The sequence below is a fragment of the Schistocerca gregaria genome, chromosome 2 (assembly GCF_023897955.1).
Source record: "Schistocerca gregaria isolate iqSchGreg1 chromosome 2, iqSchGreg1.2, whole genome shotgun sequence".
In the NCBI taxonomy this organism is placed as follows: domain Eukaryota; kingdom Metazoa; phylum Arthropoda; class Insecta; order Orthoptera; family Acrididae; genus Schistocerca; species Schistocerca gregaria.
Window position 1 is genome coordinate 1,010,570,015 of NC_064921.1, and position 72,089 is coordinate 1,010,642,103.

Below are 72,089 nucleotides of genomic sequence, written 5' to 3' on the forward strand. Positions count from 1 at the left end.
TCCTTAGAAAATGTAGTCCATCAACAAAGGAGGTGGCTTATAAAACACTCGTTCGACCAATACTTGAGTATTGCTCATCAGTGTGGGATCCGTACCAGGTCAGGTTGACAGAGGAGATAGAGAAGATCCAAAGAAGAGCGGCGCGTTTCGTCACAGGGTTATTTGGTAAGCGTGATAGCGCTACGGAGATGTTTAGCAAACTCAAGTGGCAGACTCTGCAAGAGAGGCGCTCTGCATCGCCGTGTATCTTGCTGTCCAGGTTTCGAGAGGGTGCGTTTCTGGATGAGGTATCGAATATATTTCTGCCCCCTACTTATACCTCCCGAAGAGATCACTAGTGAAAGATTAGAGGGATTCGAGCGCCCACGGATGCTTTCCGGTAGTCGTTCTTCCCGCGAACCATACGCGACTGCAGCAGGAAAGGGAGGTAATGACAGTGGCACGTAAAGTGCCCTCCGCCACACACCGTTGGGTGGCTTGCGGAGTATAAATGTAGATGTAGATGCAGAGCTCCACACGAATGCCTTTTCAGTCACTGAGACGCCGCTTGTAGCGCCAATCCTCGGTTATTGACATTTCGGTTAGAAAATCATTGCCTGGTCAGAGGAGTCCCAATTTCAGCTAGTAGTGACTGTAGGGTTCGAATGTGGCCCAGACCCCACTGATCAATGGACGCAAGTTGTCGACTAGGCACTGTGCAAGCTAGTGGTGACTCCAGGATGGTGTGGGCTGTGTTTACATGTAAAAGACTTGGTCCTCTGGTCCAACTAAACGGATCGTTGATGGTAAATGATTATGTACCGCTGCTTGGAGGCCATTTGCAGCATTCAGGGACTTCATGTACCAACGATTGAATTTTTGTGTAGGACACTAAGCCACGTTACCGGGCCACAGTTGTTCACGAGTGGTTTGCTGTTCATTCTGGACAAGTCGAGCGAATGATTCGTCCACGCAGATTGCCCGACATGAACCCCATCGAACAACTTCGGTACATCATCAAGAGGTCAGCTTGTGGATGAAATCCTGCGCCGGCAAAACTTTGGCAATTATTGATGGCTACAGCCGCAGCATGGCTCAACATTTCTGCGAGGGACTTACACTGACTTGTTGAGTCCATGCCGTATCGAGTTGTTACACTGCTCCAAGCAAAAGGTCCGACAAGATATTAGGAAGTATGGCCGACATTGTATCAGTGTATGTTCACATATAAGGGAGTCTTTTCAGAGGGTATACCTGTCGACTCTAGCCCTGTAAGGAAGTAAAATGTAGACAACAAACAGTTCAGGCAATATGAAAATAGAAGTTACCGAACTGTAGTCCCATAGAAAAGTGCTGCAGAGTACATGGGTAGAGCGGAGCAAATTAATGAGGAAGTACTGATCGAAATTGGAGGAAAACGAAAAGTAATGCCACACATTGACTAAAAGAAAGAATTCATTGATAGAAAGCATCCTGAAGTATCAACAAATCGTGACTTTTCTAATGCAGTCATGAGTGGGGAGACCAAGGCTGAACCAATCTACGCAGGTTCAAATTGATATATGCGTTATGTGCTCTAAACATTGTTAGGAGCTTTCCATATAACTGAAAGGAGATTTCTCCGTTGTTTTTTTTTTCGTTTATGGTGGTTCAATGGCTGGTTTCTAGCTAACTGAAACCAGATATCATACTATCACGTTATACTGCGATGTACACTATTGTTGTTGTTGTTGTGGTCTTCAGTGCTGAGCCTGGTTTAATGGAGCTCTTCGTGCTACTCTATCCTGCGCAAGCTTCTTCATCTCCCATTACCTACTGCGGCCTACATCCTTCTGAATCTGCTTAGTGTATTCATCTCTGGGATTCCCTCAACGATTTTTACCCTCCACACTGCCCTCCAGTACTAAACTGGTGATCCCTTGATGCCTCAAAACATGTCCAACCAACCGATCCCTTCTTCTAGTCAAGTTGTGCCACAAACTCCTCTTCTCTCCCTTTCTATTCAATACCTCCTCAGTAGTTATGTGATCTACCCATCTAATCTTCAGCATTCTTCTGTAGCACCACATAGCGAAAGCTTCTATTCTCTTCTTGTCAAAACTATTTATCGTCCATGTTTCACTTCCATACATGGCTACACTCCAAACAAATACTTTCAGAAACGATTTCCTGACACTTAAATCTATACTCGATGTTAACAAGTTTCTCTTCTTCAGAAACGCTTCCCGTGACATTGCCAGTCTACATTTTATATCCTTCTTACTTCGACCCTCATCAGTTATTTTGATCCCCAAATAGCAAAACTCCTTTTCTACTTTAAGTGTCTCATTTCCAAATCTAATTCCCTCAGCGTCACCTAACTTAATTCGACTACATTCCATTATCCTCGTTTTGCTTTGGTTGATGTTCATTTTCTACCCTCCTTTCAAGATACTGTCCATTTCGTTCAACTGCTCTTCCAAATCCTCTGACAGAATTATAGTGTCATCGCCGAACCTTAATGTTTTTGTTTCTTCTCCATGGATTTTAATGCCTACTCCAAATTTTTCTTTTGTTTCCTTTACTGCTTGCTCAATATACAGATTGAATAACATCGGGCATAGGCTACAACCCTGTCTCTCTCCCTTCCCAACCACTGATTCCCTTGCATGTCCGTCGACTCTTATAACTGCCATCTGCTTCCTATACAAACTGTAAATAGCCTTTCGCTCCCATTTTCGTCCCTGCCACCTTTAGAATTTGAAAGAGAGTATTCCAGTCAACATTGTCAAAAGCTTTCTCTAAGTCAACAAATGCTAGAAACGTAGGTTTGTCTTTCCTTAATCTTTCTTCTAAGATAAGTCGGAGGGTCAGTATTGCCTCACGTGTTCCAACATTTCTACGGAAACCAAACTGATCTTTCCCGAGATCGGCTTCTACCAGTTTTTCCATTAGTTCTATACTATTAAAATTTATAATAAATGTATGCTAGTGGGCGTAATTTTGCAGAGATGAAAAGACTTGCACAGGATGACAAGCTTGAATATCTGCATAAAATTGGCATTCATACAAAAAAACCACAAAAAACAACAGTGTTGCCCCTTACAGAGTGTGAGCGATGTGCCAAGCACCGTGAAAAGTTTCATCAGCAGTGATCAGCGCAGCGGTAGTAGGCAAGCAGTTTAACGTACTAGCAAACACGTGCTTGCTCTCCCTCATTTATGAAGACTGACAGAAGCGAGACGAGACTCACGCTGTATATTAGTGTACTTACCAAATACGTGAGGTTAGTAGTGGTCATGTTTAAAGTAAAACCCATTACACATGTTTGTAATCGTTCTCCCCTCTGTTCAAAACGTTCCCGTACGTGGTTTACTGCGAAACTGAAAACGAGTTAAGTGCAAGAAGGCTGTTGTACTATACTGGTCGTCTGTTTCACTTGCGTTAACAGATTCTGGAATAAGGACAGGGTTCAACATTTGGAAATAGTCCCAAACTAAACAATCACTACAAATAAATTCTCTCATTTCAATTTTGTGAGACACCGTAGACACGATTTGAGAATAATTCCGGAAGAATCGTATTTAATCTCATCTGTAACAAGGTAGAAGCAGTTATCATGCATCGGTTACAAATTAGATGGAAAACAGTGGCATTTACATTAGAATATATGGAAATACACAGACTATTTCCAAAATGTAATTAGAGTGACCCACAAAATGGCACCCAACCTTTGTGACAGTCATAAGTTGTGCTATCTCAAATATTATATATCTATTCTCAATTCACGGCATGAATCATTACGGATTAGACGTCCCAAGATTACGATGAGGCTCCCATGTTTCAGCATCATTTTCTCAGATACTTTTTATTAATTGAAATTAATTTTTTGCATGTTTTTTGAATCATATGCAACTTTGCTGATGTGGAACGTTTTAAGGGATTGCAAAGGAGATACTTCACTGTCAAATGTAGTTGTGTGCTGGTCACTTGTATACGTGGGTTTATTTAGGTTCAGTTTCAATTCGGAACCAAATGTGATACATGTAACCTAAGTCCGCCCCCGATAGCTTAGTGGACGCCGGCACCGTAGCTGAGCGTGTTCGGTGAGGGGTTTAACTGCCCTCTGTAATAAAAAAACTGAGGTAATCCATTAACAACGAACCTAAACGGATGTCTTACGACGTCAGCCGCCAGCATATGTAATAAACAAAAGCGAACAACATGAGATTTAAAAAAAAATGTGGTCAGCGCGATAGAATGTCAATCCTAAGGGCCCGGGTTCGTTTCCCGGCTGGGTCGGATATTTTCTTCGCTCAGGCACTGGGTGTTGTGTTGTCCTAATCATCATCATTTCATCTCCATCGACGCACAAGTCGCTGAAGTGGTGTCAAATCGAAAGACTTGCACCCGGCGAACGGTCTACCCTACGGGAGGCCCTAGTCACACGACATTTTATTAATATAACCTAAACACTTAAATGCTTCTAGGGACTAGAAGGAGTTGTTGAGAAAAAATGATTTAAGTTTGTTTTCAAAAGTTTTATTCTCTTAGTTCAATTGTTATGGGGAGATTATTGTAAAGATATTACCTGAAACCAAAAAACATGAGCACATAAATGATTAAATTTTAAACAAAGAGTCTTAAGGCCTGGCACTTAGGGATAAGCAGGATCCGGTGTGGACGGGGCCGTAATCAGTTACCCCTGATAGCTCTTTTCTTCCTTTTTTAATTCATGTACACTTTATTTGGAAACAATTGCAAATAAAGCTGACAGTAAGGGACAATTATCAGATTGGACAGTTAAGACACAATGTCTAATTAAAAAAATTCTTAAGCAAGTTGCACTCACGGTTGAAGGCCGTATTGACCAGAAATTCGAACTATTTGTCGGCTGAAGAACCCAATAGTAATAACTCTAAAAACAATTTGATGGCTGAAGGCCTGGATAGCAAATTCTTAGGAACCAGTTAAACTACTGCAAGAGATACTAAAAAAAATTTAAAAAAACAGTCATCAAAATTTCACTATTAAGAGATAGTATCTAATCAAAAATTGTTAAGACTAATTGCGTTCACGGGGTAAGGCCTTATTGACAAGAAATTCAAATTATTTCTCTGCTGTAGGACCCAACAGTAATAACTCAAAAAAAAGTTGGACGGCAGAAGGCCTGTATAGCAAGTTCTGAGAAGCACTTAAACTTATTCGAAAGATAATTAAAGAATAATCATCAACATTTCAGTGTTAAGATATTTCGTCTGATTAAAATTTCTTAAGACACGTTACACTCACGGGTGAAGGCCTTATTAGCAAGAAATTCAAACTCTTTGTCGGCTGAAGGCCCAAACAGTAATAATTCAAAATTAAAATATAAAAAAAACAATAGTCATAATCTGATCAAATCGAGAGAGAAGTGGGACTTAGACAGTGCTCCAAGGATCGACGTGGGAAAGTCGCTCAACTTCGTAAACGATGAGGTTCAAATGGCTCTGAGCACTATGGGACTTAACATCTGTGGTCATCAGTCCCCTAGGACTTAGAACTACTTAAACCTAACTAACCTAAGGACATCAGACACATACATGCCCGAGGCAGGATTCGAACCTGCGACCGTAGCGTCACGCTGTTCCAGACTAAAGCACCTATAACCGCTCGGCCACACCGGCCGGCCCGTGGACGATGAGACAGTCAGCGAAGAGTTGTATTCACTTAACTCAAACTAGTGACAGTGTAAACGCAGACCAACAGTCTTGCAACATCTACCTAACGTCTGATAACCAATACAACGACGGAATAACTCAGGCAAGGCGGAACCGGCGGACAGCACTGCATCTCCAGCACCCGGTGTTTAGAACATCCAGAGGTAGAAGGAACCACTACGACCAATGTAGTCCAAAAGAAACAAAATATCCGAATCACAATCAAGAAGGCTGTCGAACTACATGCCTTACTGGACAGCAGCGGCAAGGCGAGGAAAGGTATACAGCCGCGAAAATACGCTAACCTCCGGGGCAGGTAAATGAGACATAGCGGCCAGTAGGCAGAATAATACCGCTGGTTGAACTTTAACAATATCAACCCAAAGAATTCAATTATTAATAATAAAAAGTGGTGGACAGATAATTAATTTTGCCAGCTCCAAACACTCCACTCGTTGCTCTTCGTCTCAGCGACCCTGCGAGCACCAGAGCTCGAACAAACGGCGTGATCTCAAATAGTGGAGGTTTCGCTACTGGCTTAATGTTCACTCAACGCAAACGTACTGGGTCCGATGGACAACGAGGTTGTGGCCCTCGATCCGGCAGTGCTTGCGTGCCCCCCGTGGTCCCGGCGTGCCCCTCGCTGCCGGACCTCACTGCTGCTCCGTCCCAACCGAACTCTCCGATACTCTCCGACCCGGAAAACACTTGACGTCCCTCCAAAGATACGTACCAGATATCAATAACCGCTGCTGCTGACACTCGTGGACTCTCATGAAAGTTGTAAACAGTCTTTGAAATTGTAAGTAGTTTATCTTAGGTTTTAAAATTCTTTGGAAAGTGGTAAACAGACGTTTGTGGAAATGTTAAGTTGGGCTTGACCTGTTAGTGTGCTCTGTATGCCACAAAATGAAATCACCAACTAAAATTTAAGTCAACGTATTGATATATTACCTGATCCTTCTATTCACATAAAGTACACATTGTAACAGATTTATCCTTCCACACAGGTTTTATTTTTAATTCTTAACCCCACTGCCACACACAACTAATGTACATAACCTATCAGCTGATGTATAAGTAACTGCATAATGCACCTGATGATGGCAGCATGCTGCCGAAATGCATTGGGCTAATAAAATATTAGTAAAAATGACTCCTGCAGTATAAAATTATTCCACATAATTCGATTTCTAGCTTCGCGTTTTACCACTAGACCACCACACCACGCCAACTTAATGTGACAGACCATTTACCAATAAGCGAATCAGTAATATTTCATTTATTTCTTGTTCTATTCCTGTAGCTCAGTTGTGCTTCATTTTGATGATTACACTTCCAGGAAAGAATACTATTTCTGTTTTATCATTGTACCATGGAAAGTCGTTAATGTTTACGTGGTTCCAAGTACGTATGACTGTTATGCGGTGACGCCATACCATGATAAATGTACCAAAGTTTTTCACGTATAACACATCCTTACAGCCATCAGCCACTGTTACAGGTGACCGGACGGATGGTGTTCTTGACGAAGACAAGGTCTCAGTTTAACAAACTCACTGTTGCTATTGACCGGGCAGCCCTTGCGTCACCGTAAAGTACGCCTTCCCACCAGCTGGCTGTGGCGTAATTGCAAGGCCGAGACAAAGTGTCCCACCAGACGCACCTCAATATACCAACACGGACGGACGGAGCAGAGGCTAGAGGCTTTTCCCTCCTGACAAAAGCAACAAATCAGCCAAGCTAGACAATTTTCACTGCTGAAGACTTCTGCGCGTCTTTTCACCTACAGCTGCAACATTACTGGTTGAATCAGACGACTACTTTATTCTGGCCTGTCATAGTTTATTTATTTCCGCAAGGCATTTCGAAGTTTTAAATCAGCATCATCAGGTAAAGTTTCGTGGGTTAAAGCGGCATGTACATGTTGCGTTACGACTCTGAGGTAACCTGTGGCACAGTCTAGTAGAGAAAACGAAAACTCTATTTCAGAACAAGGCTCATAGATTTGTGGAGGTCTTTGACTAAATATTGCCCGAAAATATAAATGTGCAAGTGAACACTAGGGGTACAAAATAGGTATCTGAAAAATAAAGTGCAATTAACATGTAACAAAAACAAAAATCCTATTTCAATGTGCATAGAACATACAGCAAAACAAAAACACCACTTCGCAGCAAGTGGTAAACTACCGTTCAAATCTTTGGTTTCATACAGTAATACATATGTACGTGTAAGTATCTCTAGTGGTCACAAATAATTTTTGTCGAATTTGTCAGACTGATGTCGTGTTCCTTGACTTCAGCAAGGCGTTTGACACCACCAAGCTCTGCCATCTACGGAAAAAAATACAAGATTACCGAGTATTGGACTATATTTGAGACTCGATTAAAGACTTCCATTCAGATAGAACTCAACATGCCGTTAGTAAGCGCTTCAGTCCCGAACCGCGCTGCTGCTACGGTCGCAGGTTCGAATCCTGCCTCGGGCATGAATGTGTGTGATTTCCTTAGGTTAGTTCTAAGTCTAGGGGACTGATGACCTCAGATGTTAGGTCCCATAGTGTATAGAGCCATTTGAACCGCCGGCCGCGGTGGTCTCGCGGTTCTAGGCGCGCAGTCCGGAACCGCGCGACTGCTACGGTCGAATGGTTCGAATCCTGCCTCGGGTATGGATGTGTGTGATGTCCTTAGGTTAGTTAGGTTTATCTAGTTCTAAGTTCTAAGGGACTGATGACCTGAGATGTTAAGTCCCATAGTGCTCAGAGCCATTTGAACCATTTTTTTTTAGCCATTTGAACCATTTGTCGTTACTAACGAAACAAAATCCACAGAGGTAAAGGTGATTTCCGTAACTGTTTAGGGAAGTGTGACATGACTCTAAATATCTGTAACGTATTTAAATGATCTACTGAAACGCACCAGAAGCTCTTTAAGACTGTTCGCATATCGTGCTGTTGTCTTTAAGAAAGTAGCAAAGTGAGATGATTGTATCGAATTACAAAATGACCTACAGATGATTGATGAATGGTACAGGCTATGGCAGTTGACACCGAAACTAAATAAATGTAGCATAGGAAAGGAAATTCACTAATGTACAACTACACTATTGATGACGAATTGCCGAAAACAGCGTCTACCGCAAAATATGTAGGAGTAACTATCTAGAGCGACCTTAAACTTATTGACCAATATAAACAAATAGTAGAAGAAGCAGATGTCAAATTACGTAGACAGGAAAAATGTTAAGGAAGTGCAACTTATCCACAAAGAAAGTGGCTTATAAAGAACTTCGTCGGAAGATTCATAAGTATTGTTCATCAGTATGGGACTCTTACTAAGTAGAACTGATAGAATGATAGAAGACATATAGAAGATCCAACGAGGAGTGGCGCGTTTCATCACAAGATTGTTTAGTCGGTGTGTAAATGTTACAGAGATGCTCAACAATATCCAATGGCAGACGCTACAAGCGAAGCATCACTGAGTTGTTTACTGTTGAAATTTATACAGAGCACTTTCTGGGCAGAGTCGGATAACATCCCTCCAACCACAGTTTATTGGTTATGAACTTTATACTAAAACTGAAAAAATTGCTAAAAGGTATGAAATTAAGGAGCCGGGACGTGAATAATTTGAAGGCATCAGAGGCCTTTGGGACTTTCAGAGCGAGCATTAGGCAACGATTTATTGAAAAAAGAAAATGAATGGTGAAAATATACAAACGCAAAAATATAGCAAATGAAAGAGGCGAAAGGAAGTGCAAACGACTAAAAACCGAGATTGACAGGAGGTGCAAAACGGCTAAGGAAGATATGTTAGAAGTAAAATGTAACGATTTAGAGGCATTTTGAGAAAATAGAAGCACATGTACGAACATTAAGATCTGAGATGGAAAAACAGTACTAAAAGTGAAACCTGAAATGTGGAAGGAGTATACAGAGGAGCTGTACTAGAGAAATGACAATATTACAGAAATGGAAATTTGATATAGCAGCGAAAATCGTAACTAGAAACATGGCCTGGGGAGTAGACGAAACTCCGTCACGGCAACTGATATTCATGGGAGAGCCAGCCGTGACACAAGATTTCCACCTGGTATGCAAGATGTATGAGACAGGCGAAATACCCTAAGACGTCAACAAGAAGACAACAATTCCAGTTCAAAAGAAAATGAATATTAAATATGGTTCAAACTGCTCTGAGCACTGTGGGACTTAACAGCTGAGGTTATCAGTCCCAAAGAACTTGGAACTACTTGAACGTAACTAACATCAGACACATCAATGCTTCACGCAGAATTCGAACCTGCGACCGTAGCGGTCGCGCGGTTCCAGACTGAAGCGCCTAGAAACGCTCGGCCACACCGGCAGGCTGTGAATATTTAAGTCATGTTTGCAAAATACTAACACGAATTCTTTACAGAAGAGTGGAAAAGCTGGTGGAAGCCGACCTCGGGGATGACTAGTTTCGATTTTGGAGAAATGTAGTAATTTATGGAGCAATACTGACCCTATGAATTCTCTTATAACATATGTCAAGGAAAGGCAAACCTATTTTATAGCAATTCTAGACTTACAGAAAGCTTTCGACATTGTTGTCTGTAATGGTTCAAATGACTCTGAGCACTATGGGACTCAACTGCTGTGGTCATCAGTCCCCTAGAACTTAGAACTACTTAAACCTAACTAACCTAAGGACATCACACACACCCATGCCCGAGGCAGGATTCAAACCTGCGACCGTAGCAGTCGCGCGGTTCCGGACTGCGCGCCTAGAACCGCGAGACCACCGCGGCCGCCGTTGACTGTAATATTCTATTTGAAATTCTTAAGGGAGCAGGGGTAAAATACAGGAAGTGAAAGACTATTTACAACTCGTATAGCAACCAGACGGCAGTTACAAGAGTCGAGAGACACGAAAGTAAAGCAGTGGGTGAGAAGGCAGTTAGACAGCGCTGTAGCCGATCAACTACGTTATTCACTCTATAGAGTGAAGTAGCAGTAAAGGAAATCAAAGATAAATTTGGAGAAAGAATTATAGTGCTTGTTGAAATATGCCCAAGCTGGCTTGCTATGGATGCAAACAAAAGAGAAGCCGGCCGTAGTGGCCGAGCGGTTCTAGGCGCTTCAGTCTGGAAACGTGCGACCGCTACGGTCGCAGGTTCGAATCCTGCCTCGGTCATCGATGTGTGTGATGTCCTTAGGTTAGTTCGGTTTAAGTAGTTTTAAGTTCTAGGGGACTGATGATTGCGGATAATAAGTCCCATTGTGATCAGAGTAATTTGAATATGAACAAAAGAGAGCGTCAAAAATCTTCGACGTACCGCTTCAGCTGTGAGGGTGTCGCGGTCGACAACCAGAGGGTCCTACCCTAAAGCGAAGCAGCACCTCAGACCATCACTCCTGGGTGTCAGGCAGTATCGAGGAGGGCAGTCAGCTTGGTTGAGACCGCTGTCGGGAGCTTCTCCAGACACGTCTTCTCTGGTCGTGGGGTCTCAGTTCGTAGCGACACCTATCACTGAACACTCGACTCCAGTCAATGAGATTCCAGTCCGAAAACCTATCTGGACCCGAACTGCACAGCGGTAGGATACCAATGTGACTGTCGCTACATGTAAGGACCGACAACCAGGACTGTTGGTCTAGTGCTCCATTTTATGTTACAGCGGTCCTCTTTGGTTATCATCAGCAGTAACCTTACAACGTAGACCCGTTTTGATTCCCTTCATTGCTAACCAGCCAGGGCTTACATTTCAGCAAGAAATTCCTCTACAATGCGACGGGTTTTACTTCTTGTTTTCACGTTTGGAAAACCGTACATTCCCCTGCATTGTCGCCCCATCGCGACGCAGCTGACAACGTTTGCAACATTATGAGCAGGACCATCCAATGAAATCGAGATTATGATGATCTAGCGTACTTATTTGATAGAATTTGGCACGATATCCTTCAGGAGGACATCCAACATTTCTGTCAATCAATGGGACGCCGAATAACTGCTTCACAAGGGCCAGACATAAATCAACGCGTTATTGACTTTCTCAGTTTGTGAATTTATTTTTGTACAGGATGGAGCAGAGGAAATGCATGTTTTTTGAACCGCTAGTACGCGGTAACGAGAGGGGCAGACTGCCCATATAATGCAGTTTCAGCTGCTATGGGGCGTTGGAGCGTAGAGCATCGTGTGTTCGTTGTCGAGCAGCACTTTAAAATTTTGACGTAAAAGACGTGGCACTGTAACTGCGTAATCATTGTTTCTAGAGTTGGACGTCGAGGTGCAGTGCCTGATCGAAATACTGTACTCCGACGGTTTGCAGCACTGGACCTGTGATTAAAAAGAAACCCCGTCGAGGTCGCACTCCGGAAAATTTAGGCCGAGTGAGAACGGCAGTTCTTGCTGGTCCGGAACGATCGGCTGTACGACGGGCTGTAGCGCTGGGTATGTCACGTCGTTCGCCTCACCGCATCTTACATGATGATCTTAAGTTTCACCTGTAGAAGATAATGATCGTCCAGCAGCTTAGTGAAGGGAATTTTGCGCAGCGCAGAGAGTTTTGTCGCCTAATGGACGAAATTTTTACGGGAGATGCAGATGCTACCCTCTTCATGAGTGATGAAGCGCATTTTCATGTAGACGGTTACGTCAGTGTTCAAAATTGTCGACACTGGGCGCCGGAGAACCCACATGAATTATACCAAAGACCTTTGCACAGTTTAAAGGTGACAGTGTGGTGCAGCATTTCAAAGATGGGGATTGTTGAACCCTATTTTTTAAGCGGAACGAACTGCAGTTACTGTGACATCAGCGCCCTACGTTAAAATGTTAAACAACTTTCTTCGTCCAGAACTCGAAAGGCGTCAAGTGAACTTGAGGGAAATATGGTTTCAGCAGGACGGTGCCACAGCTCACACGGCGAGAGCATCCGTGGAAGTGGTTCGACAAATGTTCCCAGGACGTGTTATTTTGAGATATGGTGATGTTTACTGGCCTCATTGCTCGCCCGATTTGTCGATATGCGACTTCTTTTTGTGGGGATATTTAAAATCAAAAGTCTATATGAACAAGCCTCGCACAATCGACGATCTGAAGAATTCCTTCCATTCGTAGGGAAATTCAAGCCGTGCCATATGAAATGTTGGAGAGAGTCATACGTAACTTTCGGTAGAGAATCCAAATTTCTATCCAGCAAGAAGGACGTCATCTCCAAGACATTATTTTTCGAACCTAATTAAAGTTATTACATTTCAAAACTGCATTAAAACATCTACCACTTAATGCTTGTCTTTATTATTTTTATCAAACCGTGTCCCAGTCATTCAATAGAGAAAAACATGTGTTTCCTCTGCTCCACCCTGTATATTAAATTATCGAATATTTTTGAAACACTTAGTATTTGTTTGTCTTTACATGTGCTTCATATCTACCGATTTCCTTCCCATTTGGTTAATTGTTTCATGGTGCGTTTTGTTTTCGTCTCATTGTGTATTTTCAAACAATACCGCCGCTTTCGGCGTATATAACGACCACATTTTATCTTTTCAGACACGATCACAAGTGTGAGAGAATCTTCAACAATGACAGCAGGCACTGCCAACTCTCAATCACATGACATCAGCCTACACCGCAAACACGACGACCACCACCAGTAGCACGGCCAACATCAATACGACTAGCAATGGGAGAGACCGAACTAGCGCAAGCCCCCTCCACAATCGGTCCTCATCAAGATGGGACGGTTGACGTGAAGTGAAATTAAAATTAATTCATGTAGCCTCTAACGGATCAGTTCTTTCTATTACAGTTCTGAATATAGACCTTTAGGATACTGCGTCATTATCCTAGATGATTTATTCGACGTATTCTACTTGAGTAAAATGTTATTCAACGTCAATCTTCCAATTTTCAGTCATGACAGGAGATAAATATAACAATTTATTTACAGAGGGTGAACGAGGGGTAATTAGGCCCAACGGTTGCGAGCAGAAGGCGACGAGTGCCATAAACCGACTTCCCAAAAACGTCGCTCCATGGAAAAGGGGTCAACATAACTGTACACGTGTCTCGGCTTAACATTAGAGGCTCAACCGCTTCTGAGAAAATGACGCTCAAAGCCTTCGACGTAATTTAGACGCCTTTAAACGTAGTAGTGCCGTAGTCTTACACTTTTGAGGCCTGCATTCGAAGCCCGATTACTGTTTTTATTTATAAACACATTTCCGGAGAAATACGCGGAACATAAAAGTCTGAACGCCATAAACATCGCACTTGTTTATAATATGCACCGATTTTTTCGTGACACACTCGTCCTGAAGACTGAATTTGCGAGGCCCCTGCTAAGGGCTCGGTTTAGTTATTTTTTCGCTTTAATTTCGCCGCATGCAGACTTGCTGTTCGTTCGCTTTGAGAACTAACTCGGGAATGATGTATCCCACTTGCTGGTTCCCTGAAGGGGCAAAACCAGCTGGGCAGATGAGAATCAGTTGCACATAAGATCCTCCTTGCAGACTGCAAGAATAAACGGGTATAGTTGCTGGGCGACTGAACTCCAGTTCTCGCGAATATGCTCGCAATATCACCAGGAGTTTCAACGAAAACCGTTTCAAATCATTTACTCATTCTCTTATTGTTTTACACATTCATGCAGTAATCTAATAAGGATAATGGTAAATTAATCAAAAGAAAGAATCAGCTTTAGAATTCGGGGCACGTAAGTGCAAAGCCACAACTCTAGCCACTGTGCTACCACATCGGTGGAACATTTTGCGCACCAAGAAGCACATCAAGTAACTTGAAAACTCGGGCCGAATTTTTATAAAATACGGTCGGCTATCTACGGTTAACCCGAGACCCAATTTAGTCTCTTTTGACCGCTCATCCAGTTAGCGAGGTTTGGATATTGGGTTATTGCAGTTTCCGTGTCCTCCTTGTTAGACGGATTAACGTATTTACGTGAATGGCTTATGAGCCATATCGCAAACGAAATTCAGACACATACCAGGAGAAGAAATCCGGAACACTTTAGATTTCACACCAGTCTTCATATTTATTACACAATTGGCGGTGGCTCAGGTTACATTCCATTGCGGAATAACATGGGGAGCACGTGTGCTAAAGACAATATTTAGATTGAAAATAGAGATTTCGTCCTGTGGTCAGTGATTGCTGCTTCGAGGATGTGTGTTAAAAACTCCTTAATGTACAAGCTTTAAACATATCCTTGAAATTTTCAACGAGTTTCCCCTTAAGCGACATCACTTGTCTGATGCAGGTAAATATATTTTTTAATGAGATAGTTCCAGTTTACACTGTTGAAATACTATTTATTGCGATTATAAGTTCGGCACATTGTCATCTTCAAGCACTCTGAAAGCAGCTTGTCGTCAAATGTACATAAACTGACAAACGTTGAAAGTGAAATTTTAGAATCTATCTACATGGGATGTTGCACCCACTCAATAAGGTAAAGCTGTGACCTGCTGTGTAATAGCAATTTCATGTGGCTGTGAGAATTTATCTGCTGTTCCACTTATCATTCACGTTAAAAAGCTGGTGAAATAGTGATATAAACGCCTTAGTTTTAATCTCGTGTAGGAGGAGTAGTAAATGGATCACAAAAGCAGCAAAGATGTGAACGTGAAAAGAGTATGAGTAATGGAGTGAAAAATCCTAATATATGGAGATAACATAATGTGTTTTGTGAAACCTCTGGGCAGAAAAGCGAAAAGTGACAGCAATAAGTGTTAAATAAAAACCAAGTTCACAAAGATGAAGTAACAACCATTTCGCAATAAAACGATATCCAATAGATACAAGTACAGAAGTGGGTCTAAAGCCTCAGATATAGATGAAAATAGCAGTTCACGTATATAAAATAAGCGCAAGCGCTACATAAATGTAGAAAAGAAACATGGAAAGGCCTGGAACACCTGCTAGGATTAACACTGCTTAAGTCAGTCACATCAAAAAACACTATATTATAAGACGTTCCTGAATCAGCACAGTAATTTCGTATTTTGAAGGTCAGTTTGTTCATTCAAAATGTATTCCGGTTGGTCTCTAAATGCCGGTCGGTGTGGCTGAGCGGTTCTAGGCCCTTCAGTCCTGAATCGTGCGACTGCTACGGACGCAGGTTAGAATCCTGCCTCGGGCATGGATGTGTGTGATGTCCTTAGGTTAGTTACATTTAAGTAGTTCTAAGTTCTAGGGGACTGACGACATCAGATATTAAGTTCCATAGTGCTCACAGCCATTTGAACCCTTTTTTTGGTCTCTAAATTCCCTGTAAATTTCGATCTCTTCTAAGTAATCAAGCTGTCTTCCTCTTCCAATTCTATGGACAATTTCTGAACAGTTTAATATGTTATCAGACTTGTGTTTATTCGCCTGAATAATGTTCGCGAAGGATGACTTACAATAATCACTGCAGTTACTGTGTTCTCTAAGACAAATGTTAAAATTTCTGCGAATTTATCCTACATATAAGTTATAGCGTTCTGCACAGTTTATTTTTCAAACTACCGATTGTGTGTAAGGTTTATTGTGTTGGATACTGCATCATATGGTCAGTCACAACGCTTTTTCAGTAGAGAAGCCTGTCTTTACTTTGGGGTACTAAATTGTTCAGCTATTCTTTCAGAAACAGACCAGTTATATGTTGTTGTTGTTGTTGTCTTCAGTCCTGATACTGGTTTGATGCAGCTCTCCATGCTACTCTATCCTGTGTAAGCTGCTTCATCTCCCAGTACCTACTGCAACCTACATCCTTCTTAATCTGCTTAGTGTATTCATCTATTGGTCTCCCTCTACGATTTTTACCCTCCACGCTGCCCTCCAATGCTAAATTTGTGATCCCTTGTTGCCTCAAAACATGTCCTACCAACCGATCCCTTCTTCTAGTCAAGTTGTGCCACAAACTTCTCTTCTCCCCAATCCTATTCAATACCTCCTCATTAGTTATGTGATCTATCCATCTAATCTTCAGCATTCTTCTGTAGCACCACATTTCGAAAGCTTCTATTCCCTTTAGGTCCAAACTAGTTATCGTCCATATTTCACTTCCATACATGGCTACACTCCAAACAAATACTTTCAGAAACGACTTCCTAATACATAAGTCTATATTCGATGTTAACAAATTTCTCTTCTTCAGAAACGCTTTCCTTGCCATTGCCAGTCTACATGTTATATCCTCTCTACTTCGACCATCATCAGTTATTTTACTTCCTAAATAGCAAATCTCCTTTACTACTTTAAGTGTCTCATTTCCTAATCTAATTCCCTCAGCATCACCCGATTTAATTTGACTACATTCCATTATCCTCGTTTTGCTTTTGTTGATTTTAATCTTATATCCTCTTTTCAAGACACTGTCCATTCCGTTCAACTGCTCTTCCAAGTCCTTTGCCGTCTCTGACAGAATTACAATGTCATCGACGAACCTCAAAGTTTTTACTTCTTCTCCATGAAGTTTAATACCTACTCCAAATTTTTCTTTTGTTTCCTTTACTGCTTGCTCAATATACAGATTGAATACCATCGGGGAGAGGCTACAACCCTGTCTCACTCCTTTTCCAACCAGTGCTTCCCTTTCATGCCCCTCGACTCTAATAACTGCCATCTGGTTTCTGTAAAAATTGTAAATAGCCTTTCGCTCCCTATATTTTACCCCTGCCACCTTCAGAATTTGAAAGAAAGTATTCCAGTCTACAAATGCTAGTCTACCAGTTTTTCCATTCGTCTGTAAAGAATTCGCGTTAGTATTTTGCAGTTGTGACTTATTAAACTGATAGTTCGGTAATTTTCACATCTGTCAGCACCTGCTTTCTTTGGGATTGGAATTATTATATTCTTCTTGAAGTCTGAGGGTATTTCACCTGTCTCATACATCTTGCTCACCAGCTGGTAGAGTTTTGTCATGACTGGCTCTCCCAAGGCCGTCAGTAGTTCTAATGGAATGTTGTCTACTCCGGGGGTCTTGTTTCGACTCAGGTCTTTCAGTGCTCTGTCCAACTCTTCACGCAGTATCTTTTCTCCCATTTCGTCTTCATCTACAACCTCTTCCATTTCCATAATATTGTCCTCAAGTACATTGCCCTTGTATAAACCTTCTATATACTCCTTCCACCTTTCTGCCTTCCCTTCTTTGCTTAGAACTGGGTTGCCGTCTGAGCTCTTGATATTCATACACGTGGTTCTCTTCTCTCCAAAGGTCTCTTTAATTTTCCTGTAGGTAGTATCTATCTTACCCGTAGTGAGATAAGCTTCTACATCCTTACTTATGTCCTCTAGCCATCCCTGCTTAGCCATTTTTCACTTCCTGTCGATCTCATATTTGAGACGTTTGTATTCCTTTTTGCCTGCTTCATTTACTGCATTTTTATATTTTCTCCTTTCATCAATTAAATTCAATATTTCTTCTGTTACCCAAGGATTTCTAGCAGCCCTCGTCTTTTTACCTACTTTATCCTCTGTTGCCTTCACTACTTCATCCCTCAGAGCTACCCTTTCTGCTTCTACTGTGTTTCTTTCCCAAATTTCTGTCAATTGTTCCCTTATGCTCTCCTTGAAAATCTGTACAACCTCTGGTTCTTTCAGCTTATCCAGATCCCATGTCCATAAATTCCCACCTTTTTGCAGTTTCTTCAGTTTTAACCTACAGGTCATAACCAATAGATTGTGGTCCGAGTCCACATCTGCCCCTGGAAATGTCCTACAATTTAAAACCTGATTCCTAAATCTCTGTCTTACCATTATCTGATACCTTTTAGTATCTCCAGGATTCTTCCATGTATACAACCTTCTTTCATGATTCTTGAAGAACTAGTTATATAGTAGGGATAAATATTTAGTTTCAGTTTCTTTCTCTTTCTGAGAAGTGATCTCACCAGTAGTATAGTGGTTCATTAATTTTTCAGAAAATATTTATCAGTTATTTGTTCAGGGAAACGAATGCTCAGTGACATTTCTTTGTTAATTTCGTTTTGTTCTAGGAGAACATTGGTTAGGCTGTGGATGATAGAGTAGAAAATTGTCTTCCTTGCGTTTGTGGGTTGCAGGAATTATTGTGTATGGCATTATCAGTGCAAATGGGCTTACGATATATGCGAAATCTGCGACCACATTCTTTATAGTCAGATTCAAAAAGTTCATGGGGTATAGGTTTTCTAAGTCCATAGTCTGAATACTATGGTGAGTTGTGATATCATAATATCAGTGTCATTTAGTGCTCCTCTAAATCACGCTATCATATCACCCACGTATTTCCTACAATATTCAGTTTTATTGGTTGCATCGGAGAATTTCTTAGAGAACTGCCTGTCAAGATGGTTAACAAATATATCAGCAAGTTTACTTGCTACAGAACAACCCATGGCTCTGCCGTCCACTTACATAAAGTTTTCATTGTTAAACTTGAAATAGTTACAAGAGAGTATCAGAAGCAATAAGCTAATGCTATCATTAATTTCTTGTAGATCAAGCGTCTGTGCCACTGATAATTGTTCGAAGTCAATTGTCTGAGAGATATCTTCCACTCTCGAGAAGAAATCGGCAACGATGTTAATCGCACTACTACCGTGTCGCTAGTCCATGGCAAATTGGCGATAACCTGCAACTGCCTGAACTGCCGTGGGGAGCAGGTATCTTTGTTCTTGGTGAATGCCAATATGGTCGGTTTATGGTCGGTATAAACTAGCTTCCATTTATGGAACAAAGTACCTGACAGCCTCATAAACAGCGAGTAAGCACTACATTTGACCTGCACCACAGTAAGCTTGCGCGAAAGAACTTGAGGGGCTGCTAGTGTATATTCGCTTGGTTGCTGCTGGAGGGCGGCTCAAATCGTCTGTTGGCTGGCATCGTCCAAAGTAGCTGACTGTGCCTGTGGAACAGGGTGTGCCTACATGATTGCCTCCTTGAAGCTCGATCTGACTTGCTCAAATGCCTCCTGCATTTCGGGGCCCAATTCAGAGGCTGTCTGCCTGCCGCGTCTTTGTCTGCTAGTGGTGCTGTCAATGGTACCTTCATTCCGACTGTCCCTCGTAGAGGCTGTCGGTAGAAATTTACCGCTCCGAGAAGCCTTCTAAGACGCTGACAGTCAATAGGGTACGATGTTTCCTCCATGAAAGTTACTTCGTCTGTCAGCGGGCTTACACCGGCCACCGATATAAGGAAACCCATAAATGTCACTTGATGCTGCCAGAGTGTACATTTTACCTCTATTATGTCAGATGGCCACTTGTTACGACTTCTGCAGTACTTGTTGTGGCCGGTTGCTACTTGTTACGACTTCTGCAGTACTTGTTAGCAGCAGAAAAAGTGGCTGCGCCAAAGACTAAGACGGCGTAGAGTTTTACAATTATTTATTGAGCTTTCTTTACAGTTCCTCCCTCGTGGGCGCTGCCCAGCCCTGCGGATCCTTCCGCCCGGCTGCTGCTGTGCAGATTCTCCGACAAAGCGCGCAGCGCGCGCCACCAGTGCTCCGCTGAAGTCAGGATGCCCTGTGGTTGAGATGAACTCGTCGCCGCGTGGCAGCCCAGTATGGCACCCCCACGGAGCCTCGTCGCCGTGAGGTCAGCTGCCGCAGCCTGCTGCACCGGCGGCTTGGAAGCCGTCAGTCACGGTGTCCGCGAGCTCTCGTCATGGACGGACCACGCGCCGTGGGTCCGGGTTGCCGTGGAGTCCGGGCGTCAGTCCCTGGCGGCGCCTGTGCCCAAGACTGCGCTGCGGCCGGTCCTGCTGGAAGTTCTCGCTGTAGTTAGGCAGCCATGGTGCCTGCCAAACTCAGGCCGACCCCCAAAGCTGAAGTGGACATCTGACGGCGAACGGTGACTCCTGCGAGCTGGAATCGTCACCTACGAAGATTGAACATTCGGACACGGACCACGTCCGTCCTCAGATCCGAACTGCTTCGTAATGGCTTCATCCGTTGCTACCTGCGCTCCACTATTTATATCCGGCTGCCGCTTCTTGTTATTACTCCCGCAGTATATTGCAGCGTAACTTAACGTGCTGGCCTCACTTGTCTTACTCAGCACTGTACAGGCTAAGCTCAGAGCTCGGTCTGCGTGCGTCCTTGTGTCAGTCGGTTAGTAGACTGCAACTGTCAGCAAGGTTATCTGTGCCGCGCCTACTTCCCAATGCCGCGATCGCCGGCTGCCTCTGTTTTGCCATTCTCCACTGCGTGAAGCAACGCTTACTACATGTGGCCGCAACACCTCCTTTACTACGACGCCGCATTTATTTGTGTACTTGAATACAGCCTTTCTGACTTTGAGAACTTTAACAAGTCAAGCATGTGCGCAAAACAACACTGTAATGTAGTACCTCATCAATAAACTACTGCCATGTGTGCTCCTTGCTCTTCAGTTCGATAGGCATGTGCATGTTCGCAGACAACCGAAGGGTGTTATCACCACTGTCTTCGGCATGTAGCTTTTTGCGACCGTAATCTGATGGTATACCTGTGGTATCGATAGTTCCGATGCCACAGCGTAGATGCATGCTCGTAGGTTGGCAGTACGAGAGCGGACGAACTGCGCCGACCACAGCGCCCTCTAGCCGACGCTGTGGAGCTCAACGAGCGCCTCTCTGCTTTCTGCCCATTTCATCAAGAGCAGACGGCCTGGAAACATCTCTTCAACTTCAGAGTGCGTTAGTTGCTACTGAGACTTTGCACTACGTACGACGAGGCTTTGGCTGCACACCTACGTGCTCATCACAGCCCAAGTTATGTATACCTTTGATTTTGACTCTAGTAAACCTGTTTAAGATTTACCGGCAGCACCGAAGTGCTTTACCTCACCTGCTCCTACTCGCTTCATTCGTTCTGCCTATTTTCCAGATAACAGGAGCAGACACAGGCGCCGTTTTCCTGGCGGGATACACAAATACCTTCTCACAGTCGATCACACTACATCTCGTATCGGCACGCTGGTAAAATCCCTCATTTTGGGTGACGGATAGCGATCTGGGACTCTATGGATGTTAAGCGCCTGGTAATTGCCACAACGGCTCCAAGTACCGACATCCATCAAAAGCAAAGGCAATGTCCACTGACTGTCGGACCTTTGTAACATGTCCATTTGCAGAATGTCTTCGAACTCTGTCTTCACTGCCACAAAACGTCTGAGCGGACCTCCGTGGTCGCTGTGAAGCTGATTCACCTCACAATATGGTGCGAAAGCACTGATAGCTCATTGGAACTTTGACGGGTTCAAGCTGCCTATCAATTTTGTCTCCAACATCTTGATGTCGTCCCAAAAGCACCATTTCCAAATCAGAAAAGAGGCCTTAATTGCAGTTTATGCCATCAAATGCGGTACACCTTGATGTGCACTATTTCTTGTATAGGTGACACTTCGATGCTACTCTACTCTCCTTGTACAGTTTGCGAGCTGCAGGGCGTTTCGTTCTAATACGCCACTGACCACCTCACTGCCTGTGCAAACTTTCGTGGCAATACTGTTAATCTCCGTTGCTGTGTGGTAAAGAAAATCCAGTATGGCTTCCGACTCTTCTGCTATAACAAAGGTCGAGTCACAGGTCTGCAGGAAATCCGAACTTACTTTCATCGTACTCTTCCTGTGCGTGGCTATTGTTAAATGCTGCTGCTGCGAGGCCTACATGAGAGGTCCAGCCCCTTGCTGTGCAGCTTCCAACCGGCAGCGCAATGACGTTCGACATGAAGTCTATGAGACAGAAGCGGTCAGACATCACGTCTCCGACGAACACCTTTGGGATGGGGTAGGTAAGTGAGACAGACCAGTTACTCAAGATGTAGGGCTACTTCCCATACTCACCTCCCTGTTGCAAGTGCTTCTGGTGAGTCTCGCGGCCAGCCGTGTTACTACTTGCCTCTGACGCCGTTTGAGTAGATCCACGGTGCCGTGTATCTTATAGCCCTGTCGGCCAATTGCCGGTGATACCTACTGACCTACTGCCGGAAACTGCTCTGGTTTATCTGCCTTTTGTTCCTTGTGTCCCGTCTGGGAGAGCTGCTCGCGCCCTCTGGCAAAGTGTACACCTGCCTTCGTAGGTGTCAGTCTTCTTTCGCACCTCAAACAGCTGCTGCTTTGTATCCGACTGTTCTCATCCCTGGACAGATGCTGCCTCTTGTATTACGAACTCGTCACCAACCAATATGACACCGGCTGCGCGTAAGATAATTAATCTTGCGTAAATTTAGTCTACTAGCGCTGTAGCAACACCTTTTTCGCACAGGACCACTGCTGTTTTGACAGGCTGCGGTAACTGCACTAACCATATGTGTCCGGTAATTCTGCTTCTGTAACGATGCCACACAAGCACCTCCATTACTCTGAGGGAGTCCTGCCCCCATTTTCTTGTTATGCAGAATTTGTTGACTGCGCTGATCCAACGCTTTACGCATATGTTCAGTTAATACGTTCTTCGCCGCGCGGCATTAGCCGAGCGGTCTGAGGCGCTGCAGTCCTGCACTGTGCGGCTGGTCTCGGCGGAGGTTCGAGTCCTCCCTCGGGCATGGGTGTGTCTGTTTGTCCTTAGGATATTTTAGGCTACGTAGTATGTAAGATTACGGACTGATGACCTTAGCAGTTAAGTCCCATACGATTTCACAAACATTTGAACATTTTTTAATTAAGTTCTTGAAACATGCTTGTTTCTCTTCCTGTGGCTTGAGTATAAAGTCTTCAGCTGTAGCCGCCGCCCTGGCGTCTAATGCGTTCACTGCTATTGCGAATTTCGCGCGTTCATCCCTTACTTCATTCTGTTCAAACGCCACATCCAGCATTGCAAACCGAAGTGCCGATTTGTCTGGCAGGATCTTCGGTGTGTGTACGTTCGTCTGTGCTTTATCGGTAGCAGCACATCTGCTCCCACCATGTGATCGCAGACTGGTTATTGGTCTTCCTTGTTCTTACATAAAAAACTGTAGGTCTGCGGTTTGTCTATGCAGAAAGTCCAGAATGGTTGCCAGATACTTTCTCGTCTGTCCTCAAATCGTGCCGTTTGGTTTTGATTGTCTGTTTTACTGTTTTGACTTACTTTACAACAATCTTAGATCCTTAATATTTAATCAAATGACACGCACCAGTTACGCCTCATTAACCTTGTTTTATTATCCTTCCACATAGAAATTCCAGAAACATCACCACTACAAAAGCAAGGAAATTTATGCAAACCAAAGGACAACCGAACTATAAACTCTGTTCTCATCAAAGCACAACACTTCATGATGCACTGTGCGCTCTTTCGCTCTCACGGCGACGACTTCGACATTATGTTTACATCTTTGACGCTTTTGTGATACACTTACTATGCCTGCTACACGAGATTTAAAATTAAGTTTTTGTACAATTATTTCACCAACTTTCTATCACGTATGGTATATGTAACAGCAGAAAAATTCACACCACCACATGAAACTGCTCTTACACAGCGTATCACAATTTTATATTATTGAATAGGTTACAGCACGGCATGTGAGTAGCTTCGAAATTTTGACCTTCAGTGTTTGTCAGTTTCATAATTACGTTTATTATCTTTGACAACTGGCTGGTTTCCGAATGCTCGAAAATGATCCCGTGTCGAAATTGTAATCGTAATAAATAATGTTTTAACAGTGTAAGACGGAATGATTGCATTTAAACTTTGACGAAAACTACGGACCCGATCATTATCAAACAATAAAAAGACCTTCCAGAATTTGAGTTTCAAAGTGCAAATACCTCCCTTTATTTTTACGTAGCAACCGCATCTAATAACAAGTGGCTTTCAGGTCAGTTTTATCCACACTAACATGCAGTGCGCTTTGGCGACAGTTGATTAGATCCGTTTTCTCGTGAAGAGATGTTTGCAAATGCCAAACAGATTTCAAAATGGTAGCCTGAGTTAGCATTGAATAACCTGATTCTAAGGCGAGCTTGGTTAGGCTTAAAATTTTAAAGATAGGGAGCGTTTCCCAGTTGTAGTACAAGCAGACGTGGAGAGCATGCTACTACGTGCACAGACGTGTGAAACTAATCGTAATGTTTCACATCAAACGCAAGTCCAGAAACATTTCGACTTGTGGCAGCTTACAGAAGTTGTGTCCTCGTTAGTTGAAAGCCGCTCAACCGCACGCTCATTTGGGGTGAAAACTGTGCGAAATGGCTGCTGGAAGATCCATGGACACCAAAACACAAATAAATATTATTTTAAAATGCAGAGTTGTTTCAGTTCCCCCACATCTCCACGCCATTTATCAATTAAGCTCTGCATTTGTGTACAATTCGTGTTCGAAGGCTAAAATCTAAAGACAAGAGAAGCGTGAAAGAGAAAATACCATGCAAATGCTATAAGCAACACACTCACTACAGCCATAGAAGTGGTATCATATGCCTGAAAAAGTATGCTAACAGTTATTCATATTTCCTGAAATGAAAATGCTTATTGCTGGATGCTCTTCCCTTATTCGTCATCGAAGTGTCAATATCGAGGTGCAATTAAACGGCGGAATGGAGCGAGAGAGTCATGGGGCACTCTTATCATTTTCAGCGGATTTGAACTTGATTAGGCCAGTATGGAAAGCTCGCCAACGTCCGAGGGCTTCTCCGCCCTCCGGAAATGACCGCCGAGAAGCCCTCGCCAGGTACACACAGTGTGCGGCCGCGAGCTCGGCGCGGGTCCACAACCACCAATGGAGGGTGAAACTCTGACAATGCCAGCCACCCGTGCTGGCGAAACGTCAGAAAAGTCATCAGACGAACGTCGGCCGAAGGACCCCAGACAGAAGCCAACAGGCAGTTTGTCAACAAGTGGCCAAGAAAGCTTCAACCATTTTGTGACATTGAAAGCCTTAGTGATCACTTTATCCAGATCTTCTTCACAAGCAATTTCCGCAGTGTTTTAAGCTTTTTACAGAATGTCTGAATTTACATTTCGATCATGAACGAGGAAAGAGGTGTGGCAACACAGCCATTTCTAATTTGTACTTACAAGGATCTGGTGTCTGTTCTTTCGGACATGAACGAAAGAACAGACACCATTGATGACCTGCAGCGGTCTAGAAAGAGATTAGAATTGTATATTAATACCTTCAGCTGCTGGCGGGCGTTGATATATATATATCAACGGAGGCAAGTGAAAATGTGTGCCCTGACCGGTACTCGAACCCGGGATCTCCTGCTTACATGGCAGACGCTCTATTCATCTGAGTCTCCGAGAGCAGAGAGCATAGTGCGACTGGCACGCATCCCGCAGGACTTGGTAAGAATGTCTTCCACGAGTAATGAGTGTGCTGAGTAGGGACACTACGAATGTAGTGTGTGGACATATAAGGCGAGAATGTGGGTCTCGCGGGAGGCGTGCGCGAGATAATCCCTGCAGTCGCACTGTCCTCTGTGCCCTCCTTGGTTCAAATGGACAGAGCGTTTGCCATGTAAGCAGGAGATCCCGGATTCGAGTCATGGTCGGGGCACACATTTTCACCTTTCCCCGTTGATATATACCAACGCCCGTCAGGAGCTGAAGGTATTAATATATAATTCTAATTTCTACTTTGAGTAACATGACTCTCAATGTACTGCTCCTGTTTCCGTAAAATGTTTTCAACTACGTACTTCATTATACCTCGTTGATATGCTGGTTATTAGCCGTTTGAAGTAATGTTCTTCCATTTAAAGTTTATAAACAGAGTAAAACGCGATGAAAGAGGGTATTGAACGGATTGATGTTTGTCATATGAATAACTCTCTCAATGCCGAAATATTCCTCTAAATATAAGTAACATCTGCAAGCTATTATAACATGCTCACAGAAATATATACCGGTACAACATTATTAAGCTAAACTGAATGGTAATGGTTTGATTAATGATGTAGTCCCCCGAATAGAAAGATGAAGTTCATGTAAATTAGAGAGTGAAACACGATGGTAACTAAACTCGTTATTAGTAAGTAGCTTAGTGAACATCACATCTGGTGAAATTAATTGCAATCCGAACACTAGGAGCACAGTTCGACAATGTGAGCTACACAGTGTACCCAACCACAGCAGAGTAGATGCAAACGCCTATGTAGAGTTCTTATTTCATTTTTAAAGATTTTTGAGGTCCTGATATACGCGTCTTGCGCTCTTAAGACCCGAGGCAGTGCACAGATGTGATGAATTGGTTTGTCATGTTACGCACATTACAACCGAACATGAATATGTGCTCAAGTGCTTGCAATACTAGTTTTCGTCTTCCTGTAGCTCCTTTATGCAGTGTATGGAGATGCACTGCTTTGTTTGTACCATTTCAGATTCAGACATATTAGCATTACGCACACCATGGAAATGACGAGTGACATGTAATCACCGATGGCGTTGTGCTCACCTTTGTTCACTGACACAAATCACGCAATACATTTTAGCAGCAAATATATTACTTTGAAAGGTGTATTCCACCCGACCAAAATGTTCCGAGACTTATGAAGGGGCCATCAGACCTGTCAATCGCTAATTTGGTGAGTCGTTTGTATGTTGCCGAAGGAAATGTTCTGAGTACCTGATAAGCGGTTTTTCATGTGTCAGCCGCTAGTTTTCAGGATGTTATGTGCTTATCTCCTGTATTCATAAGGTTTTCAGATTTCGAACGAGAGAGCGTAGTGCAGCGGCAAAACTTCAAAATTGCAAGGGTACCACGCTGGCGATTCAGGTTCAACCACAGCCGTTGTGCTACTTTTTTCATCAGTTTCAACGCGCCGAATGTTAAATAGCATACGTCATGCAGAATTATTCAAAAACAGTTATTTTTGCCGCAGCAGTTTCATTAATAAATCAACTGTAACATCAAACTTTTTTAAATGTGAAATTTGTTGGTTCCCGAATACACTATAGAATCGTGTTACCCGCTATTGTCGTCATCGCTTGCTATGCTAGAAGAGAATGCCAGGTGGTATTTGTCGTAGAAACAGCCGGAACACAAATTAGAACATCACGAACTTTATTGAGAGATACTGTATTGAAATGACACGAATTTTTCAGAGACAATACCGAAAAAGACAGCTTAGTTGAATCCGAAATGATTGTTCTTTCTATGATGAACTTCGATGTGTACCACCCTTATTTGATCATTCATATGAAAACTAGTGCACTAAATTGATGCACAGTTACAGAATGTGTTTTTATGGACTCGTTCCTCGAAGAGATTTCTCTTTTAGTTTTTAGCAGATAGGGACAATTTTAAATTTTTTTGTGAAAATTTTAACTCCTCTGTAAGATTAAACCTTACAAGACTGTCAATGTGGAGTACATTTGCTTGGGATAATTTTTACCTAGCAGATGCATACTTTAATCTTATCTGCAAAGATCTGATTAAAAATTTTCCAGTCTGCTTCTAACACGAATAAATACAGCAAAGAAATTTTTCTTGTACCACGCATGGAAAAATCACAGATTTTAAAAACTCTTTGTACAACACTTTCGTTACCTTCCCTGATTCCGTGCAGGTCACAATTTTTGTTAATTTATGAGTCAATTCGTCAACTCTTTTCTTCAACAGCTCGACCACATCTCCAATATGATTCTTTCATACATAAGAAAACTTAAGGATTTATCTTTCCTGACGCAGTACTGTACTGTACTGTAGTGTAATGTGCTGGAAATGAATAACCTATCGGGTCGAAATCATTTTTTTTTCTGCACAGAAATGTTTTACGCTGCAGGATCTGCAAGCGATCTATTGAACGTATATTGCTACTGATATCTCGTTACATGGGTATTAATTACATAACTGTGGCCAAAATTAGGGATGCGTACTTTCGCCTGAAACTGAAATACTTCCTCAGCTGGTAGTACTTCGTATATCGTTTCGAACTCTTTGGAACTCTTCAGATTTTTGGAATTCGATTTACGAACAACAAACGGAATAAACATTTGAAGATAGTGTTATTTAATGACTTATTAGCTACTACTTTTGCATATTTTTGCATGACATATACTGTACGATGAAATTAAAAAAAGTTACACGTGAAGGATTGAAACGCGAATCGTAGCCATTGTGCTACGCTCATTTGCTTGAAACACTACTAACGTTATAAGGTACGTATGAAACTTCAACATCGATCTTCCCGAGAACTACGGGTCGTCGCATGAAAAGCCACTAGCCAGGCATTCGGGACCGGTCCCTCCGTACCATACGTAAGACTCATTAAATCCCATGATTAACAGGTCTGATGGTGTGCTAGTGAGTACATACCCGGCGGATAGGGGACAACAGCGCAGTATTTACGGTAGCAGCTAGAACTAACTGCAGTAAACAGCAGATGTGCGTTCGACCAGTCATTTGTGAGCAGGCAGTGTTAGGTGTGTAATGTTAGCCTTCTATAATTTGTAGGTCTCTGTGAGCGACTACACTGTAGTAGGTTTGTGGTTGCAATGGACGGCTAAATCAAGTCTTCTTTCTATTCACTTCACGCAGTGATTTTTGGAATTTTTTCCCCCTTCTTGTTACACTCACGCTTGTGTATACTAGTGCCTTAATCCCTCGGGCATTACCTTCCAGCTCCCCGGACATAATACTTCGGGATGTAATCATTACTGAGTTTCTTTAAGTAGGTAAGGTGTGCCTGAAAAACGAGTAAGCTCTTTCCCCCGCCTAAATACGTCCATTATCTCTGAGGAAGTCCGCAGCTCGTAGTCTGGCGATAGCGTTCTCACTTCACGATCACGGAGTCCCGGGTTCGATTCCCGGCGGGGTGTGGGATTTTAACTTGCCTCGACATTACTAGGTGTTGTTTTGTGTCGTCTCCACCATCATCATTCATCCCCAATGGCAATGGCAATGTCAAACCCTCCCACTTGAGAGACATATATATGTCTGGCCATAGCTGGTACTATAACCTCAAATTTTTCTGAAGCTGCAGCAGAAGTCAAAACATAGGAACGTACTAGTAGCGATACACATGTCTGGCAACAATACAAAGTGTAGAAACTGCTCATAACATACCACTGCATTTACTGTATTTTGCAGTGAAACTCATCACAAATGGAACAGCAGAATTTACTTCGTTAATTACGCTTAAGCTGCAGAAAAATGCTGGGGTCATAATACAGGGTGTTTCAAAATGAATATGTGTATTTTAAGGCTCTGTAACATTTATTACACTCAACTTACAATTATGAGCACTACATCAGATGAAAGAGCAACCGAAAGAGTTTTATTTGTATACCTGTGTGCAAAGGGAAGACTTTGGAACGACCAAGAGTGACAAGAATATGTTGAATGACTGAGGCTTTCGGGCGTGGCCCCAAGAAATCAGTTGGAAGGCTAGTCGTGAATTGCAGTTCCAGTGACTTCTGAGTGGAGACTTTTAACGAGACTCTTACAACTACATGCTTATTGTATATAGCTGTTACAAGTTCTGAAACCTACAGACTCCGGTTTACACGCCAATTTTGCAAACTAAATGCTGCTGTATGAAAACGAAGATTTTCTGGGTAGCGACGTCTTCAGTGGTGGATCGACATTTCATCTACGTGGAAATATGAAAACACATACTGTGCGCATCTGCGGGTCAGTAAATCCCAACTAGATCATAAATTCGGAAGAGAGAGCCCTAAATTGAATGTTTTTTGTGTCATATCACGGGGAAAAGTTCACCGGCCTTTCTTTTTCAGCGAAGCAACTGTAAGTGGTGTTTCTTATCTTAATGCGCTAGAACTATGCGTCTTTGTCAGCTGGAAGAAGATGAACCAATGAATTTCATTTGTCAGTGAGACTGTGCACCGCTTCACTGACGTAGCTCAGTAAGCGATTGGTTGAACGACGCTGTATGCCACCTCTGGACTGGCGCAAGGGGCCGGATGTCAAGTGCTTATTTTTCATGACCTCCACGTTCACACACTCTCCGACGCAATGCGAGTTTTACCATTTGGTGTTTATAAAAAAATCACGTATATGTGGCTCCGCTAGCAATTGAACTGCCCGACTTTAGAAGCAGCGTTGTCACAACAATTGCTCCAGACCCACTGATCAAAGTTTGAGAAGAACTCGCCTATCCATTCGATGTGTCACGAATGGTGCTCACATTGAACACTCGAAGGAAAAAACTGATTTGCTCTTTAATTTGATATATTATTTGTAATTGTAAGGTGAATGTAACAAATGCAACAAAGTCTTAAAATTCGTACATTCATTTTGAAACACCCCGTAGTGTCAATGGTGTGACAAATCGAGTGAAACATATTATGGTATATAAATAAACTCAAAATGACCTAATATGTACTCTAAGTCCTTCAAGGAGTACCACAGAGACAGCGGTTAATTTATGGCACCTGCAGTTTCGAAATAAAGATCGAAGAGTGGTTCCTGGTAAATGTGAGCAGTAGACTGAATCTAAAGTAGCGCTCGCATTCGCTGAGTAATTCAAACTGTCCATAGGTATTCTAGAAGTAATTATGTCGAGTCAGCTCGACGAGCAACGCCAGAGGTCTCTGACGAAGAATCCTGTTATAATCTAATCTAATCTATACCCAGAAAGAACTGAATACGTATGTTGGAATTGGTACTGTGCGGTGAAAATGTTGGCAGAGAGGAGGAATTCGCGATGGACCGTGTCAAACCAGTAAGTAATTCAAGGTAACAAAACTTAAATAAAAAACTACATGCAGTTCAAAGCTTGTAACGCGTGTCCCAGGAGTATAAGCCCAACATATGATGACATTCAGACAGAAGAAGTGGACAATGTTATAGTAATCTTGGGATTAAAGCTTGATAATTGCTTCAACTGGGAGGAGCACAACACAGAACTGCTGAAGCATATAAACAAATCTGTGTTTGCTATGCGAATTCTGTCAGACGTAGGGGATTTAGAAACGAAAAAGCTGGCATACTACGCTTACTTTCACTCCATAATGTCATATGGTATAATTTTTGGGGTAATTCATCAACCCAAGATAGTTTTCTGGGCACATGAACGTTCTATAAGAGTTATATGTGGTGTGAACTCAAGAACATCCAGCAGAGGCCTGTTTACGGAATTAGGGATACCAACTACTGTTTCCCAATATATTTATTCCTTAATTCTTCTTCTTCTTCTTCCGTATCCGGATGCACCAATTATATCTTCCCTTCCCAGTAATTAGCAACGTAGTTTGCTTTCTCATTGACTTTCAAAATATCATCTTTAGTGCATGTTACAGACATATCTGGGCAAATCAGTAGGTGGTCCAAGTCCTGTATTGCTCCGCATTCACACCTATCGCTATCACTGTAACCCCATTTAAATAGGTTTGATTTGCACCCAGTTACTCCAGTACGCAGCCGGGAACTTTTCAGAGAGGACCTTGATAAGGAGATCTTGGAAATTAAACCAGAGATACAATCATATGAAACTTTTATAGACCTTGTCAAGAAAATCTCTCGACGACGCATATCCAGAGGGTGCCGCACCCAGTATATCGCTGGACTCAATGGTAGCAGCAAGGAAGCTCTGAAAAAGTATGAAGAACTGTACAGTAAGGACCCCTTCTCAGAGGAAACGATCCAGGCAGGTGAGGAACTGATGTATCCGAAGCGAGAAAGGAAAAGTGGTGTAACCTTCTACAAGAGACGGACATGAAGCACAGCAGTAGGAAGGCATGGAAACTGGTCAAAAGTCTCAGCAACGACCCAAGAGAACCACAACCAAATTACAGTGAAGTTACACCTGATCAGATAGCTCACCAACTACTGATGAACGCAAAAACTAAAAGGAAGATCAGGAATGGCAAAATTAAAAGAAAACTGAACGAGGAGATTAGCTTCCTAGCTCGCCCGTTCTTCATTCAGGAGCTACAAGATGCCATCAACGATTTGAAAAACAATAAGGCCGCTAGCCTCGATGATCTGAGACCTGAGCAAGTTAAACATTTTGGACCGGGAGTACAAACATTGATCCTAGAGCTAATGAATCACTGTATTTCAACAATGCAAATTCCTAAACTGTGGAGGAAAGCTCGGGTTATTGCGCTACTAAAACCAGGGAAAGACCCACCTAAAGTTAAAAATTTTCGGCCTGTCTCACTGCTTTGTCATTTATTTAAAGTGCTGGAGCGAATAATCCTCAAACGCATAGCCGATTATGTGGACAAATCCCTCATTAACGAACAAGCTGGATTTCGAACAGGAAAATCATGCTGTGGCCAAATCCTTAATCTCACACAGTACATCGAAGACGGCTATCAGAGAGGAGAAGTAACTGGGGTCGCATTCCTGGATCTCAGTGCTGCATATGACACAGTTAACCATAAGTTGCTTACCCAGAAAGTGTATAATGTCACTAAGGACTACACCCTTTCTATGTTCGTGAAATGCATGCTACAGAACAGACGCTACTATGTAACCTTACAATCTAAAAACAGCCGATGGAGGACACAGATAAATGGACTTGAACAGGGTAGTGTCTTGGCTCCAACATTATTTAACATCTATACCAATGATCTTCCCATCAGCCACCAGACACGAATGTTCATATATGCTGATGATGCAGCAGTGGCCACACAGGATAAAACCTTTGAACAAGTGGAGGAGAATCTCACAGGAGCCTTAACAGAACTTGCTACCTATTACGACGGCAATAATCTCAAACCAAACCATAGTAAATCTCAAGTATCCGCCTTCCATCTTAGGAACAAACAAGCCAAACGAAAACTCCGAGTCATGTGGCAAGGGGAAGAGCTGAAACATACAAACAGCCCAAAATACCTGGGAGTAACACTGGACAGAGCACTTACTTTTAAGCAACACTGTCACAACACTAAAAAAAAGGTCTGGGCCAGGAACAACATACTACGGAAGCTAACAGGTTCATCTTGGGGAGCTCAACCACATGTTTCGCGCACCACGGGTCTGGTGCTGAGTATCTCAGCAGCGGAATTGGCGGCGCCAGTTTGGAGGAACTCTTCTCACACTAAGCAAGTTGACGTCGCCGTAAATGAAACTGTACGTATTGCCACAGGATGCCTCAAACCAACTCCCACAGACATCATTTATCCCATCATAGGCATAGCACCACCCACTATCCGCAGACAAGTAGCCGCCGAGATAGAAAGATCAAAACAAATGAATGATCCCCGACACCCGTTGCATATGCACCGAAAACAACGTGTCCGGCTGAAATCCCGCAGGAGTTTCATTGAAACTACTGAAGAGCTCGCCACCAAGCACGCCGCAAGGCGGCTATCTCTTTGGGAAGAAATGGTGCCACACTCCACAATGGAACTATTCCTTAATGAAGTCTGTCTTTAAAAATATATCACTTTTTCAAATCAACAGCTCACCATTTCTGTGCAGTAATGTGTTAACTGTAAATAACCATTGCAGTAGTTCTATAATATGTTTATTACCTTATAAATTAAGATATATTTTAAATTCAGTGCATTAATGAGATATTAGTAAACGAGTGTTGTAAATTGATACTTTCATAAAGTGTTCATTAAAAAAAGACGATCATTCCACTGGGGACCTGTGGAAGGTACATTAGCTTATTTGTTTCAGTTGTAAATATTTGTCATGTATTATTATTTTTCTGACATGTTCTACATCCTGGAGGACCCCCTCACTACTGATAATTTGGAATGAAAGTAAATGTAATGCAATCTGAAAATCTGAGATGTCGGAACAATGTACTCAAAAATCCGATCAGCAACTCAGTTGATGGTGTGGTAATTCGTTATTCGTATCTGCTTTGTACGCTCCCTCCGGTTGATAACAGTTTGGTGGTCATATGACGGGCCGTTTAAGATAGCAAACACTTTCGATGTAATTGAGATTATTATAAAATACGGAAAGTAAATGGTTTATCCCTCTCTACTGCGTCTGCTCAATATTTAAGAAAAGAATCCAATCATACAGGTAATGACTTTAAAATTTACAGCGACAGTCTTATATTACGCTATCGACGTACTGTTTGGTTCTTTTAACTTTAATAAAACAGATGGTTTGACATGTGACAACAGTGCTATTTGATAAGAAGGATCTTCTGAAACCACGATTCAAATACATTTTGTTTAATTGAAGTAACACGAACTATTTGAGCGCCGCTTCGAGTCCATTCCTAAGTGGATGTAACCTAATTACGTGGTTTAATTGACTTTTGTAATTGCAAACATAGTTCCAGTATACCGCCGGGCACATAGTTGCCGTTGCAGCAATTTTGTGTAGCTGTGCAGTAAACTCCGAAAATTTCCGTGAGTGAAATTTCATTTGAACAACGACGGTACCCTTTACTGCCGCATTTTAACACGCTCTTGTACGTACGTCGGATCGAATCTAATTTCCCTCACACCATTTTCCCTTCCCCCTCCTACCACTCATTCTCTATCCCTCCTTCTCCCCCCCCCCCCCCTCCTATACCTTGCGTTCATTTCGGTATCGGGTATACTATGAAAAATTAGATTCACGTTTTCAGTTGGTGCCTTAATACATGGCGTATACATTCCTCTAGTCCTTTAATTTGGCTGTTTTTCCTAATTTATCTGTTTGTATTAGGCTCGATACTGTAGAAAATTCAGTTTCTTTCAAAAGCTTGGTAACTATTAAGAGAGTGGTGTATTTTGGATTTATGGTTAATATCCTAAAAGAACTTAGTTTTATAACATTTGACGTTTCATTTTTATTTGCATAAGCTATTTTTAAGAGTGAAGCACTATTTTAGAATTCTTTCAGAAATAAGATCTTACATTAATACCCTGATATTATAATAATGATATGCCCTCCACATTCAAATGCTAATACGTTAGGAATGGAGCTCCAAAAGTGGGATATAAAAAGTACGTTGCATCCGCTAAATTACAACTTGTGTAAATATATGCTCTTTGTTATGAGTATAGGGCTAAATTTCCAAACGTTTACAGGCACATGTACCTCTAATACTTATTCGATCCGATTATGTCTGATTCTGAGTAACTGTTCTTTACCTAACTGTGTGATTTTACCTCCTTTACCTAACTGTGTGATTTTACCTCCAATTTGTATGGTTTTCATGTAATTGCTTTATAGCTAACTGTGTGATTTCATTCAGGTTGAACTTCCTTGTCTGGCCATGTTTTATTTCTGACTGGATGTAAGCTTATACAGATCGATATGGTTTTACCACCATTTTATCTCTGACTTTATGTAAACGTTGTCTATCTCACTGTGTGCTTTCAGTACTGTCGGAGTTTCTAGTCCTGCTATCTGTCGATGGATCTACTTGTTGCCGTTTTGAAAACCTGTTTTCGTACTACTTGCGACTCCGAAGTGTTCAATATCTGTTTCCTAGGCTTGCCGAGTATGGCGCTGACATGATGACGCATTGACTTACTGTTTCCGTTACAAATTATAGCATAAACATTTTCTAATGTTTTTGTCATGCTGGAAATTTATACTGTGTAATGCTTGTAAGGTATATGCAAATAATCACTCTATAAAAACTGAAAAAAAGAGAAAAATGTAAAAATGTAAAATAAAGTTCCTGCTAGACGGTACAGTTATGATATGCCCTCCTACCCTAGTCTTTCTAATACCTTCCACACTGCAATGTCTCAGTTACTTGAATGATATTCAATCCTGCGCTAATTTACAAGATGCATTTCACTGGAATGAAGAAGCATGTGGCTGTCATAACGGATGTTGTTACATAGCTTTGTGGTATGTACCAACCGTTATCAGTTATCTTTGTACTATGGCACCGTTTTGGAATGTCAAAAGTACTCACTACTTCGTTTCTGCTTTTTCCGACGATTTGATAGAGAGCTTAGGCCCAAAACTAGTCGTCAAGTAACAAAGGAAATTAAAATTGCAACTTGAGCGGTTCTCTGCAAACTTTAAGGTTTCAAGGTTTCAGCAAATACATTTAGAACCTATAACAATCTGATACACAATACACGAAAAGCACTTGCACACACGTACATTTTATTGAATAATTTTTTACATTTTAACAGCAATTGTTTCAAAACTATACCTTATATCTAGTATGAATATATATCCAGAATGAGATTTTCACTCTGCAGCGGAGTGTGCGCTGATATGGAACTTCCTGGCAGATTAAAACTGTGTGCCGGACCGAGACTCAAACTCGGGTCTCGGTCGGGCACACAGTTTTTATCTGCCAGGAAGTTTCATATCAGCGCACACTCCGCTGCAGAGTGAAAATCTCATTCTGGAAACATCCCCCAGGCTGTGGCTAAGCCATGTCTCCGCAATATCCTTTCTTTCAGGAGTGCTAGTTCTGCATGTTTCGCAGGAGAGCCTCTGTAAAGTTTGGAAGGTAGGAGACGAGGTACTGGCAGAAGTAAAGCTATGAATACCGGCCGTGAGTCGTGTTTCGGTAGCTCAGTTGGTAGAGCACTTTCCCGCGAAAGGCAAAGGTCCCGAGTTCGAGTCTCGGTCGGGCACACAGTTTTAATCTCTCAGGAAGTTTCAAGTTTCATGAATATATATGTTTTTCTCTTATTTAGGGCTCGTAGTAAACCTACGTTTGGGTACTGTGTTTTTTATGATCTGTGTTGTACTTGTGGAGGAATGGTGAGTACAGCTAAGTGGGATTGTCCTTCTCGGCTGTAATAAATATACTATTTTCTCGTAGATTCAGTATTAGGTATTTGTTGCGTATTGGCTCTTTCCCTTCCACTATATTTACTTAGTGATGAATAAAATTTATGTTTAAAATACATATGTAGCATTGGCTATAGCTGCTTCATAACTGATATATTATTGAGTCGTACAGACTTGCATTTTACTATCGGATACTAAATGGACAAGTCGGGCATAAGTAGAGGAACATGTCCGTCACTTACGACCTACACGTCGATGGGATGTTAAATCTTGACTTTCCATTTTTAGAGGGAAAATAAAATCAAATCATCAAGTGCTCTTGTGAAATAACAATGATGTACTTCTTTTATTATTAAAATCGTATCATACAATAGATTTTACGCAGTACCGAATGGAATCCAGCTCATGGCAAATTTTGAGTTCATTTTCCACGTCTTGAGTGTATAGAATCAAAATATCATTCGTGCATGTGTGTGGTAGTAAATATAGGGAGATCTGCTCTTGGTGAAGGGAAGAGGAACACTTCCTTTTGTATTTGTCTTTTTTATTTGAAAGGACGCAGGAGTGCTTGTATTTTGGATGACGCTCTTCCGCTGTAGTTATTAGACAAGGGGAAGGTTCTTCTTTTTTCAGACGAGGCGGAGGACTTCATGCAGAAAATACATTTCCAGAAGAATTAACAAAGCAATTCAAATATTAAGTTTTCTACTAAGTATACAAGTACGTGAATAGTAATTAAATATTTTCCACATATTAGAGACGTATTCTAGATACACCTGATGCAGTATATTTGTTGGTTTCTCTGCTATTATTTTAATTTATTCGCTGAACATTCACTGAAACTGTCTCCTATGGACCTGCTCCAGTAAAAAATAAATTTCCTGTCTACACAGTCCTAGTGCTGTTTGATACTCTATGAAAGGACACGTACTATGATACAATGTTTCTTCACTTTTGAATTACTGTCCATTTTTTGTTCGTTATAAATAACATCGATAGGTAAACAATTGACCTTTAGCTACGAGAATACTTGGACATTAAACATTCATGATTGTGTCATTTATTACTTTCTTTGTGTTCTGGTGGTATAAACCAGTAAAGCCCCAATTCTTTAAGAAATCGAAGTCTCATGCATTAAACAGTTTCAGGCCTCAGATTCCAAATGAGTTACTGTGTTAAATATTTGACCTGAAGCACGTGAGCGAAAAAAGAATAGAAAAGTTTTGAAATAAATAATGTTTAAAGTTTGTCGTAAGTTACTATGTCCTCCAATGACGTAGCCAGGCTTTTGTCAACCAGGGTCCCAATTTCTTAAAGACAGCCTTAAAATTCTAGTTTTTTTTCATTTTGTGCGGAAAACAGGTATATTTCCTTATTAATTTTATGTGCATAAGTTGATTTCGGGAGGCCTTCATACAAATAGTGTTTGGTCTACAAAATTAAGCAAGAAAAGATTTCCTTTAAAAAATAGGAATATTCTAGGATGTTATCATTATTTCAAATTTTATATATATATATATATATATATATATATATATATGAATGAAAACTTCACTCTATTGGCAAATGAATTAAAATGCGAATGTAATGTATTGCATCTTTGCGAAAAAAACACAACTTACTTTTGTAATATAACGTTCATTATTGCAGAGCAGAGGAGTTTTAACGTTGGGTTGAATAACTTATGAAGACAAAGCGATTCAGATCTTCTTTGACAGTAGCTATCTTATTCGTACTACTACCTCGTATTTAAATTTACAACTTGTCGTAACTTCTTCTGCACATCAAAGCATCCCAAGTTCCTCCATTCTGTCTCTAATTTTCTTAAAGTATCTACAATTTCATTAAAATTCTTCAGTTTACTTAAGTGATCGAAACCTTTTTTTTAAAATTCTAATTTTATAAACCCAACATAAATTATAACAACCAAATTTATTTATAAAACAAAACGTAATACATAAATACTGTGGGCTACATTTTTGGGATCTTAATATTGATTCACGCATTAATTTCAATTAAACTTCTAGTGTATGCTATCTCAAAAATGACTTTGTGTTTATCCAAGGTGTTACGAATAACACATTTCACAACGGAGCATAGTTCTTTTAGTAAAACCTGAAGACATGATATATCGCTCTTCCACAACGGATCCATATTTATGCACAGAAACATAGTACAGAATGATGATCGTTAGAAGCCTTCCGGTGTAAATATGGCTTTTCGAGCAGCACTCTCCGAAGAGAAGTTCGTCCCGCCTTCGAAGCAGCATTTTTCAATTAAGCAAAGAGGCTGCATCTTTCAGAGAACTGGAATCTGTCAGGAAGGAGAGGAATTCGGAAAGAATGAGCTGTGGCCCACAGTAAGGGACCAACACCTTAATTGAAAACGGGGAAACACAGGAAACCATTTTCAACGTTGCTAGCGATATATTCGTACCACCTCGCATTCCGAATCCAGGGATTGCTAACTAAGCCCTTCAAGGAGCAGAGCTACCCCACTCGGTGGAGAATCTGGAAAAACTGGCTGCTGAATAGTTTCCAAACAAAATAGAGTGCATCACAACAAAAGATAGAGTTTTACTGCATGTTTTTTCCTTTAATTGTAACTGTTTGGTCGTCTAAGAATGCATGAACGTATGCATATTTTAATTTTTGAGGAAAATCGTGGATTTAGCTGTTATAGTATTAAAGAGCGTGGATAGTCGTCTCTGACGAATTCAAACATTCCGCTGAAAGAATCTTCTAGAAACGAATGAACTACAGGAAGTGTTTTCATCACACACCCCTCCCACTCCCCACAAACCCCTCCCTATTGTTCTGTATCGGAACTGGGTTTCACAACTGAGTACTACTCGGGTGACCAGACTGGGCGATATTTTGCTCTTTGGTCTGCTAATGAGAGAACACTGAGCAAATGTTTTAAAGAAATGCGACCATCGCCGTGTGTGCGATAATTTTGTTGTTCAACGCTATTTTCGGGTGACACAGACGAATCCGAGTGTATTTTTATGTACTGATTTTAGTTTAATCTTATTTTTAATTATGTTAAGCGCTCCGCTGTACTGTAAAACACTGGAATATTGCAAGCCCGATGATCTGCCGGTCACCAAATAACGATTTCAGTGCTAACATTAAACTGCAACGTATAGGCAATTCTGCTATTGTAAAAGTGTGTTCTTACTTATGAGTTACCACAACTCTAGTGGGAGAAAAAAGGAAAAAAGTTTTTCCTTTTCTTTCCTGTAAGAAAATTCGGCACACTCGACAAAACCAACAAACAGCAGCACCTTCATTAAATTCAACTGCAGCTACAAACTGAACTTATTAACAAATCAACAACTGAACTCAATCAAATAAGGCCAACAGTATACAATAGTTGGTCTTGGCTGAGGGAGGGATAGGCGATAGCCGATAGTGCTATCGATATATCTATGATTAAAATCTGTCAGTAGTCTTTTTGACTATCGATACTATGACTGAAAATCAAAATATGAAGGGTGATCAAAATGCTTCTGCTTGAAGGCCTTACAGTCCAGAACTGAAATGCCACTGAGTCTAAATCGCAGTTGGCGTAGGAGATAAGAGCCCACCGACGTATCAGCTTGAAAATACATGCCTGGTAAAAATGTGTCTTGCTGCGATAAGAAGTCTGTAACTGCCTGCTGCATATCCTCATCCGACATGAATGTCGACCCTTCGAGGCCTTCCTTTAAGGGTCCGAAGGCGTGATGACCACATGGGGAGAGATAACGACAATACTGCTGGTGCTTGAACGTCTCGCACCAGAGTTGGCGTAACTTCTGCTTTGAGTGACTTTCGATATGGTGACATGCGTTATCATGAAGCAACACTACACCTTGTCGGACCATTCCAGAACGGTGCTTTTCAACAGACATGCTGCCCCAGACACTTTCTTCATTGACCGACGGATATCTGTCAGTGTTTTTTCTTCGGCAGCCGAGGAAAAGAAAGTAACTACACTTTGGTCTTGTATGGACGCATTTGGTAATAGTGTAGCCATAGTCTATGCTTTTTCATTTACCACATGAACGTTGGAAAGACATGAATGGCCCACTAATCCACTGCCCCCATGTCGCTGCTTACCTACCCGCACGGGAATCTTGCTGCGTTGCTTATATGCTGCAGCAACGCCCCTCACACGGAGACTTTTTTATCGCACCCTTTTATGTTTCAGTTTCACTACAGGGCGATTAGGTCATATGTAACTTCATTTATGTCATGGGGAGAGGGGAGGGTGGTGTGTCCGCACCCCCTCCCCGTTTGTTGTTTATGTCCTCGTGTCCTCTGCTTATGATACACTGAATGTGAATAATTTGAGAAATTTCAGTTCCATTTTAAGCGAAAGCTAGTTTTTCATGTATCTCAATGTTTATGGCTTCATATCTCCTGAACAATCTGTCGTGCAGTGATACAATTTTGCAATTCATTCAGTAGCGTGTGTTTATACTGTCTGCAAAATGTGTTGCGAAGAGGGTTAGTAGAAAAGAAGCAATAAATAAAAAACGTTAGGTCCGTTGCGAAAATGTGATAAGCGGAAAACCTTTTCCTTTTGTCATCTTGTGTGGGCTGTTAGCGACAAAAAGAGTTGGTGACGATCTGAAATTAAATGTCAAGTTTATTAGATGTCACCAAGTGCTCTCATTCCCAGATACTGTATGACTGTAGTCGGAGCAATTTATGGGTCGGGGGCTGCGATGCCATAAAACATGTACAATGTTTCCAACTGTGATACTTTCTTACTGTGTTAAAACCTTAACGTGATGTTGTACCTCTGAAGAGTAGATTATGACTGCATTTTAAATGTTTAAAGTTGGCCAATAATTATATGAAACACTGAAAATAAATTTTTGTCAGACCTGGAAGCAATTAGATAGGCAACCTGCACACCAAATGGAAGACTGCCCGGTGTTTAGTAATATTGATATACTGCTACTTTACTTCTCTATAACACTGTTAAACTCGTACTTGTTGATATAGTGTGGTACCATAAATCGCTAGAAAGGTTTCTCACTGCCCCCGTGACCTGCATAGGATGAGTACTTTTTGATGGTATATCTCAGTGTTAGAGTACTTTTATGCGTAGAGCCACCTTTGTAAGATTACGTGCACATGCAAACTCGGCGTAATTTTGCAGAAGATATTCTGTTGCCAATAGTGAACGGGACAAAGCAAATCGTGTACAATGCTCAATCGGCCATTATGCCTCGAACAGTGAAGTCCTCATTGTCATTATGATCGTCGTCCTCAACACGGGATTTGTCCGCCTAATTATACTAAATCACCGTGACGACATTAAGATATACACCCGCTATCGTGAGACAAAAAAGCGTTGGTGACCTGCCTGATAGTCGCAACCTGCGTTCAAAATCAACAGATGATGATTGCTATTTACAGCTTGGCTCGTAAGTGTCCCAAGAAGAGTACAACATAACGGGAGGCTGATTCCTCGAAGACCGCTGGGAGATCCTCTCCACATGATGAAATGGCCCTTTAGGAGCCCATGCACCTTCTTTAGTAGTTGACATGCAGCCAAACTTAAGTTTAATATCTTCTAACTCTTTCAATAATAGTTAACTAACAGTTAATTACGTTCTGAATTGGTTAAAATTACAACATTCGCATTACCAGTGTAATAACTCTTCTAAATATTTGACTATATGATGCATTCATTGGCATACAATGCCTGTCAAAATAAGGGAAGCAACCAGAGGACAAGGTCGGATGTCAATGTAATTTCGTACAAATACACACCACATCCAAGTACACAGACGATTACAGTTGCAATTCTCTGTGACAGGTAGAACAGTAACCAGAACGCATTAGTGTAACTCATGTTTAGAGTCGTTTCCACGGCTGTTAACGGATACAAGGAATGTAAACAACACCAGACACTGAGTGACAACTGTTTGAAGGACGCAGGGCTGCCACGTACTCGTGTGAGACAGTGTTATCAGTAGCTGACATTGCTTGAAAGTAGCCTCACTGTTAATCTCCATTTGGCCCGTTGGTCGAATCGTCGGCATCTAGATTTGTAGAGCATTAGTACATGACAATCACCACATGTTGGACTGCTTAGCAACGTGGGTGAAGGCATACTCGTCACTAACCTTCACGTCCGACCACCACAGAGGAGGACTGCTGTATCGTCTACCAGGCACATGTGACCGCTTCACATCTGCGCCTGCCATCCGAAAACACATAATGGATCCCCTGCGAGATTTTGTGCCATCGTGCACGATTGGTCGGTGACCTACAGCAGCTGCACTAGGGAATCACCGTGCCATGCGTAGTCTGTGCGTTAATATCACGACAAAAACTGCATATACCACGGCTCTGTGAGCGGGATGTTGGTCTGATGATGAATGGCTTCGATGAGTCACGTTGCTGCCCTAGCCAGATGACCTTCATCGGCGAGCATGGCGGCAACCTGGGGAGGTCCCATTCGTCCAGTGTTTTGGAGGGGTACAGCAGTTTCATAGGCTGCGTCATGATAGCGAATTAAACAGTGACCCGAATATAGAACAAATTTCCATTACTTTACATCTATGGGCACAAATTATTTTGTCATCTGACTACCGGTTTCGGTCCATGATGACCATCTTCAGATCAGATATTAAGACACGTTTTGATAATAACAGATCTGAAGATGGTCATTATAGACCGAAACCGGTAGCCCGATGACAAAATAATTTGTGACCATATACGTAAAGTGAAGGAAAATCATAGGTACAGCAGTGTTTCTCCTAGCGTTACTGATGTGGAGAGTCATTGGGATACTGCTGGTAGTGAGTGAGAACAGGAATTGAACAACATTGCCTCACCACGTTTAGTACGAAATGCATTGGAGACAACTAGCCATGAACCTTTTGTAGTAACCTACACCGCGAACTGTTCTCAACAGAGTCAATCATGACTGATGCACGTCAGATGTGCATCTTCTGCATATATTGGCAACAGTAGTTAGTCCGTGACGGTGTGATGAGCTTAGTCTGGAGACAGCAGGCTACAGTTTTCAGCCAAGGCTGTCATCATCCAAGTTCTTTTCCAGAGTGTATTCCAAATTCTACAATTATTCTCAGCTCCGCACAAAATCAGCGCAAATGAGCAAGGACTAACCAATGTAATTTTTCCCAGCTGTGCTCCAGCACCCCACGTAGCAGATATCTTCTTTGTCGCTCAATGTGCTATTTTCCGTTCCAGAATGTTTGGGAACTGGAGCTTCAAACACCCACCTAACTGATATTTCTTTGAAGTTAACCAATGAGCCACCTTCCTCTATTGTGAATGAAATTTGCAATCTACATGGAAGAGCATTTTCATGTAGCAAAAACTCCTCTACTACACTACTGGCAATTAAAATTGCTATACCAAGAAGAAATGCAGATGATAAACGGGTATTCATTCGACAAATATATTATACTAAAACTGACATGTTAATACGTTTTCACGCCGTTTGAGTGAATAGATCCTGAGAAATCAGTACCCAGAACAACGACATCTCGCGTAATGACGGCCTTGATACGCCTGGGCATTGAGTCAAACAGAGCTTGGATGGCTTGTACAGGTACAGCTGCCCATGGCAGAATAGTGACTGGCGTATTGTGACGAGCCAGTTGCTCGGCCACCATTGACCAAACGTTTTCAATTGGTGAGAGATCTGGACAATGTGCTGGCCAGGGCAGCAGTGGAACATTTTCTGTATCCAGAAAGGCCCGTATAGGACCTGCAACATGAGGTCGTGCATCATCCTGGTTAAATGTAGGGTTTCGCAGGGATCGAATGAAGAGCAGAGCCACGGGTCCTACCACATCTGAAATGTAACGTCCACTGTGGAAAGTGCGCGTCAATAGGAACAAGAGGTGACCGAGACGTGTAACCAGTGGCACCCCATACCATCACGCCGGGTGATGCGCCAGTATGGCGATGACGAATACACGCTTCCAATGTGCGTTCACCGCAAAGTCGCCAAACACGGATTCTGAACACAACCTCGATTCATCCGAAAAAATTACGATTTGTTATTCGTGCACCCAGGTTCGTCGTCGAGTACACCATCGCAGGCGCTCCTGTCTGTGATGCAGCGTCAAGGGTAACCGCAGCCATGGTCTCCGAGCTGATAGTTCATGCTGCTGCAAACGTCGTCGAACTGTTCTTGCATATGGTTGTTGTCTTGCAAACGTCCCCATCTGTTGACTCAGGGATCGAGATGTGGCTGCACGATCCGTTACAGCCATGCGGATAAGATGCCAGCCATTTCGACTGCTAGTAATACGAGGCCGTTGGGATCCAGCACGGCGTTCCTGAGCCCACCGATTCCATATTCTGCTAACAGTCATTGGATCTTAAAGAAATGGCTCTGAGCACTATGGGACTCAACTTTTGAGGTCATTAGTCCGCTAGAACTTAGAACTAGTTAAACTTAACTAACCTAAGGGCATTACACACATCCATGCCCGAGGAAAGATTCGAACCTGCGACCGTTGCGGTCTCTCGGTTCCAGGCTGCAGCGCTTTGAACCGCACGGCCACTTCGGCCGGCAGTCATTGGATCTCGACCAAAGCGAGCAGCAATGTCACGATACGATAAACCACAATCGCGATAGGCTACAATCCGACCTTTATCGAAGTCGGAAACATGATGGTACCCATTTCTCCTCCTTACTCGAGGCATCACAACAACGTTTAACCAGACAACGCCGGTCAACTGCCGTTTTTGTATGAGAAATCGCTTGGTAACTTTCCTCATGTCAGCACTTTGTAGGTGTCGCCACCGGCGCCATTCTTGTGTGAATGCTCTGAAAAGCTAATCATTTGCATATCACAGCATCTTCTTCCTGTCGGTTAAATTTCGCGTCAGTAGCACGTCACCTTCGTGGTGCAGCAATTTAAATGGCCAGTAATCTATTAGGAGAAGAAAAACAATTGGCACTAACTACCACCTAGCCTCCGACATGAAGGCAACGATATTGTTATCGGTTCACCAGAGAGGCTTCACTCAGCTTTCTCGGAAGGACGGTCGGCGATACCGCAGCGCCATCATGTCCTTAGAGGAGAGATTCCGACTTGTGAAATACTTTGCATTGCCCCCGATAAATGTCGTTGTCCCTCAGACCGAGGTTATTAGAGTAAGTCCCCAACGGCACACTGCAGGGACTGCAGTCCTGAAGAAGTTTGCATGCATGAGATCGGCTGGCGCCTGAGAAGACAATACCCCACGTCCAACGTATCTTATCTGCCGCTGAGAGGTCGAGCCGTTGTCCCCATCACTCCAAACCTGACTGTCGCATTCCAAAAGGGGCAAAAGTTAATTTAAACAAATTTCTGTGTTTTCTGTAAGTTATTAATCCAGAAAGCTCTTTTATGTCTCCCGAACCCCATCCACCAGAGACATAAGTACAAGTAATTAACTTATAATATAGTAAACTACATGGTTAATGACTGGACTAAATCTAAAACAAAAGAGTAAGAATTTACAATTTCAGCATACCAATGCGAATAAATAATGAAAGATAAGTTGTTAAAAACGTAATTAGGTGAAACAATGAATTTAGCAACATGCGATACATTACACGGGTATTTTCTTTATTGTAGTTCCACAGAGAATGAATATTTATAGTGTGTCAAGATATTTCCTAATCAATAGTTACATTGTTTCGTTTTGGTGGCCTTAACTAGTTTCAGACAAGTAATGAGTGAGAACATCATTTGGTCATTTGCTAATAATTTGGTGTACATCAATGTGTTTTGACCTTATAATCTTCTTATATTTTTTGTAGTTACACTCGGCTGAAATCACTAAGTTTATGGGATACAATGGACGTTTTTAGTGTCAGTACATCATAAGTCGTATATGGCGAATAAAGCATCCACGATAGGCATTGTCGTACAAGAATGTGTGATAAACAGTTTGATCCCGACAAGTACTCCTCTTTTTATTACCTGTCAATCAACGTGTTTCCGCACAGTAAAACAAATAAAGATGTTCCCTATTAAAAGTGCAATAACATTCTAAGAGAAGAGTTTTCAATTATTTTGAAACTCACCCATGCGTGATTCTATGAACGACACGTCTCCGGGAGCTCACACAATTCATTCGTATAATTCGATGGAATTGCGTTTTTTATGGCATATGAAAGTTCAGAGTGCCATGTTTTTCATCTTTCATTACCAACGGGTGGGCGCAAGGTTATTAAAAGGCTGACGCAGAACTTTGTCTTTCTGACCTAATTATCGCAGCGGCAGAGAGAATCCCAGCTCGGAGTGTTTGGGAGGTGACTTCCAGTTCTGGTATTCGCCTAATGACCGAATGAAAATCTGTTGTTAGCTTTCGTCAGACGGGGGACTGGTGGTACTTTATTTCGGAGACAATGCAGTTCATTGTCCCAGAGAAAAACTACAATTGTGTGCGTGCATGCGCGGGTTCTTGTCTGTGTGTGTGTATCTGCGATGGCCGGCGAGGTGGCCGAGCGGTTCTAGGCGCTACAGTCTGGAACCGCGCGACCACTATGGTCGCAGGTTCGAATCCTGCCTCGGGCATGGATGTGTGTGATGTCCTTAGGTTAGTTAGGTTTAAGTAGTTCTAAGTTCTAGGGGACTGATGACCTTAGAAGGTAAGTCCCATAGTTCTCATAGGCATTTTAACCGTTTTTGTGGCTGCGAAGAGATTTACAACAAATATAACTTGTCAATTCCATTTTAATACAAAAGCCTATAATAAAGTGACGTAAGGACAGCTCGTTACAGCAGTTTCCATGCCACCTGTATGACGTCAGAGGCGGTGCTCCAAGCAGTCACCTCTTTGTAGTCGAACAGAAGATTGATGATTTGGTTAACGTTTCAGAGTAGGCCACTCGCGCTCTCAAAAGTGGTCGTTAACGAATCTTGAAATTAAATTACCAGCACAAACTCTCAAACAGCCTCTTCCAAGCTGCACACACGAGGTTTAGCGAGTTTTCAGAGCTCATCAGCTTCTACGCGGTTATAGCATCGACTGACAGTGTTTTACTGTTGCGATGTCCTCAGTGTATTCACGTCTGATTTTTCCTGATTTTTCTTTTTAGCATCATGGAATACACATGTGTTTTTTTTAAATGCAGCCTCACAGAGAAGGAAGATTTACAGTGTGTCAAGATATAGCCTAACAAACTGTTATATTATTTCGTTTTGTTGAGCATTAACAAGTTTCTGACTCGTAAGCTGTGAGTGACAACATAATTTAATCATTTGCTAATAATTTGGTGTGCATCAACGAGTTTTGGTCTTATAATAATCTTTTATAGCCTCGAAGGCAGTTCTTCACGATCCTAGGAACTCGATTATGTATGTGCGAAAATGTATATTATTGCAGTGGTTTCGTTGATATTCCAAGCCATTATTCACCAATATCTACTGCAATTATATTTACTCCTATTTAAGTTCTAAACTCAGTAATGCAGGTGTAATTATCATCTCGACTGAGGTTTGGCTGACTTCTCACAGTAAGAAACAACGGATATAATTTAAGATTTGGTCCAGGACTGCAAATTTTTCTATGGAAGTCACTAGTCAAAGTGTAACTACAGGTTTTTCGTGATAGAGTGTGTTCTAATTGACAGTGAGCCCAAAGTTGTGACGTGATTTAAACGGGAACCGATGAATTATTAATTTACTGTACAAAAATTCTGGCATTCAGTTCAATTGTACTACAGCATCGGACTAGATTACACTGTGTAAACTACTCATATCTATTTCCTTGTCTCGCGTATGGAAGTTTCACGAAATGTGGTTGGCATTCAGAGTTTCATGTACGATTGCAGCTGATTAGTTATCATTTGCGAAGAGGTCGTTTTTCGGCTAACATTTGTAAGCCGTTCTCCTTTGTTTCACCTGTCGCCAGCGACATTGACTGAAGAGGAGAATAGATGCCCCACACGTTTAGTGTGTGGAAACCACTCAAAATTAATCAAAGAGATGAGTTAAATACCTCCAAACACTTCATCGTTTTTGCAGTCATACCACATGTAGATCATTGCAGTTACCTCATTTAGTGACAGCAAAATCTTGATCGACCTAGGTCAACCACTGTGTAGTATATATCCACACACAACGCGATCTTTCTATCTCTGGAAAAGAGATTATTGAGGAACTGGGGCTTCATTAACAATCGAATTTTACTATTATAACCAATAGAATTTGACATTGTGTGTCAATACCGTACTGCTGTGAAGAAAATGCATGTGCATCCGAGGCTAAGTCAATAATAAGTCCACAGTCATCATACAAGGTGCTTAACAGTTGGAACCCCATTCCACTAAAAAGAAGTACACTTGCAGGTTTTTTTATTGTACTTAAAAGTTGTCTGGAAATCGCAATGCAATGTAACGCATAAATGTTAGGTATCGCAATACGTAATTGCCAACTGGTCTTATTGTTGTCTTGAAAACTAATAGTTAATTAGAATTTGGGTTTTATGCGAGTTAGTTGGTTTGACTACTATTAGAAACAGTAATATCCCCATTCTGAAGACAATATCTGTCAGTTTAGGAACAATGAGTCTTTAGTAATATATATTGTGGAGAAAGAAATAGTTATTCTGAAACTGACACACCTAAATGTCGGTATCGTTCATTGTACATCATAAAATACAAAGGCATATTTGAACTGTGGTTGACGGTACCACTAACAGTTCTATGGGTAGTTCTTTACCTTATGTCTGCCATTGTAAAGTAAATACATTGGCAGAGTCAATATAATCCAAATGAGAAGGGTTTACTTATGTTTGCCGACTGTAACACAGACATCAATGAAATTAAGAGCGATAATACCGCATTGTTGCTACCACACATGTAAGTACGACTTGATATTCACTCATTATATTGTCCAGAAAAATACTGTCAGCTCAGAGACGTACACTATGTGATCAAAAGCATCCGGACACATAGCTGAAAATGACTTACAAGTTCGTGGCATCCTCCATCGGTAATGCTGGAATTCAACATGTTGTTGGCCCACCCTTAGCCTTGATGACAGCTTTCACTAACGCAGGCATACGTTCACTCTGGTGCTGGAAGTTTTCTTGGGGAATGGCATCTCATTCTTCATGGAGTGCTGCACTGAGGAGTGGTATCGATGATGGTATGTGAGGCCAGGCAAGAAGTCGGCGTTCCAAAAAATCCCAAAGGTGATCTATAGGCTTCATTTCAGGACTCTGTGCAGGTCAGTCCATTACAGGGATGTTACTGTCGTGTAACTACTCCGCCACAGGCCGTGAATTATGAACAGGTGCGCGATCGTGTTGACAGATGCAATCGCCATCCCCGAGATGCTCTTCAACAGTGGGAAGCACGAAGGTGTTTAAAACATCAATGTAGGGCTGTGGTGTTATAGTGCCATAGAAAAGAACAAGGTGTGCAAGAGCCCTCCATGAAAAACGCGACCACACCCTCACACCACCGCCTCCGCATTTTACTGCTGGCATTACACACACTGGCAGATGACGTGCAACGGGCATTCGCCATACTCACATCCTGCCATCGGATCGCACCAATGTGTACCGTGGTTCGTCATTCCACACAACGTTTTTCCACTGTTCAGTCTTCCAACGCTTACGATCCTTACACCAAGCAAAGCGTAGTTCACCATTTACCGGCGTGATGTAAGGCTTATGAGCAGCCGCTTGACTATGAAATCCAAGTTATCTCACCTCCCGCCTAACTGCCATAGTAGTTGCAGTGGCTCCTGATCAGTTTGGAATTCCTGTGTGATGGTCTGGACAGATGTATTCCATCCACACATAACGACCCTCTTCGACTGTCGTCTGTCTCTGTCAGTCGACAGACGAGGTCGAACCGTACGCTTTTTTGCTGTACGTGTACCTTCACGTATACTCTTCAGTATCACATCAGAAACAGTGGACATAGGGATGTTTGGGAGTGTGTAAATCTCGCGTGCAGATGTATGACACGAGTGACACCGAATCACCCGCCCACGTTCGAAGCCCCTGAGTTCCGCGGAGTGCCTCATTGTGCTCTCTCACGATGTCTAATGACTACTGAGGTTGTGGAGTACCTGGCAGTAGGTGGCAGCACAATGCACCTAATATGAAAAACGTATGTTTTTGGGGTGTCCGGATACTTTTGATCACATAGTGTATGTGTGTTTCGTGTTCTGTTGTTGTTATTTTCCAAACTAATTATTGAATCCTCTTGATCTCTGTGAAATGTATGTGAAATTGTAACAGTAACAGAGTTGTGGACCTCTTATAATAATTTGTAAATGCAATAACTATCAGATATAAAGTTTTCAACATATACACTTAATGTACGAGGGTCAGTCAAAAGTAATGCCTCCTATTTTTTTTCTACGTTTAATTGTCAGGAAATTTAAATGCAATTACATAGGTTGAAAACCACAACACTGAGGATCATTTTGTCATTTTTCAATGTAATCTCCGCCCATCTCTACAGTTTTGGTCCATCTTTGAACAAGGGCATGTATCCCAGCACGGTAAAAATCACAGCTCTGCTTCCTAAGCCATTGACGCACAGATGTTTTGACGGCCTCCTCATCTTCAAAATGAATCTCACGATGAGCTTCTTTTAGTGGCCCGAACAGATGGAAGTCTGATGGTGCCAGGTCAGGGCTGTATGGGGGATGAGGCAAAACTTCCCATCCAATTTTGACAATCTCGTCAGAGGTGTGACGACTGGTGTGTGGTCTTGCATTGTCATGCAAAAGAAGAACATCTGCCATTGATTTTGTTGGGCGAACTCGCTGAAGACGTGCTTTAAGTTTTTTGAGGGTTGTGACGTATTGATCAGAATTTATTGTGCATCCCTGCTCCAAAAAATCAACCAGAATCACACCCTCTGTATCCCAGAAAACTGTTGCCATAACTTTCCCTGCCGATCGCACAGTTTTGAATTTTTTCTTCCTCGGCGAGCTTGTGTGACGCCACTCCATTGACTGCCTCTTTGATTCGGGTTCAAAAAAATGCACCCATGTTTCGTCCCCGGTCACAATTTTTTTCAGAAACTCATCTCCCTCCAAACGGAAGCGCTGCAAGTGTTGGGAGGCTATTGTTTTCCTTGCCTCTTTATTCTGATCGGTTAACATTCTTGGAACCCACTGTGCACAAACTTATGAGTACCCCAATTGTTTAATAATCGTGATCACACTGCCTTTACTAAGAGAAATAATGCGACACACTTCATCTGAAGTCACCCGACGGTCACCACGAATGATGTCATCAACTTGCTGAATGTTGTGTGGAGTCACTGCACTCACCGGCCTGCCGCTCCGCTTTTCGTCAGTCAACGGTGTTTGCCCTTCAGCTTCCTTACAACGACGAACCCATCGTCTAACAGTGCTGACATCCACTGTCACAACACCATACACCTTCTTCAGTCTTTCATGAATGCGTATGGGCGTTTCACCTTCTGCATTCAAGAATTCAATCACACAACGCTGTCTCAAACGAACATGGATGTCGGCCATCTTACAAACTTCTGCTGTGCTGCCACCTGTTGACACAGAAAGTTACTACTGCAGTGGATTGCAGAAGAAGGTTTGAGGAATGGCGCCAAATTCAAATTTTTCACTTAACTTAATTTTTTTAAGTAGAAAAAAATGGGAGGCATTACTTTTTGACCGACCCTCGTATAATATCTGTCAAATATGAAGTAAGGTACTGCGCAGCTCTTTGCAGTGTATAGGAGCCGTGCAGCACGACTAATTGACCCTGTCGACGCGATCGCCATCAGTGCTGGTAACAACCGATGTTTTTATGTCAATATCTGATGTATTGTACGATCGTGTCAAATGACTGTACAGATATAAAAGTATCTATGAAAGGCAATTTAATCTGAACAATCTTGTAGTTACTTATTTGAATAGAATCTTTCGAAGTGTTGTGCTACAGAAAATGCTAAAGATTAGGTGGGTAGACCACATAACTAATGAGGAGGTGCTGAATAGAATTGGGGAGAAGAGAAATTTGTGGCACAACGTGACTAGGGATTGGTTGGTATGACATGTTATGAGTCGTCAAGGGATCACCAATTTAGTATTGGAGGCAGACCAAGCGATAAATACACTAAAAAGACTCATAAGGATGTATGTTGCAGTAGGTACTGGGAGATGAAGAAGCTTGCACAGGACAGAGTAGAATCTAGAGCTGCATCAAGCCAGTCTCTGGACTGAAGACCACAACAACAATAACAACAAAAGGGTGTAGGTATATTATTTTTCTCCATTTCCAGCTTTTCACGCCGCTAAATTTCGGACGGTCAGAAGTGCAAATTCCCACTGTTCTATCATCATTTCCGCCATTTATCTTCCGGCCGGCCGCATAGTGAGGGGCGGCTGGAGAAGGAGGTTACATGATCGAATAGTTTCTCGAAGTGTCTTTGGTGACAGAGACACGATGGCGGCTTGTCTGCACTTTAATTGTTGTAAAAGGTTCAGTTTAAAATAGCTATGGTTTTTCATAGCTTCATTAAATATTTAGGCCCAAAACATTGAGGTGGAACATAAAATCTTCACACCGCTGTACTGCAAGGAGTAACTCATATTTAATCAATGTTCCACCACTGCTCTTTGTCTAATTGTATCAAACGAAGTTACTGTAAGTGTTTAGTGCGTACCTCACTAACTGCTAGTGTTTTGTGAGCGGCATATGAACATCCACAAATCGCACCAAAGTTTAAAGGAGTCTGGCGGTTTATGAAAGGCGTTGGCAACAACTGGGCTTTAAATATAAATTCCTCTTCTTGGATTACTACATATACTACTGGGCTACAAAGTTTGCTACGAAATGGTACTACAGAAATGTTTTATATTTACATAGTGAATTTAATACTTGCTGAGACCGAATTGAGGTGCTCCAGCAATTGCTGCACTTCAGTTCTCGTGAGTCTATACTACAAATGTACCGTACAAGTACTTCCAGAAAACTGTTGCTTTTCAGACTTGCCAGACTTAGTGCCTTCTCATTGAAGTTTTCAACAAATACTCAGCCACGACGGGGGACTCATGAGTTCACTTTGCGACTCTGTTAGTCTGTTTATAAAAATGCACCAGTAGAACGGTGTGAGCCCATCTTCAAGATATGCCTTAACCCTGTCGTCCAGAGTGTATGCCGTGGAACCATGTGTGCATTCAGGTGTATTATAAGGCCACTCCTTGCACGGTGTCGTTAGCCTGTTGGCTCACTTCAAGGAAGGTCGGAAGACGCTTGGGTGAATTATGAATGGAAAAGTTAATTTCCATTACTGCGTGGAATTAGTGCTCGCGACATGGAAATTTAACATGTAACGACGATAGTTGCACTATACGGTATCTTGGTTCTAAACTCAAACGGATCAGGTAGTCATCTTCATCAATATCTCAGCCTTTTCCCACATCATGTGTGGTAAGCGTTGCTTTGCTGGAACCTTCTCTTCCATAAATGTCTATCCGGTGCTTCTCCTCCGAACCATCATTTCTCCCGTAGATTCCCTGCTATCTTGTCCTTCCATCTAGCTTTCGGTCTTCCTCTTCTCCTTGGTCCTTCGATTTCTAGGTCTTGAATTCTTCTCCCCACGTAGAACTCCACTCTTCCCTGCACATGTCGATACTATCTTAGCCTACCTTCTTCTATCTTCTTCCCTATGGGCCCCAGTTTCACTGTTCCCATGATGCACTCATTCCTTAGACTATCCTTTCGTGTCACCCCATTCATCCACGTTAACATTTTCATTGCTGCCACTTCCATCTTCTTTTCTCTTGCGCTTTTGTTATCGGCCAAGTTTATGTGCTATACAGCATGGCAGACCTCACCATAGACTTGTAAAACGTTCCTTTCATTCTGCAGTTAACCTTCTTATCACTAAGTACTTAGCTCAGTTTTCTCTAGTTCTTCCATCCACTATTTGTCCTGTGCTGTATTTCGGCCTCCAGTCCTCCATCACTTTTCATTACGACTCTAGGTATTTAAATTTCTTGCCCAGCGTCAGTTGTTCTCCTTGCAGGTTAATATATAGGTCTTTGGCATCCTTTGGACGCATATACTCTGTTTTCAATCTGCTAATTCTGATTCCCCTTTCCTCTAGAGCTTTTCTCCACTGTTCAAGCTTGTCTTGAAGTACCTCCTGAGTGAGTTCACAGATCACATCATCGGCGAACGTCATGTTCCAACGTGCCTCGTTTTTCTCATCTTTGGTTAGTACATCCATGGAAAGGTGCAAGAGATATGGACTGAAAGCAGGTCCCTGATGTAGTCCAACTCACACTGGAAATGCCTTTGTTGCAACTGCACTGCTCCTGACCTTCGTCGTTCCACCTTCATACATGTCTTCTACCACCCAGATATATTTTCAGGGCAGGCATTTACTTCTCAGATATCTCCATATCTCTTGCCTCGGCACTCTGTCATATGCTTTCTCAAGATCGATGAAGGCCATATGCAGAACGGCTTGTACTTCTCTGTGCCTCGCCATCAGCTGCCTTGGTGCAAATATTGCATCCGTTGTTCCTCTGCCCGGCATAAACCCAAACTGTTCTTTACATACATACTTCAGTTTCTAGACGCAACCTCTTCTCAATTATCCTTTCCCAGATCTTTGCTTTGTATATCCCCTTTCCCCTGCTCCCCCATGCATGCAGCACTTTCTCCTTTTGACATGTTCTGCATTAGATCACAGAGAACATCAGTTCCCTGTTCTCCCAGACTTTTCCATGCTTCTACTGGGATTTGGTCTGTCCCTAGTGCGTTCCCAATTTTCATTTTCTTCATTGCGTGTTCATTATCTTCCCTACTTATACTTTGGGTCATTCCTTCATCCTCATACTTCTATCGTACATTTTACTCATTCAGTAGCCTTTCAAAGTACTCCCACCACCTATTCAGGATTCTCTCAAGGTCTTGTAATGCTACACATGATTCATCCTTTATCTGCCTCATTCACGTTATGTCCTCGGTCACCTTATCTCTTGTTTTAGCAATCCGTAGGAGTTGTCTGCCGTCCTGTCTTCTCTCAAGCTCTTCATACGCCTCTTCCATTGCTTCAGCCTTTGCTTTTGCCACTGCTCTTTTTGCCATATTTTTTGCAGTCTTGTAGGCTTCCCTATTCTCTTGTCTTCCTGTCAAGTCCCATTGTTTTTTTGCCTCTTTCTTCACTTTATCGCTTTATGAACCCCTTCATGCCTCCTTATCTTCTGATTGTCCCTTTCCTGTTGCTACATCCAGCACGTCTTTTCCATATTTTGTAATTACATTTTGCATCTAACCATATCCTATTATTTATCTTCCTTTGTTCGTGAACTATAAGTCATGGCGCAATACAAAGTTCGGTAAAACTTGAAGTACAACAGCATTCATAGATCATTATGGGGAAAACACTGACAGTCTTGATGAAGGTTTCTCGGGTCTCCAGCCGGGTGGTAGTGTAGATATCTCGCGACGTTTCGGGAAGTGTCATACTACCCATCTTCTGGCGAAGTGTCGAGACTCGCGGAAAGCGGGCTATTTATATGCGCGGTCACCCCCTCCACTAGACCTCGGGTGGCTGCGGTGGTCCAGCGCTGTGCGCGCGGTGGTGGGGATGACGGCGCCCCGGCGGCCGCGTTCGGTTCTCGGTGTAAGCATTCCGTCTGCGTCCACGGCGGAGGACATTGAATCTGGTCAACAGAGACGAGGGATACCAACACAGCGCAGCATGCAACCCGGCGATAGCGGCAATCCGTCGGGAGCGCGCCCGTCAATGTCCTCCGTTGCGGACGCAGACAGAAGGCTTACACCGAGAACCGAACGCGGCCGCCGGGGCGCCGTCATCCCCACCACCGCGCGCACACCGCTGGTCCACCGCAGCCACCCGAGGTCTAGTGGAGGGGGGTAACGGCTCATACAAATAGCCCGCTCTCCGCGAATCTCGACACTTCGCCAGAAGATGGGTAGTGTGACACTTCCCGAAACGGCACGAGATATCGACGCTACCACCCGGCTGGAGACCCGAGAAACCTTCATAAATAGTTTATGCCGGGAAAGCCTAAAGTCGCATATAAGTCTTTGTAATAACTTTCAAATGGCACTGGATGTGAACGTAAATATAGAAGATGCTTCCCATAGACAACAATTCGTGTTCCTGAGTAAAATGAAGTTAGTACGAAATTCTGATATACAGGATGATGGCCCAATGACGTCAGAAACTTTGAGGGGGGATGGAGAAGAGTAAATGTATCAATTTGAGATAGTATGGATCAAAAAAATGTGTGCTAATTATGGGCTCTAAAATGTGTACCTTTTGAACTACGAGCACTTGTTCAGTAGAAGAGGCTTGTTTCAATGTAGCAAAGAAGAACAAGTGCTCATAGCTATTAAGGTGTGTACTTTACATCCCATGTTTATTGGACTTTAATTTCTAGATTTGGTACATACCACCTCCTTTCAAAACATAGAAAGCAAAATGCTGGCAGTAGAAGCTCACTGGAAAAAATCTCAGGAAAATATTAGTTTCTAACTTTCGACTCACTTGTTTTCGGACCAGTATCCCCAAACTAAAAATTAGACATTTACCCTACCCATGCTTCCTTGAAAGTTTGTAACATAACCACGGAATCTGGCTGCAGATTTTTTAAGTAATACCGCGTTGTCCAGTATTGGTCTTCCCAATGAAATGTCTGTGTAATTTCATTCTTTCTGTATTAGATGAGCATCTATAGCTGATTGTACTTCGTTCACAAACTAACGCACAGTTAATTTTGTAATTACCAGAACCCTTTGTAGGAAGCTTGAAAACCAGTATCTGTCGCTCGCTAGGTTTCCTCCACAATCTTCTGGAGTACTACGTCTGTCCAATGTGCTACTGGAGACGTGAATGCTAAGCAACTGTTTTGGATATTGGATTATTTGTGTCATATGTGAGTACGGCATCAAGTAAAATAAAAGGGGACAGCCAAGTGTATTAAGCCACGTGAGAGGTCCTGGGCATGATACTGTGAAAATTCACAGCCAGTAGCTACCGTACTCCAATGCTGTTGCCCAGGGTGCCCTATTCAGTCGATTCAACTGCCATTGCTACATCGCAAAATTCGAGCGGAACAGCGCCGGTGCAGACAGTTCTCATGTTTGGACTTATTTATTTATTTATTTATTTACGCATTTATTTTACCTGGCAAGATTAGGGCCTTCAGGCCATCTCTTACACCTAACCAGGCATACTCAGATTGAACGAGTTACAGTTTCTACATAACATTAAGGACATATAGCCTATTATGCAGTATTGATGTTAAAGAAAAAAATAGATATTATAACAGTAGTACAATGGTAATTATAACAATAAAAATAATTGTAACAATCAATAATAATAATAATAATAATAATAATAATAGTAATAATAATAATAATAATGACTAGTATATGAAAGTAAACATATTTTTCTTTTCTGAATGTCAGTCCCATTGTTAGTTGGGAATTTTCTCGTTATGTTCTTGCAGCTTGTGAGTTATTCTCATCGAGCAGAGACATAAGACGATAGAATGGGGTGAAATAGATATATAAGAGGTAGATAGGTTAGAGGAAGAGAAACAGAACGGTAAAATTCGAAGCTGTGATGGAGAGGAGAAAGAAAGAGATGGGAGGGGCACAGGAATGGTGGCTATACCGTCCCTAATATGTAAGTTTTGAGTTCCCTCTTGAATGTTGAGTAGTTCTGGATGAGACGCAGATCACAGGGGAGCGCGTTCCATAGTCTTATGGAAAATGACACGGAGAAAGATTTTGTGTTATGTAAAGGTACAGCCAAGATGATAGACGTATCCGATCTGGTGTTGCGATTGTGGAATGATGATAGGTGTTTAATGTGAGAAGATAAGTATTGGGGGCACCAGTGGCTAAGAAATCGATGAAGTAAGCACATCGTGTGGAGATCGCGTGCCGTATGTGGGCATATCCAACCTAGCTGGGAGTATGAAGGACTGATATGATCATACAACCGAATATTGCACATGTATCTAACACAAGCATTCATCACTAGCTCGAGGCATCTAGAATTTTCACTATTTGTGCCGTGTTGAACTACATCGCAGTAGTAAAGATTAGGCAAGACTTCCTAGTAGACTAAAATCCCGGCACATTCTCCGCTACAGAGTGGAAAATTTATTCTGCAAATAAACTCTTGGCTGTCGATAAGGCATTTCTCCGCAATATGCTTTCTTCCACTCTTCCTTGCCTAAGGACGACAACCCAGGAGACCTCCCGTCGAGGGTAGACGTAATGGTGGGGCTGTATGGGCACGACGTGAGCCGGTGTAGCCGAGTAGGTACGACGATCGCTTGCGAAACGTAAGATTACGGGTTCTAGTCCTGCTCCAGTCTTAATGTATCAGGATGTTTTTCAGCATACCAATCTCGCACAAGCATACATAGTCCGTAACAGGGTGGTGTGTGGTCTGTTTCGTATTTCAGATTCGACAGCAAATGGGAACTGTATTTTCCATCATCTCAAATGATGAAATACGACAACACTTTGATAGACTCTAAACACAGCTATATGACAGAAGGGGAGTCTACACAACAAATTTTGAAAATGACGGTCAGTTCAGAAATGTAACATCATTCTGTAGTAATCAAGAATTTGTGGTACATGACAAATAGCTACGACTGTGTAAGATTGTTTGAGACATTTTATGTTTGTAAACTGTGTTTGTTTAATTTACCACTACCAGTCACAAAGTTTGTCAACTATGTATTACTTTTTTATTTAGCGACGTTTATCGAGGGCTATACCTCATATTCAGGCTACACGGCATTACAAAAACAAATTTACAATAAGGTCATACTGATGTTACTTAGTCTTGTCGTAAATGCTGTGGTCATCCTGTGGAAGAAGAGAAAACTTAGTAAGAGGCGGTATCACTTTGAAAGCTAGACTGACATTTGCACGAAAATGTTTTGTAACAGTCACTCACTTTGTTCTTCTGGCGTGGCAGTCTCGTTGTGATGCGTTGAGGTGTTTCCATTTCCGTGGCCCTCTTGGTCACTGTTCACAAATTGTCACTAACATAGCAGTAACTTGGAAACACAGTCACAAACAATTCTGTAGTGCAGGGTGCTGCGCAGCACGTTGCTTTTTACCGTCCTGCCAGTGTCGAGCAATGTTCATTTGTCTAGCTAATAGCTGTAGTAGAAAATACTACACCACTACTGTCTATCGCAGGTCGCTACATACATAGAATTGTCCGGTAAACGGGATGTGGCTAGCTACTGAAATAAAAGTTTTAACTTGGCAATGTATTTTTACGATAAAGATAACAGTTAACACTGCCAAGTCCGTACTAAGTGGCAACACAATGTAAAGTTCACGTGCACAACAAAATCATACACGTAGCCAGTTTATGGTATTTACACCCATTACCGAAGTTAATAGAGTTCACTAGATCGTTTAGTTATGAAAATGCTCGCCCAAATGTTGTGCACTCTGCTCTACACGTAACACCTGCTCCAGTCATAGATCGCACAACACGCAACGCTGTGTTAACTAACAGTCAAAAGCAATAATTTTGATATTCCGTCCGAAAATTCCACACGACTTCCTCTATACCGTTCACTTAAATACACTTTGTACTACTTCGCGAACTCATACTTAGCATTTTACAGTACTTTCGTCGGAGCTGCTTTCAATGACACGTTACTAGTTCGAACCCTCAACCCCGACCTCCCTAGATCACACCAAAGGCTTTGTTCCCAGCATAGATTATCGCGAGCCTGCATTTTTCTGATTGGCTGATATCACAAAAAGCAAATCAGGTTGCAGTATTATCCCGCGCTAACCCACGGATCACTTAGTGACCTATCATAGCAAAACCATTTCTTTCTGTGGCAATTGCTAAATAAATAAATTTAGAAAAGTATCAAATATAAAATGTGTAAGTATAGTAAATCCCCTGTATAGTTTAGCTGGTACTTTGTCAATAAACAAAACATTTTTCATTTGCTTCTGTTCTTATTCACTCATACAACAATCACACTGCTAATTACTACACATATAAAAATTATAATTATTCAAATACATCAAATATTAATCAGACATAACTTTACAACATTGTTTTGACTATGACTTCTAGCACTGTCCGTCAACTGCTGACCTCTGCCGCCTACTACTACAACTACGTGCACCTCAAGTCCACGTCAGCTGGTGACATCTGTTGATGACTCATGCCTATAACGATATCGTCCTAACAAGTGACAGGAGCGATGTGAAGGCGCAACGCCTCGAGGGACAAGATGGCGGTCGAAATACAGCTGGTATCGAATTGACCATCGATTTGTCGATCTATGTGGTGTCAGATGTTCACATGTCTTCTGCACATCTTGTTATCGTATTACAGATGTAGGTTGACGAAATACATTACAAATTGAGCGCCTGTTACAATATTATTGAACACATCATGATAAAAATTAATTATTTTACATATTTCTAAGCTATTGCTGGGACGGTCATGTTATGTATATTTTATTCTAGTAGTACTGTAGTGAAATTGGAAAAGAAGTGTGAATTTTTAAAGTCTATATTTTCACTCAGGATCTCGTTATTCCCCATGTGGCCATGGATGAATATTTCCAATTTTTCCAAAATGTCCATTTTCCAGGCCTCTTCTAAATTATGTAGTACTTCGAGATAGTTGACTGTTGTAACACTGTGTCCTGTTTCATTTATGTTTCGCGATATCTGATTTATTCGGTTTGCCGAGTCTAAAACATATTTCTTGAGACAGTCACCGTCGAAAAATAGTCAAAATGGCTTCAAATTGTCTTTATGTTTCTTTTACCGTCACTTCGTGAAGTTACTTCTCAGCTTTGTGCTGATTCAGCAGCTGACGCTAAGGCTGGAGGAATTTTACTCTGTGGCGAGACGACGCAGGGAACAACGGAGTAGCGTCCGGCCCAAGCTGGTGGTGTCTGCGAGCCAACGGCCGCTGCGACTGTGTGTCGTATCGGGGAGGGGTGGGGGAGGGGGTGGGGGAGGGGGAGGCGCAGCAGGCGGGACTTGGATGTCGATTGGCGACGGGCAGCTGACGGCTGGCAACACGCAGATAGCGGCGCCGAGTGCGTGCAGGACGGAGCGGTCTGCGTATTCGTTGCGTCTGGGAAGCCTCTGGCTGCAGCGCTCGTACGGTATCTGCGTCTGGTGCTGTGTGCTCCGTACGCAGGACTGCGAAAGGAAAATCACATACCGTTTTACAGTGTACCGTGTTGCCGCCCTGTGTCGATCTGCTGTCGTCGACTTCTGTGACGTAAGATATTGATGTTGTTATCTACTGTATATACCAGGCTCGTTGTTATATCTACACATCAGATGGAGCAGTCACCAACATCTTCACTGTTACGGCGACTAAATTTCGGGTTTTCGTAAAAATAAGTGATATTCACATTTTGCACAGTCGATCACCCTTCATGGGTCGCTGTGTTACCGAAGACAAGATAGTAAATAACGCCATTGGATGTTAGCTGTCACTACAACTTGCTACTTCCGACGTTAATACTTATCCTCACAAGATCTGATTTTCTATTATTTCTGTCCGATTGGAAATCAAACGTTAAATAGCTTCGTAATATTTCATAATCTAACCTTCCGTCATCCAGAGAGACAGTTTGCAGCTTCCTACGATTATCGTTGACTAATACACACCTTATTGTGGAAATCACTTAGCTTTTTTTATTAAAACATTTAGTAATACTTAAATGATTATGAATGATTGCGTTTTATATGCAGGGTGGTCCATTGATAGTGACCGGGCCAAATACCTCACGAAATAAGCATCAAACGAAAAAACTACAAGGAACGAAACTCGTCTAGCTTGAAGGGCGAAACCAAATGGCGCTATGGTTGGCCCGCTGGATGCACTGCCATACGTCAAACGGATATCAACTGCGTTTTTTTTTAAATAGGTACCTCCGTTTTGTATTACAAACTCGTGTAGTATGTAAAGAGATATGAATGTTTTAGTTGGGTCACTTTTTTCGCTTTATGATGGATGGCGCTGTAACATTCGCAAACATATGGCTCACAATTTTGGACGAACAGTTGGAAATATCTAGGTTTTTTAAATTAAAATAAAATACAGAACGTAGGTACGTTTGAACATTTTATTTCGGTTGTTCCAATGTGATACGCGTATCGTTGTGAACTTATCATTTCTCAGAACGCATGCTGTTACAGCGTGATTACCTGTAAATACCACATTAATGCAATAAATTCTCAACATAATGTCAGTCAACCTCAATGCATTTGGCAACACGTGTAACGACATTCCTCTGAACAGCGAGTAGTTCGCCTTCCCTAATGTTCGCACATGCATTGACAATGCGCTGACGCATGTTGTCAGGCCTTGTCGGTGGATCACGGTAGCAAATATCCTTCAACTTTCTCCACAGAAAGAAATCCGGGGACGTCAGATTCACTGAACCTGCGGGCCATGGTATAGGCCTTCGACGACCAATCCACCTGTCATGAAATATGCTATTCAATACGGCTTCAACCGTACGCGAGCTACGTGCCGCACATCCACCATGTTGGAAGAACATCGCCATTCTGTCATGCAATGAAACAACTTGTAGTAACATCGGTAGAACATTACGTAGGAAATCAGCATACATTGCACCATCTAGATTGCCATCGATAAAATGGGGGCCAATTATGCTTCCTCCCATAATGCTGCAACTTACATGATGTTCCACTTATCGCAGCCATCATGGATTTTCCGTTGCACAACAGTGCATATTGTGCAGGCTTACGTTACCGCTGTTGGTGAATGACGCTTCGTCGCAAAATAGAACGCGTGCAAGAAATCTGTCATCCACCCGTAATTTGTCTTGTGTCCAGTGCCAGAACTGTACACGACGTTGAAAGTCATCTCCATGCAATTCGTGGTGCACATAAATATGGTACGGGTGCAATCGATGTTGATGTAGCATTCTCAACACCGACGTTTTTGAGATTCCCGATTCTCGCGCAGTTTGTCTGCTACTGATGTGCGGATTAGCTGTGACAGAAGCTAAAACACCTACTTGGGCATCATCATTTGTTGCGGGTCGTTTTCACATGTGGCTGAACACTTCCTGTTACCTTAAATAACGTAACTATCCGGCGAACGGTCTGGACACTTGGATGATATCGTCCAGGATACCAAGCAGCATACATAGCACACGCCCGTTTGGCATTTTGGTCACAATAGCCATACATCAATACGATACCGACTTTTCCCGCATTTGGTAAACGGTTCATTTTAACACGGGTAATGTATCACGAAGCAAATACCGTCCGCACTGGCAGAATGTTCTGTGATACCACGTACTTATACGTTTGAGACTATTAAAGCGCCATCTATCACAAACCGAAAAAAGTGGTACAACCATAACATTCATATTTCTTTACGTACTACACAAATATGTAACAAAAAGTGGGGGTTCTTATTGAAAAAAAAAACGCAATTGATTTCCGTTTGACCTTTGGCAGTGCCATCCAGCGGGCCAACAATAGCGCCATTTGGTTTCCCCCTTCGAGCTAGACAAGTTTCATTCATCGTAGTTTTCTCGTTCGACGCTTATTTCGTGAAATATTTGTCCAGGTCACGATCAATGAACCAATCTGTATAAACAAAAGGAGGGTTGATCCTTCTATTACTCTCAGCAGTTACGGTAACTAAAATGCCCGTGATTTTTATAGTTCGTCACTCAAAGGATTATGGTACATTACTATACTTCGGTACAATCATTAAACCTTCGTACGTTTTTAATTTCACAAAGCTAAGTATCCAATTCCGTTCTTGTATTCAGTTTAACATCCTTTCGTATAGTCCACAGGTCCTATTACCGATTATTCGGCATTTAACAGAGTTTAATATTGAGCGCTACTTTCTACCACGCTCACAATTCCTCAGATATTCTTAGTCCGTGACTTTACGGCAAAGATCTATCTACACCTCAGTATAAGTTTCAGCGTAAGTCTCGGTCCCGTATAAATGAATTATACTCACTTTTCCTGCAGTTTAACAGAAGTGCCATGATCACTTCCGTAGCATGTCGCACGGAAATGCCGGCTATATCGCACACCGTAGTTGCGTAGACTTATTCAGAGCGCAGAAAAGAACTAACAATACCCGAGCATGGTTTATATAGTAGAATTAAGAAATAAAAGTTATTCTGATGTGAGATTATATAATTATAATTCTAACTTTTTCAATGCTATTAATTATTTCCGATATTTTCGATCATCCCTCCCCTATATCAGAATAAGCCTGATAATATTGTTCTCAATTCAAAGAGCAATTTTAACCATAACAGCCATTTAATATTATTTACGCATCCTCTTTGTGCCACACTGCCATTTTGCACGCCACACTACACCTGACGGTGTCCTAATACACTGCAGTGGGCTACAAGAGAGTCAAGTTGACGCTTCAGCAGAGGTCCGGGGGCTCGCAAGAAATTACGTGCCCGCTGTATTACTGTGTAACTACAGATGTCGGCACAGCCCCAATGCTGTTCTATTGGTCGCCCACTTTTCCTCAGTCTCTAGCTATTCCGCTACAATCTACAATCATGGATTGGCACTAAAATAATTCCACAAAGCCGCTATGAAATGGCATTTTGCCGCCTTTCATTTGTACGTTCAGAATATTTACGAATATTTCAGTGTGCAAGAAGGACAAGGAGAAGAAACTAAAGATGATTACAAATATAGCGGTTAACAACAGTTGCAAAGCAAATATTGTTAATAAATGGCTGCATGAAAGGAAGAAACACGGAAAGACGAATGTTAGCGGAGATACAATGACAATGGTCGCCTTGAAGTACTATGGAACAGTCTCGCAAAACATCGCGAATATTTTTGAACTGCACGGTGTTAAAGCAGCATTCCAGACAAGTAATTTAATGAAGCACGCTGTCGCCCAGAAGAAAAATAAATTTCAATGTGCTTCCTGTGATGCAAAATATATTGAACAGACAGGAAAAAACATTTTCTATCAGGCACATGCAACACACAGATGCATTCACGTTAGCACATTGTGACAAATCCGGTGTTGCGAATCATATATGCCAAGTAAGAAACTTCAAAATGCCGCAATCGCGATAGTAAAACATTTATTCAGATTTCCTGTTTATGCAAACATATATTGCCATTTTCGGAACTTATGCACTACACTTAAAAGAATCTTGTCCATATGTGCAATAATTTCTGTCGTGTAATAAACGGAAATTTCAACAATGCTCTTGACATTGTATATCGGTATGTTAAAGATAGAACGATCATTATATAAAACGTCAAAGTGCAGTGAATATACAAGGTTCCATTTATGTTGCAGGCCAAAATAACTTTTTTCTTACTTGTTAAATGAGAAATAGTTTCACCCAATGTTTTTTAACGTCATTGGGTAGTTCTTTATTTATCGCCACAGATGTAGGAAATATTAGAGTTAAAATTTTTTAAACGGAATCATGTAAATTTTGTTCAAACATAAACTCACCACCTCCAAGAGCTATTTGAAAACAGATCAGACTGTACCATTTTATCCACAAAACTAGTAGCTAAGGAAAAGATAAAAAATAGATCTATGAGTGAAATATCTATTCACTGCATTCCATTAACTAAATCATTTAACCTCTTGAAAAAGCATCTGAACATTTTACAAATTACCAATAAACACAGAATGGAACAATACTGCACTGTACAGTATTCGGATCTTCTTACTGTACAGTACCATATTACAGTACTTAAGACAATGCAGAAGAAACAGAACCCTTTGAAGGAACTTCTGCTGTGATACTAGCACTAGATAAAAGCCAGAGCATTTACATCACATGCTCAGAATGTTGACCATGGGCATTCGTACGTAGGGTCACTCTGTGGACGAAGGACGGCCTATATGTGCTACTGCTTCCCATGTGATGGCCGTACAAGCATCAATAACGCGTTGCTGCGTTTCCTCTGTTGTTGTTGGAACAAACCTCCCCGGTATTCAGTTAAAGTGATATACTAAAATATAAAACAAACTGTGAATGGAAACCAGTGTCTGAAGCAGTTATCCACAGAGGCAACAGAGCATCGCATTCGTAGAAGACAAGGCTTTTTACAAAGCACCTGCCTCAATCTTCTACACTGGCGAACTTAGCAGTCAGTCGTTACTCCTGAATAACAAACAACACTGAGATACGTTCCGCCTACGGTACGTCAACGTACAAAGTCATGTTCGCTATCGAAGCGGTGGCATAGTGGCAGACACCAGCGCCTTAACTTCGCCGCTCTGTAGCGCCGTTGGATGACGTTTCCGAATTCGGGTCCACATCCTCGATTTGTTGCTCAAGATACCCTCTACGACCCCTTGAAGTTTCTCGCGACATTTGTAGGAAACACTGTGGATGTCTTTCAAAATGACAGCCGCCCGGCAGCTTTCACCTTAACTTATTGGATACCGATCTTCTGGTTAGTGATGAAGAGTAGCATTATAATTCACAAGCGATTTGCTGTTAGTACTAAGTTGTTACCAATAAATAAGCAACGTTAAGGGGGTAAGACGATTTATTTTTGAAGAACAAAGCGTTTGTGTTGTGTTCAGTGTGGAAATGGGAGCGGCGAAATCAGAAATGTCCAATACGTGCCAGAACGTTTATATCGAAGATTGTACAGGCTTTATCAAAGATATAGCGTCAAACTGCGAGACGCTGTGAAGACTAAAAGTGAAACAGTCGTGTTGCGTTATTCGTTCCACCGTATGGTACAAGTCTCAACTGCACATCATGTCGGAGACATGAGCGCATTGCCACGAAATTGAGATGATTACAAGACAAACAAGCTGTGCCCGAGTGAATAAAATCTCGGAACCGGCCGAGAATATCAGACGGAGCCCCGTCAATTGGAGGCAGCGAGACTGACTGCGAGAAGTTGTGACTGGTGTCTTGAGCAAGGAACTGAGGATAGTTACACGTGCCTGAAAACAGCATCCAAAGACAACAATGTAAGCAGAAGTAGAAGTTGTTCGGATCGATAGGAAGTGATCGCTGCAAGGCGTTCAGAATGCCGTCAGACGTGTGTAACGTCGCTGGATTTCCGTACATGTGTTGCGTTTCTCAGACCGTCAGCTATAACCTCTCGTAGTTTGTCTGTATACTTTTGCTATTTTATATGAATGAGATACTGCGTTATTGCGAATACCACTTGTTTAGTTTGTAAAGGGCCGATTATTACGAAACTGGTAATTTATTTCGTAAGCCAACAAGCGACCTTCTCGTTGTCTGAAAGCGCTGCCTTGGTCCTGAATGAGGAAAATTCTGCGATTTATAGTGTATTGTCATTGGGCACTGCTGTCCATCTTGTAACCGGCGACTGGCCACCGAAAGCAGAGAGCTAATGGCCGGGCTATGCAGATGAAAATGAATTAAATAGTATTGTTTCTTCCTGATCTGTTCGGTATGCTTTGCTGTACTGCAAATTATTCGGCTCTTAGCCAGATTTGATTGATACTGTTCCTGAATAATTTACGGGACTGTGTGATAAGAAACGAATGGTGCTAATGTGTGTTGAGACGAAGAATATATGTCAATGTGTTACAGATATAAATTGTGAATTGTGATTAGTCTGTTGAATTTATTGAAATGTCTTTACTATCGCGTAAGCGTTGACGAAGTTGATGTTTAGCCATAATAGTTTATTTATATCCGTCCCTATAGCTGAGTGGTTCATTTTTGGAACGCAACCTACGACCAGCTTACAGACAGAAGTGATGACATATTCTGCACAACCTGACCATAATTTTGCAGGACATCGCTCAAGCACGTACAGTGCAAGCTATTACTGAATTGTTTCGCTGATGGGACTGCTAAGAGCTACACCACCTACTGCACTCCTCTGACTTAAGCCCTCGTAAATTCAAATCCATTTCTAAACTGAAGGAAACACTTCACATCATTCACTTCAGAACTACTACAATTTCGTCGGTCAATAGACCGCGCCGATCGAACTATCAACACAACTGGGACTGATAAGAATGTCCTACGACTTCCACATCGCTGGCAACGGGTTATACACAACGCTGGTGACTACTTTGAAGGTCAGTCAAACTTCTAAACAAGTATCTATTTTGTACGAGCTGTAAACAAATATTTCCCACTGTTAAAGATCCAGCCCTCGTATTACTAGGCTGGTGCATAAGTTCGTAGAATTTTTGTTTTGCGTGTTGATATTATGGTTGCTTTTGGTTTATTTATCGACTGTCATTTCTATTTGCAGTTTAATGTTTCTATTTGAGTTTACTTATTGTCATTTTGTCATTTGGAGATAGTGGTCGGAGCTGTAGACGCTACAAAATTGAGTTGCAAGTGGAGAAATCGAAAGATTTCCGTCAAATTCTCCTGTTTGATTTCAATAATGTGTTGACAGTAGCAGAGGCAACCAAAAACATTTGCGCAATTAATGTGGATAATGCCATTGGACAGAACACGGAAAGAATATGACTTACTCGTTTTAGAGAGGATCGTTTTGACATTAGTGACTCTTGAGTTTTAGGAAGACCTTCGTGGGTTACGATAGTTTGAAAGCATTAATCCACAACGACACACGTCATTGTACTCGAGAACAGGCAGATGTGATGAACTGAGGCCCCTCCACTACCGTGTGACATTTGCTTGCAATGGGGAAGGTTAAAAACTCTGATGTGGGGATACCGCATGCTCTAAACCAAAATGACGAAAATCAGCGTGCAGCCATGTGTGGCCTCTGCTTGGTCGTCATCGATTGGCTCAAGAATAACACCGGCTATTCCTGACCTGTATAGTTGCTGGAGACAGGAAATGGTGTGTTTATAGCAACATAAAGGAAAGAAAGGAATGGATGAGATCAAACAATGCAGCAACTCCCTGTACAAAGACGTGCGTGCGCCCACAAAAGATAATGCTAAGCAGCAAGTGGACGAGCGGCGGTGTGGTTTACTAAGATTTGCTTCCCTGAAGTGGCGGATGACATCGGAAGTTCACTGAGGCTTTTTGCAGATGATGCTGTGGTGTATCGAGAGGTTGCAACAATGGAAAATTGTACTGAAATGCAGGAGGATCTGCAGCGAAATGACGCATGGTGCACGGAATGGCAATTGAATCTCAATGTAGACAAGTGTAATGTGCTGCGACTACATAGAAAGATAGGTCCCTTATCATTTAGCTACAAAATAGCAGATCAGCAACTGGAAGCAGTTAATTCCAAAAATTATCTGGGGGTACGCATTAGGAGTGACTTAAAATGGAATGATCATATAAAGTTGATCGTTGGTAAAGCAGATGCCAGATTGAGATTCATTGGAAGAATCCTAAGGAAATGCAATCCGACAACAATGGAAGTAGGTTACAGTACGCTTGTTCGCCCACTGCTTGAATACTGCTCAGCAGTGTGGAATCCGCACCAGATAGGGTTGATAGAAGAGATAGAGAAGATCCAACGGAGAGCAGCGCGCTTCGTTACAGGATCATTTAGTAATCGCGAAAGCGTTACGGAGATGATAGATAAACTCCAGTGGAAGACTCTGCAGGAGAGACGCTCAGTAGCTCGGTACGGGCTTTTGTTAAAGCTCCGAGAACATACCTTCACCGAAGAGTCAAGCAGTATATTGCTCCCTCCTACGTATATCTCGCGCAGAGACCATGAGGATAAAATCAGAGAGATTAGAGCCCACACAGAAGCATACCGACAATCCTTCTTTCCACGTAAAATACGAGACTGGAATAGAAGGGAGAACCGATAGAGGTACTCAGGGTACCCTCCGCCACACACCGTCAGGTGGCTTGCGGAGTATGGATGTAGATGTAGATGTAGATGTAGATGTAACAAAGTAATAGATTACGGGAAATTAGACGAGCTGTGTGGATGGATTGAAGAGTTTTTAGCAAACAGAGCACAGCATGTTGTTATCAATGGAGAGACGTCTACAGACGTTAAAGTAACCTCTGGCCTGCCACAGGGGAGTGTTATGGGACCATTGCTTTTCACAACATATATAAATGACCTAGTACATAGCGTCGAAAGTTCCATGGGGCTTTTCGGGGATGATGCTGTAGTATACAGAGAAGTTGCTGCATTAGAAAATTGCAGCGAAATGCAGGAAGATCTGCAGCGAATAGGGACTTGGTGCAGGGCGTGGCAACTGACCCTTAACGCCGACAGGTGTGGCCGTGCGGTTCTAGGCGCTTCAGTCTGGAACCGAGTGACCGCTCCGGTCGCAGGTTAGAATCCTGCCTCGCGCATGGATGTGTGTGATGTCCTTAGGTTAGTTAGGTTTAAGTAGTTCTAAGTTCTAGGGAACTGATGACCACAGATGTTAAGTCCCATAGTGCTCAGAGCCATTTTTTTACCCTTAACATAGACAAATGTAACGTATTGGGATTACATAGAAAGACGGATCCTTTATTGTATGATTATATGAAAGCGGAACAAACACTGATAGCAGTTACTTCTGTAAAATATCAGGGAGTATGCGTACAGAACGATTTGAAGTGGAATGATCATATAAAATTAATTGTTGGTAAGGCGGGTACCAGGTTGATATTCACTGGGAGAGTCCTTAGAAAATGTAGCTCATCAACGAAGAAGGAGGCTTACAAAACACTCGTTCGACCTATATTTGAGTATTGCTCATCAGTGGGATCCGTACCGGGTCGGGTTGACAGAGGAGATAGAGAAGATCCAAAGAAGAGCTGCGCCTTTCGCCACAGGGTTATTTGATAAGCGTTATAGCGTTACGGAGATGTTTAGCAAACTCAAGTGGCAGACTCTGCAGGGCAGGCGCTCTGCATCGCGGTGTAGCTTGCTGTCCAGGTTTCGAGAAAGTGCGTTTCTGGATGAGCTATCGAATGTATTACTTCCCCCTACTTATACCTCCCGAGGAGATTACGAATGTAAA